Genomic DNA, 70672 nt, shown 5'->3' with positions numbered 1-70672 from the left:
GGATCTACGTTCATGTACAGGGGGAGGAACATCATGTGTTGGAGGCCATGGTTTGGGGGGCATGAAGTCATCCATTTCGTCATCCCAGTTAACACAAGTTTGTGCTGCAGGTGGTGCAACATGACTTGACGAACCTCTTGCCTTTCCCTTTGTCTCCTTTCTGATTCTAGGTTCATGTACAGGGGGAGGAACATCATGTGTTGGAGGCCATGGTTTGGGGGGCATGAAGTCATCCATGTCGTCATCCCAGTTAACACAAGTTGGTGGTTGAGGTGCTGAAGCATGACTCGACGAATCTCCGGGCATCTGTTCTTGCGCAGGCCAAGTACTATCACCCGAAGATCTTATCCGCCTCGTTCGTCTAGTTTGCGGCATAAGTCCACCGAAGATACATACCAATTTACGGAAATTTGGTATCGTTTTGTTAATCAACTCCGTGTCCTCGGGGTAATCCTAGCATATAATTAAAAAACAATGTTACTATTTTATAAATATGGATTCGAAATGACGGACGGGATTACAACTGAATGAGAGTTATCTTAATGTGCATCTCATACACCTCTGGCCGCATCCATATCTTACAAGAACTTTGTAAGAATCCAATGATATTAAGATGATTCACTAGTTCACATACTCTCATGTATATCTTCCGACGTTCTAGCAGGTGTCCCTTTACATCTTGCATCGTAATACCTCGAAATAATGTGAAATCTTTAAACTCTACTACTTTGGACAACACCATCTCTATCGTACCATCCGCTAACGGATCCAACTTCTTACTGATAATAAGATGGGTCATGATATTAAGTATTATACTAGATTTTTCTTCGGTCCATGAAAATCCTCCACAATTGGAGACAGCCATTGTCTTATGCTGCAATATCAATAAGGTACTTTCATAATTCTATTCTAATTCATAATTAATTAAAAAACAAGTCTGTAATAGTACTGAAATTGTAATACTAGACGAGTGTTCTAAAGCACCAAATCTAATTCAGCTAATCCGCTAGTTAAATTAATTTTTTATACAATATCAATGGATTCATACGGAAGTTACCGGTAGATCACAAGTACGTAATTCGGCAGAGTTTCGCCGCTTTTCTTCTCCCCACCCCTCTCTTTTTTCCTGAATTTTTAGGCTCAAATGACAAAGGGGATGGCGGCATATGGCAGCCAGGGCTTATATAGGGCAAAGGAGACCCTGTCGCCCGTTGGGTGGGCGACAGGCCCTTTTTTTTGCCAGGGACCTCGTTGCGAATTTGAAGAAAAAAAATTACACTTAGGGCCTGTCGCCCTATGGGGGGCGACCGGGGGATATTTTTGAAATATTTCAAAACGGACATATATTTTTGAAATTTTTATTTTTTAAAAATATAAAAAAGAAAAAAGCGCCCCCTCAAGGCCATCGCTGAGCCCAAGCTCCCGCACACATCTATGATATTGGGCCGTGATGCATGAATGCATGATGGAAAACTATCAAGTCCATCCGCGTGGCTGCGCATACGATATGCGTGATTTGGATGTGCCTGTGGCCACAATAAAGAACTTTTTTTAATAAGTGTCTCTAATTCATTAAATAAAACAATTGGTGTACAAAAGATGGACAAGTTGACACAAGATAACATAAAGAAAATAAAATTAGACCAAAAAGTTTCCTAATCGCCTTCTTCATTCGATTGTTTGTCGTCCATATACACTAAAAATGCAGCAAGACAAAGGGACACCAGCAAAAATCTTCGTCACACAAGGCTTTTGAAGACCACAAAATCACTCGCTACTTACAACAAGATCTTAGCAACCGCTAAAAGAAAATCGGCGAACACCCCAAGTAACGCAGGCTTGCAATCACTCACTACCAAAACAGAGGGTTGAAGAAATTGGATCTTGTTGCAAAACAAATTGAAAGAAGAGGTCGAAGTCACCGCAACAAAAGATAGCCAACTGCATCTTCTGGTTGACACACCAACTGTAAAGATCTGAAAAAACATTAAGATCTGGCAGAACTAACTCCCACTTAGCCTTCGTCGGCGCTGGAACGACCGTCGTCGAGGTAGGAAAAGGCAGGAGAGACCTTATTCTAAAACATCATCGTCGTCACCACATCGCCGATGTCGCTGTTATTTTTCTTTGTGTTTTGTCCTTAATTGTGTGTGTAGGTTTGATTTTAACTCAAATTTTTCTATCCTGTGTTATTGATGCAAGATAAAACTTACTACTATTTAGCAATTTTTAAATATCTGAACTGAGATAAACAATTTTCAACACCTAAAATTATGAAAAAACCCTAACATTCCTCTAAATGGCATGAAAGAATTTGTAAAATTATACCTGATTGTAGATTACTTAGAGAATCTTGAAGTTACTTCAAAATTTTATTTTTTTCAAGAATTTAAAGTTTTTTTAAAGAACATGGAAATTTAAATTTTTCAAGAATTTGATGTGGAACTCACGTGTAGTTCTAGCCACACTGCTTTGCAGAGAGTAGCTACCGGGCTGCCAGTTCGAGTCATCTACAACAAATTTCAGTCATTGATAAAATTTTATAATGTGAACGCGAGGTTCTATTTCTAAGGTTCGGCTCTTGACGTGGGGTCCACATGTAGTTCTAGCCATACTGTTTTGCAGAGAGTAACTACCGATCATACTGAATTATCTCCAACAAATTTCAATCAATTTTGATAAAATTTTATAATGTAAATGTGAGGTTCTATTTCCAGGGTCTGGCTCTTGACCTGAGCCCATGTGTAGGTCTAAGCACACTGCTTTACACAGAGTAATTGCCAGTCATACCGAGTCATCTCCAACAAATTTCAGTTAATTTTGATAGAATTTAAGTTTGAACACGAGAGTTTTAATTTCAGAGTCCGACTTTCAAAGCGGGACAACTCGCTTTCAACCCATTTCGTTTGCACAAAGTATCCATTTCAACCCATCCTAATTTGTTCCAACCCGCATTTACATATAACTCTCTCCGCTCCGTCCCATGCATGATGCTACGGTCAATGAAACTTTATTCATCTCTGCCTTCTGCCAGCAAGCTATTATTAATTGGTAGTTTGATTTTCCGTAGCTACGGTGAACTTAAACTATTTTATATAGATTTTTGATAAGGTGAAAGATGCCATTTGCATTAGGCAGGAACTCTTTGAAGTGAGCCTTCAATAGTGTTCTAATCACAAAGGAAGCTGTTGGTATGCTAAAATCACTTGCTTTTCTATAGAGATGCTACTATTTTATGTTCTGTATTATATTTTGTATCTGTGGAATGCTGTTTTCATTGAGTTTTGCAAATCCTATGACTCCTTACTCAAAGGCATATCAAGTCAATTTGAATAACCGGTTATTATTAAGCCATGTCTATGGTTATATAAACCGTGATGATACATTGATACCTTTCCTCATTATTGCAGACCTGCCTAAACCATTAAAAGCAACTCAAATACCACCATTAAAGCGTAATGGCTACACCATTTCTGACAACACAGATCATCCATGCCTTTACGGGCGCGGCGTTAGTGCGCCAACCATCCTAGTCCTTTTTTCCTCCAGAACCATTTACTGCATATCTAGGACTACTTAGCCTCTACTACACAAACCTGTATTCGTACTCCCTGAGTCCTGGGGTGCAAGATATTGGAGGGTTTAAGGTTTGTACCCATCCTAGGTCCTTTGGACAAAAGACATATTAATCTCCTTGGTTTTGGTGCGGGCATTGAAATTAAATAATTGATTAACTAAATAATTCACAAACAAGGAGTACATAAATCTTTTCTCTACCTCCATAATTTGTCTACAAAAACTCAGAGCTCCCTACATTTCAGAATCGAGGGAGTACTAGTCAAGTAGTTATGGGCAAGACACTCAGGCAGGAGCAGGACCAAGGTACCCGGTCCCCTCATTCTCATATGGCTCCTAATGCTAGATTCCATTGCTCCCCATTCCACCGGTTGTCTTTCAACACTTAAAGCAAGATTAATAATACAGTTGGTTGCTGATGGTAAGAATTTTTGCACCCTATCTCTCAGCTCACTTGTGTAGTAGTTAGTTTTTTGCTATTAATATATGGCTTACTTATTTCTCTCATAAAATTCCTTGGTTCAGTATCGAAGCCGGTTGTAAGTTTACAGCCCGTTTCTCGTCTCTCCCCTCTCCTTTTCTCCCCTCTACCTCAACATTCAGCCTGATTACATCCTTTTATAATACTTGCTCTTAGTTCGACCCGATCGGACACAAGTCAGCTGGACTCGGCTGACCAGACCCTAGGATATAGATGGGTTGCTGGCAGAATCAGAACTACTAATTTTAGGCAACCGGAGCAGTGTATAATTAATTCGCTAATCTCCTCTCTGGATCGACACTATATCGTTGTCGCACGAATCGTAGCCGCACATGTTGCACGTGTTTGGTAGAATAATACTAGGCCAAAATGTATCGCCTACAACCCCGATCCACGTACGTACAGTCCACAGTGTAGGGAAACGGGTAGGTTACGCTAGCATCACTACCGCATATACCCAAGATACTTGCGAGTAGAAGATCATAGATCGTTACCACTAGACGCGCAGCGCAGCGGAAGAAGTCGCGCGTCGATGTAGAGGAAGTAGTCGATCACGTCCCACGAACCGAGCTCCTCTTACTTGATCCCAGCAGCCGATCAGCGCAGCAGTCGCAGCAGCGCCTCCACGGAGTCCACACGTACGGGGATGAAACGCCGGGCGTCGGTGTGCTAGCACCGCACGCACGGCAAGGGCGGCGGCCGAGAGAGAGGGAGGGGCGGTGGCTAGGGAGGTGGCGCAGCTCAGGGTCTCGCCCCCTAGCCCCTCCCTCATATATATAGGGCATACTAATGGGCTTCTATCTCATAGGCCCATTAGTAACCCTAATCCCTCTTGGATCAATATACTTTTGGGCCTTTAAACCGTATTGTGATGATGGGCTCTTGGGCTTATCACCAACAATCTCCCACTTGCACTAGAGACAATCATACATGCAAGCTTTCCAATATTCCAAACCCCTTAAGTGTGTGACTCGTTAGGTTCATGTGTAGGTGGTCGTGATCGGAAATCATTTCCGAATCACAAGTCAATAGCGGCACCTAGCAGGGCATAGTGACTCACAAATACACATAAAGATCATATCGGCCGAACTTTAGATATACTCATACACCGATCCCTTTGCCACACGATACCAGTCAAGCTCAAAGCGAGATGCGTGCCACCTATGTGATAGCTCGACCATTCTCTCGATCTAATAGTGGATTCTATTCATAACTAACCTTTAGTCATCATGATTAACTCTTTAATCACTTTGGCATGGCCATGCACTTTCAAATCCAACTATCTCGAGGGGCCCAGAGATATCTCTCCCGTTATCTAGGAGGGGCAAATTCCATCTTGATCCGCTCACATCCCATTCCATGTTTCATGACACACCTGTAAGCTACTTTTGTAACTACCCAGTCACGGAGTAGCGTTTAGTAGCCCCAAGATGCACGACTACATACAGTGAGAAACAATGGCGATCTCAGGTCTAAGGATCCAGTAGGTATAACACTCAAGAACAACTGATGGCACGTACAAAATAACAATCCCAACATTGTCTTGGAGTGGGTCAATCCAACACCATGTTCACAAACATGTGTCCACATCATTAATCCGATATCTCCATATCCATGATCCGTGAAACATGGTCATCAATTAATGCATGTGCTAGTCTCAACATCGTTGTTGTCCCACACAACGACATAAACTAGGGATAATTTAGAATCATATCATTGTCAACAAAGAGTTTCACGAACAAGTCACATACTTGATAATCAATGTAAAAATAATCATTTATGGAACAAATAACAATTATTTATCATTACATAAACATACACATGACACAAAATCTCCCACGCACACTAGAATCACTGATGTAAGTATCTAATACCCATAGATCTCATGTGCGCCTCATGCTTTGGTTGTGAGAGAGGCTTCGTCAACGGATCAGCAATGTTTGAATCCGTGTGCACCTTGCAAACCTTCACATCACCTCTCTCAACAAAGTTACGGATGAGGTGATACTTCTGCAGTATATGTCTGGACTTCTTAGTTGTTCTAGGCTCCTTTGCTAGTGCAACGGCACCACTATTATCACAATAGAGGTCCACTGGACTGGACGCACTAGGAACAACACCCAAGTCAGAAACAAACTTTCTGATCCAAACAGCTTCTTTTGCAGCTTCGGAAGCTGCAATATACTCGGCCTCTGTCGTCGAATCAGCCACCGTATCTTGCTTGGAACTCTTCCAGCTCACTGCCCCACCATTGAGGCAGAAAACAAAACCGGATTACGATTTGGAGTCATCTTTGTCTGTTTGAAAACTAGCATCGGTGTAACCCTTTACAAGGAGCTCATCTTCGTCTCCAAATATTAGGAACATATCCTTAGTTCTTCTCAAGTACTTAAGGATACTCTTTACAATTGTCCAGTGAGCTTCACCGAAATTTGACTGATACCTGCTCGTAACACTTAGAGCAAAAGAAACATCTGGGCGCATGCAAAGCATAGCATACATGATCGACCCTATGGCTGAAGCATAAGGAATCGTACTCATCCTCTTTTGCTCATCAGGTGTCGTAGCACACTGACTCTTGCTTAGAGTAATGCCATGTGACATTGGCAAGAAACCTTTCTTGGAATCTTGCATATTGAACCGATACAATATCTTGTCAATGTACGTGTCTTAGCTTAATCCAATTAGCCTTTTTGATCTATCTCTATAGATCCTAATACCCAGAATATAAGCCGCCTCTCCTAAATCCTTCATCGAAAAACTCTTTTTCAATGAGGTTTTAACGGCTTCAAGCATTGGAATATCATTTCCGATCAGTAATATGTCATCCACATATAGGACCAGAAACACAAGTGCGCTCCCACTAGCCTTTTTGTAAACACAAGGCTCATCTTCATTCTTGATGAAGCCAAACCCTTTGACTACTTCATCAAAACGAATATTCCAACTCCGAGATGCTTGCTTCAATCCATAGATGGACCTCTGAAGCTTACATATTTTCCCAGCATTTTTAGGATCGACAAAACCTTCAGGCTGTGTCATATACACATCCTCACTTAGATGTCCATTAAGGAAAGCGGTTTTGACATCCATTTGCCATATCTCATAGTCATAATATGCGGCAATTGCTAGGAGAATCCGAACAGACTTTAGCATTGCGACGGGCGAAAAGGTTTCCTCATAGTCAACACCTTGAATTTGTCGGAAACCTTTCGCCACCAATCGTGCCTTATAGATGTGAACATTTCCATCCATGTCTAATTTTTTCTTAAAAATCCACTTACAGTCGACAGGTCTTACACTGTCAATCTGATCGACCAAGTTCCAAACTTCATTATCATGCATGGATTTTATCTCGGATTCCATGGCTTCAAGCCATTTGTCGGAGTCGGGTCCCATCATTGCTTCTCTGTAGGTCAAGGGCTCATCATTTTCCATCAATAATATGTGGAGCTCCTCCATAATAAGGAGGTTGAGCTTGTCAGTAGCGCGACGTGCCCTTATAGACCTTCGTGGGGCTGGTGCCTCAACTACGGGTTGTGCAACATCTTGCACATCCCGTGGATCTTCAGTGGGTGCTGAAACAGTTTCGGGTGTTTCCTGAATTTCTTCAAGTTGCACCTTGCTCCCACTAAATCCTTTCGAGAGAAACTCCTTTTCTAAGAAAACACCATTGCGAGCGACAAACACTTTGCCTTCCGCCTTATTGTAAAAATAATATCCTTTGGTTTCCCTAGGATACCCCACAAAGAAATATTTGTCTGACTTTGGAGTGAGCTTATCTGACATCAAACGTTTGACATAAGCCTCACATCCCCAAACTTTGAGAAAAGATAATCCGGGACGCTTCCCAGTCCATATCTCATATGGTGTCTTCTCAACAGACTTACTTGGAACCCTATTCAGTGTGAACGCAGCAGTTTCAAGAGCATAACCCCAAAATGACAATGGAAGATCAGCTTGGCTCATCATGGACATAACCATGTCCAACAAGGTTCGGTTCCTCCGTTCGGATACCCCATTCCATTGAGGCGTTCCGGGCGGAGTTAGCTGCGGAATAATTCCACATTGCTTCAAATGATCACCAAATTCAAGGCTCAAATATTCTCCTCCACGATCAGATCGCAGAAATTTAATTGTCTTGCCTAATTGATTTTGTACTTCATTCTGAAATTCTTTGAACTTTTCAAACGATTCAGACTTGTGCCTCATTAAGTAGATATAGCCATATCTACTAAAGTCATCAGTGAAAGTAATGAAGTACTGAAAACCACCTCTGGCTATTGAGCTCATTGGTCCACATACATCAGTATGTACAAGTCCCAATAAGTCACTCGCCCTCTCACTATGACCAGTGAAAGGCGCTTTGGTCATCTTTCCAAGCAAACAAGACTCACATGTGTCAAATGATTTAAAATCAAATGAGCTTAACAATCCATCTTTATGGAGTTGTTCAATGCGTTTCTCATTTATATGACCTAAGCGACAATGCCAAATAAAAGTGGGATTCAAATCATTTGGTCTAAGCCTCTTAGTATTAATGTTACAGACAGATTTATCCTCAAGATCAAGAACATATAATCCATTCACCAATGGACAATGAGCATAAAAAATACCATTGCAAAAGATAGAACAACGTTTGTTCTCTATTACAATCTTAAAATCACCAACTTCTTCCAAACATGAAGAAGAAATAATGTTCTTGCTCAAAGCAGGAATGCAATAACAATTATTTAATTCCAAAACTAATCCGGAGGGTAGAGACAAGTGGTAGGTGCCGACCGCCAACACCGCAACCTTTGCGCCATTGCCGACACAAACGTCCAACTCGCCTCTTGCAAATCTTCTAGTCTCACTTAGACCCTGCAACGATTTGCAAGTGTGAATCATCGATCCAGTATCAAATACCCATGATTCACTAGAAGATAATACAATATTTATTTCTATAACATTTATACCTGAAGTGGAAGTCTCACTTCCCTTCTTCTTCTTCTTTTCTTCCAAGTACTTCTTGCAGTTCCTAGACCAATGTCCCTTTTCATGACAGTGGAAGCATTCATCTTCAGAAGTAGGGCCAGATTTGGCCTTAGGTGCTGGCTTTAGCTTAGAGCCCGAGGACTCACCACTGGAACTCTTTTCCTTGCCTTTACCTTTGGAATTAGGAGGCGTCCAATGCTTCCTCTTTTTGTTCCCCTTCTGAATCATCATCACATGATTGGGATTCTTCTTAATGCTCTCCTCTGCTGTCTTTAGCATCCCATGCAACTCACTCAATGTTTTATCCAAGCCATTCATCTGAAAGTTCATGATAAAAGGCTCATAGCTCGCCGGGAGCGACTGGAGAATAACATCAGTAGCCAAGTCTTGGTGAAGTTCAGAACCAAGTCTGTCCAAAGTCTCAATGTAACCAATCATTTTGATCACATGAGTACTGACTGGGCTACCTTCTGCCAGCTTGCACGCAAATAAGGACTTTGAGATATTGAACCTCTCAGTCCTGGCTTGGTTCTGAAACATCCCACGCAGCCCCTCGATCATGGTATGAGCATCCGCATGCTCATACTGCTTCTGCAGATCAGGGGACATGGTGGCGAGCATCAGACAGCTGACATCAAGTGAGTCATTGCAGTGCTTCTCATAAGCTCTGCGATCAGCAGCAGTTGCATTGTCAGGGAGATCATCAGGATATGGCTGCTCAAGAACATACTCCTTTTTCTCTTGCCTGAGAACAATTCTCAGGTTGCGGTACCAATCAATAAAGTTTGTTCCATTCAACTTTTCTTTCTCAAGAACAGAACGCAAATTGAAAGCGGAATTGTTACTGGCAGACATGATCTACAACATTAAAGTAAAGCAAGATTTCAGTACTAAGTTTATGTAAAGACTTTCATTAACTGATTTAACAAAAGACAACCTACTATATCAATGTCATCTTCCCTCTAATGACATATAGTGGTTCAAGATCCATAATCACTAAAATTCTAGTGAGCTTTAGCATCACGGCTAGAAAAGTAGTGATATAGGTAAGTAACAAATTACTAATCACATCTCTATGCGACTCTTGTTTGTTGGGTGGCATCCAATGTCCCGGCCCCAACCCTATACCTTAAAGCCCAAAACTGTTTTGATAGCTTTGCTGAGTAAACCAATACTATGCTTGTGAATGTCCGACATCCACCCTATACAAAAGTGATAGCTGAGGGTACTCTACTTTGGTAAACCTACCACACAACGATCAAAATTTATAGGTGCAGCTATTGGTAAAAGGCATCAAAAACTCAACTTTTTCTGAGGGAAGCTATTCTATCATGATTAAAGCATCCACCATATGTAAAAGCATGAACGAATAGTATGACAGGAAAATAAACATCACAGGCATATAATCATATTATATTGTGAATAGTATGGCCTCTTGCATCACAATGGGCTCCATCGCCATGGCTCCAAGGTGACCTCCATTGCCATCCGACCTGTCTTGTGGTGATCATCATCGCCATCATGATTGAAGCCTCCATGAAAAGATACTAAGCTACTACATCTAATAGCTAGTGAAATAATTACATGAGGATTCAAACATCACAAGTCGACACGCAGGTCGTTATAAAATAATGGTGCAACCTCAACCCGGTTGTGTTAACTTGTGACACGCAGGCCGCACAAATCATCACATATATCATCACATGACATTGAGGCCATACCATTCACATCACACCCTGCAAAAACAAGTTATGCGTACGACGTGTTCTACCAAAGTAGCGCTTAGGAATCCCTATGAAAATCTCATCAGAGTGATCGCATCACCTCAAATCCGAGCCATTCATAATGCCTCAATTTTCACTAGGTCAATCACATTGACCATGCAAACTTTGCACTTGAGAAGACTGCATCTACACATGACCTCGATCTGTTGGTTCAATCTGCTGACTATGCACACAGTTAGTCCCGATGGTGATTCCAGCCGGTAGGGACATGTCGTATGCATAACAGAGAAAGAACACAAACTAATCTTTTGTCACATGCCGCGCAATCAACTCGCTCCAGTTTTAACCCCTTATGACCAATTGATCTAATCAAACCGTGCAAAAATAATAGATCCAATCTACTACAACAACATATCACCTATATGCAAAAGATCCAGACCAAAAACTACGCAAGATGGCTCTGGTACCACTGTAGGGAAACGGGTAGGCTACGCTAGCATCACTACCGCATATACCCAAGATACTTGCGAGTAGAAGATCATAGATCGTTACCACTAGACGCGCAGCGCAGCGGAAGAAGTCGCGCGTCGATGTAGAGGAAGTAGTCGATCACGTCCCACGAACCAAACTCCTCTTACTTGATCCCAGCAGCCGATCAGCGCAGCAGTCGCAGCAGCGCTTCCACGGAGTCCACACGTATGGGGATGAAACGCCGGGCGTCGGTGTGCTAGCACCGCACGCACGGCAAGGGCGGCGGCCGAGAGAGAGGGAGGGGCGGCGGCTAGGGAGGTGGCGCAGCTCAGGGTCTCGCCCCCCTAGCCCCTCCCTCATATATATAGGGCGTACTAATGGGCTTCTATCTCATAGGCCCATTAGTAACCCTAATCCCTCTTGGATCAATATCCTTTTGGGCCTTTAAACCGTATTGTGATGATGGGCTCTTGAGCATATCACCAACACACAGTCCACACACTGCCGATCTCAGTAGCGAGGGGCGTACAACGATCGACACCGACACCGACACCGGTGGCCGTAATCGAGCCATCACGGCTGGACGCATGCAAATCCAGATACTAGGCCAGCACCGATCCGAGTGTACAATGCCAGCTCCAATCATATCGAGCACCCATCGCTCTTCAATTTTGATGGTACACACCCGTGTCCTGCATCCCGCCCGCCCGATGATGATGGAGCTACCAGCACCGTCGCCGACGACATCCTTCCTCGCCGTCGTGCTCGCCGCCGCTCTCTTCCTCGTGTCCATCCTCCGCCTCCGCGGGCGCGCCGCGCGCAACTACAACCTCCCGCCGGGCCCCCGGCCGTGGCCGGTGATCGGCAACCTGGACCTGCTCGGCCCGCTCCCGCACCACTCCGCCCACAACCTCTCCGCGCGGCACGGCCTGCTCATGTCGCTCCGGCTCGGCTCCTTCCCCGCCGTCGTCGCCTCGTCACCCGACATGGCCAGGTTCTTCCTCAAGACCCGCGACCTGGCGTTCGTGGACCGCCTCCGGACGGCCGCCGGCAAGTACATCTCCTACAACTACTCCGGCCTCTTCTCCTCGCCCTACGGCGCGTCCTGGCGTCAGGGGCGGAAGCTCTGGCAGGCCGAGCTCTTCAACGCGAGGCGGCTCGCGTCGCTCGAGCACGTCCGCGGCGAGGAGGTGAGCTCCATGCTCAGCGACCTGCGCGCCGCTGCTGCGGCGGTGGCGGCCGGCGGCGGGCGCGCGGAGGCGGTGGCGCTCAGGGAGCACCTGTTCATGGTGAACCTCAACGTCATCTCGCGCATGGTGCTGGGCAGGAAGTTCATCGTCGACGGGGCTGGCTCGCCGTTCACGCCTGAGGAGTTCAGGTGGATGATCGATGAGATATTCTTTCTCCACGGCGTGCTCAACGTCGGGGACGTGATCCCGTGGCTCGGCTGGCTGGACCCGCAGGGGTACGTCAAGAGGATGAAGAGGTTGGCCAAGATGGTTGATCGGTTCCTGGAGCAAGTGCTGGACGAGCACAACGAGCGGCGGCGGCGCGAGGGCGAGGGGTTCCTTGCCAGGGACATGGTGGACGTGCTTCTCGAGCTCGCCGACGACCCTAACCTCGAGGTCCCCATCCACCGGGACTGTGTCAAGGGGTTCATTCTAGTAAGTATAGTCTATTTTCGCTCACCATGGTAACTAGTCCTAGCTGGTTATTAGAAATTGCCAATGGCGGCGTACGTACGTGCTCACGCACGGCACGCATGACCTCATCGACGGCGGCACGGATACCTCGGCGGTGACCGTCGAGTGGGCCTTGTCGGAGCTCTTGAGGAACCCCGACGTCCTTGCCAAGGCCACCGAGGAGCTGGACCGTGTCATCGGCCGCGGCCGCCTCGTGGTGGAGGAAGACATGCCGAATGTTGGGATCTCTACTTTGTAGATGCTCAGACAGGGAGCATGAACAGTAAGAAAGGTGGCAATGAAAGTAAGTGTCGAACTCCAACAATGATCAGAAAATTTAACCCTTTACACTGTGGAGAGAGGGGGCTATTTATACCCCTAGCCCTCGGCCATGTTTTCCTAAATTGCCCCCTCCCAACTCATTTACAACTCACTCTCAGCCGGTTCCGGGGTAAAATTACAAGGTGAGAGGTTTACAAATCCGACCTTCTCACATATTCGGTACGTGTACAACTCCGACCTTCTTACATATTCACGTTTTACTCACATGTCTTCAGTCGACGAAGGTTACAATGACCTTCGGGTACCTCCGGGAGTTTGAGCCATGAAGGTTCCATCATCGATTGACCAGCCGCCATCGTTCCCGGCTGTGGGCTCTTTTTCCAAAGGTCTTGATCTTCGAGTTTATGCTTCCGGGTGGCCGTTCGTCACCTTCGGCACGATGGAGGCGGTACCCTTCGGACCGAAGGCCTTGGTGTTTGCGCTTGCACTTCTGGGCAGCCAACCGTTACCTTCGGCCTTCAGAAGGTGATATCCTTCGGCCCGAAGGTTATGGTCCTCGAGCTTGCGCTTCTTAGTATTCATCCGATACCTTCGGGTATGCTTGGCTCCATTCCTTTGTGGCCCTGCAAAAAGGTTAGGGAGCATTTCCGAGGGTGAGGGCTTGACCCGAAGGTCCAGTCCCCAATAGTAGCCCCTCGAGGGCGAGGTCCGAAGCCGACGGTCCGAACCCTTGTTAATGAAGAAGATTGTGTGTAACCTTCGGGAAGCTCCCGAGGAAAAACGTCTCCCGAACTGTCGGCTGCAACGGTCGGTTTTTGTTGTGTATGTGTCGTTGTCTGATTGCGCCGCTTGGGCTGCCGTCTCCTCGGTTTTACCACTGGAACTGTTCCTTTTAACCACCTATATAAGCGGAGGAGAGGGGGGGTAAAACCTGTGCCCTCTCGAGCTTTGCTATCCTTTGTCGCTTTTTGCTATAAAGCGTCTTGTCCGAAGTTTCTTGTTTCGTGCGTGGTGAAGCTGCTTGTTTTCCTCGATGTAAGTAACTTTACGGCTCTTGGCTCGCACTAAACAGACAGCAAGGTTGATCGAAGATTCGTTTGTGTATTTGTTTATAATTTGACTTTGTTTTTTATTTATTTTTGTAGTTATGGCATTCATTAAGAGGGAAGTTCTCCATACAGACTCTGGTCCAGCTTCCGAAGGAGAGGCGGGTGGTTCGCAGCCTTCTTAGCAGCAGCAGTCCAGCGAGAGCCTTTCGGCTGTTTCTGCGGATGTGTCAGAACTGATGGCTCCAGAGAAACGTAAGACTCTACTTTTCGAGCCCTCTGTCGTATCTCAGAGCATGATAGACTTCTACGTTACGAAGGGCTATTTCGCCGAGGGGGTTTGTCGCCCTCCGGGGGCAGAATTGATTCCTGTACGGGAGACCGGCGAGGTTGTGGTCTTTAAGGATTTTTTTACAGCGGGACTGAGACTTCCGATGGATCCAATAGTGCCGAAGCTTTTGGAGCCATTCAACGTGAAGCTACACCATTTCACTCCGAACGGGATTGTTACATTGTCCAAATTTTTGTGGGTAGTGCGGAGCTTCGGAGGGGAGGTGTCTGTGGATGCGTTTTGCATGCTTTTACAGCTGCACTGCCAGCCTCGTAAGGTCTATGTAGATGATGATGCCGAGCTTAGCGAGGTTCAGAACGGCTGCTGCACCTTCGTTCCTCGTAAGCCGAACAAAAGGACTGGCCTGTTGAAGGTTATGCTCTCGACAGCTTACAAGAACAAGTGGGAGGGGAACTGGTTGGGATACTGGTTTTACGCGAAGATTGGGTTCCCCGATCCCGAAGGTTCTAGTGAGGAGAAGTATCTTCTTGCTTCGGACATTGAGGTGTTCGATCACGTTTATCAGCCTGCCTTTAGCAAACGAGGGCCAGGTTTCAAGTCATGTCTTGAAGCTTTCATGATGGCTTGCCAAGTTTGTGGTGGCCGGGATGCTGTCGAGGAATTTCTGGCTGCCAAGGTTTGGCCACTGGCTGCTGGCTGGTCTCCGTTGAGGTTCGATCGCAAGCGCTTTGCTGTCTTGAAGTACGATGTGACTTCTCCGGTTTTTGGGCTTCGGAGACCCGAAGGTGCCAGTGACGAAGTTATTGTTGATGAGCTAGAGCGTCGGGCTACGGAGATTTTGGGGCCATGGAACAAAAAGGAGTACCATTCTTTGGTGGAGGTGTGTGGAGCGAACCTTCGGTTGAACCGTTGCCTAGCTGAGATGGGCATCGCTTACGAGCCTCGGCCGGTCCAGGCTAACGCCGTTCCAAGGATGACGCCGCCGGGGAATGTAGGTTCGGAGGTTCCTGAGGCGAAGTCCAAAGGGAAGGCTAAGGCGGAGGTTGCGGGGAGCTCCAAGGCTACCGGTACACGGGGGCGTGGTCGCGGTCGGAAACCCTCGAGCATGAAGGTTTCAGTTGCGCGGGCTGAGAGCGCCAAGAGAAAGGCGCAAGATGAGGAGGTTTCTACGGGCGACAGCGGTACGCCCTCATTTATGGAAGTGCTCATGGGGACGGTGGGCGGGGAGATTGTAGTTCCCGAAGGGAGGCTTTTTAGATCCCGTTATGATCTTAGCGATGAGTACAGGACCATGCTTTTTGGTTCTGGCTGTCGGGTTGAGGTGGCGAAAGCGTTGATTAATCTTCATTGTTCATCCGAAGGTACGATGAAACGCCGGAGGATTCAGAGCCTCGTCAAGACTGGGGCCAGGCCTACGGACCTTCCGAAGCCGCCCGTGCCGAAGGGGGCTGCTTCGACAGCCGATGTTTTGAAGGACTCGGCTCCGGCGCCGAAGGACGCACCGCCTGTTCTTGCTGTGAACATCGAGGAGGGGGAGATCTTGGTCGGTGAGACGCTGATGGCGCTCAGGGGTGGAGAGGCTCGTGGAGGTTCCTCTGTTCCTCCTTCGGACAAAGAGGTGGAGGCTTTGGAGGGGATGACCTTCGACGAGTCTGGTAAGTTTCACCTACTTGGCTTTTCCTGATTTCCTAGCTCGTTCGCCGCTTCCGAGGGGGTTTTGTTTTTGTTATTTTCTGCAGCTGTATCGGCGTCGATGCAGCAGCTCTTGGCCGTGATGCATGGTCCTGGCGCTACTGGGATTCTCCCTCCCGAAAAAGGTGTGTGGTCTTTTTTATTTTTGTCTCTTGAATGATTTTTAGTGTTCCCGAAGGTGATTCTGTTTTTGATCCAGGATGTAATGCAGCCGTTGCAGAGGCGTCTACCTCCGACGCTGCTTTCATCGTAGCTGAGCTGAGCAAGAAGCTTGCCCACGCCAGCCGAGCTTTGATGCAGAAGGCCAAAGCGGATGCTGACCTTCGGGCGGCGAGTGCCGCCGAAAGACTGGGTTTGACTGACAAGCTCCGGCAGGCTGAGGCTGAAATTCTCGTTCTGAAGGACGAGAACCAGCAACTGAAAGCCAGGTGTTCGAGGCTAGAGTCTGTTGCTTCAGATAACGAGAAGGTTCTGGAGAGCCTTCGAAGGACCGTGGAGGGGGATGCAAACGAGAAAGCTGAACTTAAGAGTAGGATCTCCGAGCTGGAGTGGGTTCTTGCTAAATTGACTGAACTCGAGTGGGTTTTACCCGAGGTTGCCAGACGAGCTGAAGGGGTTTACCAGGAGTACAAGAAGGCTCTTTCTGCCCTTGGCGCGGAGCCTTTGCCCTTGCCTGAGCCAGTCGAAGGTCCTCAAGTTTTCTTCCTACTTTTGGATTGGCTGCTGTCCGAGTTTGAAGGCCTCGGTGAGGTGATGAGCATTGCTAATGACAACGCGGCCTCTGTCTCCTTCGAGGGACTTGTTTGAAATCTTCTTCGTGCCGGCGCAGTTGACCTTGCCCGACTCGATGATTTTCAGTATGTACCCTACGAAGGTTTGGCAGCGGAGGTGGGAAGAATTCAAGAGGTGAAGGCTGCGTTTTTTTGAGCGTTTTTGGGAATCTTCTGGCAAAGTTGTCGTTCGGACTCTGGCTGCCGCAGCTGCTGGGGTAGGGTTGGTTCCAGCAACCTTTTTTTGTTTTTCCTTTTGTTTTGCTATTAATTGATTTCGTCTCTTTGGTGTAGGAGGCGACTCCTGATCGGCCTTCGGGGATCGACGGGACACCCGAGGACAGCAGGACTCCTTCAAGACGCGATGGGAACGTATCGCCGAGGGCTCAGGTCTAAAGATTGGCTTGTGGGGAATTGTTTTGAGGACTTGGAAATTTTTGTAAATATTCCCATACTGCAGGATGCAAACAGTGCTAGGGTGTTGATGAGCTGGGAGGCTTTCAGCCTTGCTCATCCTGGATGCAGCGTTGCAGAGTACTTATGCTGGTCCGGTCGTGATTCGTTGTAACTTTTGTTTTGTTGTCTGAACGCTAGCTTCGCGAAGCTTTTCAAAGTGTATAATATTCATTCTGTGCGTATCCTTCGATTTGTCCTTCTGGAAGCAATCTTTGAGATGTTTTGTTCTTATCCTTCGAGGTGCTCTGAAATGTGCATCCTTCGAGATGCTTTGATCTGTGCATCCTTCGAGATGCTTTTATTTGTGCATCCTTCGAGATGCTTTGTTTGCATCCTTCGGGGTGTTCTGATATTTGCATCCTTCGAGATGCTTTGATGTGTGCATCCTTCGAGATGCTTTGATGTGTGCAACCTTCGAGATGTTTTGATGAGTGCATCCCTCGAGATGCTTTGTTCTCATTCTTCGGGATGTTCTGATATTTGCATCCTTCGAGATGCTTTGATGTGTGCATCCTTCGAGATGCTTTGATGTGTGCATCCTTCGAGATGTTTTGATGAGTGCATCCCTCGAGATGCTTTGTTCTCATTCTTCGGGATGTTCTGATATGTGCATCCTTCGAGGTGCTTTGTTACACTTCGTTATTGGTGTTACGTTTCCTATATTCTTCGGCTTCGTTAGTGGTGTTAGGACCCTAGGAGTTAAGTGCGAGAGGAATTTTTAAGAAAAACGTCTCCCCCCCTTTCTCGCACTTGGTTCGCTGGTGTCCCTATTTCGAAGGTTGGGGGTTGGTGCTTTTTTGTTAGTACTTGTTGCCATAAGAGGCAATGCGCGCAAATTTTTTTTTTAAAATGTCTCCCCCCTTACCTGCGCGTTGTTGTCTCATGGGATTGTCGAATGATGGATGCCGAGGGTTCGGAAAGAAAAAACGTCTCCCCCCTTTCTGGCATCCGTCTTTCGATTTTTTCGAGTTGCTTTTTTGCTGTAGGTTTTTTTGTTCGGACCACTTGTAAGGTCGAAGTCCCTACGTTTTCGCACTTATTATGCGTTTGCTTTTTTGCCGAAGGTTTTTGGTTCGGACCATTTGTAGGACCGAGAAATGCGACCAGAGGGGGGGTGAATGGGAGCGAATTCAAATTATCGCGATCAAAAACTTTGGCTCAAGTTCCAAGTGCGCACCCCAACCCTAGAGTCCTAGGCGAAGTGTGGAGTAGCTACGGAGGAGCTACACCAACACAATAAAGCCCTAGGAACCCACATAACCAAACACTGAAGCAAACGCGAAGAAACAGCACAAGATTCAGCACGGTATACTAACACCGGTTGAACCGACGTATACAGCTTGAATACGTCGGTCTAACCGGTGATACAGAGCCGGCAGCAGCAAACAGCAAGCACCGGTTGATCCGACGCCCTGGTTTGAATAGCATCGATTCAACCGGTAAGCGACGCCGGTTTAACCGACAAAATCAGAGACTAACGTCGGTGCAGTTATCCAGAGGGGCAACAAAACGCACCAAAACTGTGCTGTGAGCACCGGTTAAACCGACGTGCACCAACTGCCAAAGCCGAGTGCGGAGCACCTGTTCAACCGGTGGTAAGAAAAGTCGATACGCCGGTTAAACGATCCAAAACAGCACACATAGAAGCAACACCAGATAAACCGATGCTCTAGAGAGAGAAAGCACTGGTGCAATCCAACAACACGCAGAAAACCCCAACGAGCAAGAAAGCTACTCACCGGTTGAAACGACGACCTCGAACTCGAGCGTCGGTTTAACCGGTGTTAGGAGGAAATTCAGTCCAAGCCCAGAAACACGGTTTTCCTCTCGGCTCGATCGAAAACTCAAAGTTCAAGGGATCAAATCAAGTCCAAACCTTACCAAATTTTGTAGGCATGATCACAAAGGGCTTGTGAACATGTCCGCGCAAGGAATTGATGAATCACTCCATGGTTTGGGAGGAATCACAGGTTAGGTGAACAAAAGCGGGGTTTTCTCTAGAGACGCAAAGAGCTCAAGAGCATCGATCCTAATGAGCACGTGATTTTCAGAGGTCTTGCACTAGACAAGAAAGATTAGAATCACGTCAAAGAGCTCAAAGGACAACACCAATCTCGCCCTTCATGATCAAACAAACGAAATCACAAACGTCACAACCAAACCATGAAGCGTAAGAGATTGAAAACTTACTCAAAATCCCAGAGGGCACAAGGAGGGTAAGGCCTCCTTTCCCACGAAAATTCAGTGCAAGATGTTCACAAATCCATGGCTAGATCCTACCCCTAGAGAAGAAAAGGGAGGAAGAACCTGAGAGAGAGCATCGAGGGCGCCTGGCTTCTTTTCTTCTATTATATCCAGCTCTCCCTTCCCAGGAGAGGAGGGCGCTCATTTTTGTCCAGGCGCCACCCACTCCCTCTACCCCTTTGCTTCTCCTCCAAGCCTTTCTCCAAAGACTAAAATACCCCTAAGTATTAGAATTAAACTAGAAGGCCCTTAGGGGCAAAACCGGAAAAGATACATTGAAGACCATCCAACGGCTGCGACGACTTGGAGTAGTTTGCTTCGACTCGACGCAATTCCTCTGATGTCGCCACGCGTCCTTCTGGAATCTTCACGGGGGCAGTTTTGGGAAAATTACCGAAACCGAGTTCGGGGGCGGTTTTGGAGGAACCGCCAAACCTTCCCGCGCGATGTTTCCGGCACACCCGCCAAGCCTGACGACGCCACGTGTCCGACCTCCCGCCGGAACCTCTCCGACTTGGCCGACGTCGACGCATCCCAGCCATTGGTTTTTCCCGAGCTACCAACAAACTCCACGCCGTCCCGCCTTGGCGCTAGGAGTGGATCGCAACACGGCCCAGCAGTGGCCCAAGCATCTGGGCCGCCCTTCTCCACCGCACGGTCGTTCGGTCAGGCCTCCAACGCCACCGCAAGGTCTCCCGCCCCCGCATGGTCGTCGAGCTCCAAGACACCGCAACGCCGCCGCATGGTCCATCGGCACGCGCCTTGCTCTTGTCCAAACCATCGCGCTGCCACCGTGCCATCCGTGTACCTGCACACCACAGACCAAGAACTGGCGCAATCTCCACAGAGTCGCGACTATACACAGTTAGTCCACTCCAAGTGTTGGCAATCACTCATCACACCAAGGAGCACGCCTCCACTGCCTCTCAATCTCCCCCTTGATGAGTGCATTGTCAACACCACACCCCACACGGGCACTGGTGAAAGAAAAGGATAACCGAAAAAGAAATAGAAAACAAAGAGAGCTAACTCAAGTGATCAAAAGCGAATGAAAGCCAGAAAAGATCACGTGAAGATAGCAAGGCCAAAAGAGTCAGCCCCCAAGACCAGGGCAACGGCTCGACGCACTGACTCCAAAACATGCTTGACCCCTCAAGAAAGAGGCAAAGCTCAACACAGCCAAGCATGTGCAAAGCTGGTCCCTCCAGAAAGAGGCAAGGCTCAACACAACCAGCAAAGAGCATGAAAAAGCTCAAAAACTCCCCCTGAAATGCAGCTCCCCCTCACTATGCAACTCTCCCCCGATGTGTGCACACTCAAAGACAGGAATTCTCCACAATCCCACCGCCTAAGGTAGCAGAGACACAAAACTCTCCCCCTAGACCAAACACCAATCTCTCCGACAATCTCCAACCTCTCTCCCTTGTTGACAAGGCACACACCAAGGTACCTCCCCCTGTCTAGATGCTCCCCCTGGAAATATGCCATGAAGTGCTATGCATGCGTGCCTAAAAAGCTTCCAGGTACAGAACAAGAGCATTTGCAAGGGTAGAAACAGTACAGCATATGAGGGTGCATATACAAAGACAATGCATGGAGAAGCTCATAAGAATATATCTATACAGATCATGAGCAAGCATTTGTCATTTGTAAAAGAAAAAGCATCACCAGAAGGACCTAGCATACTAGAAGGTAAACAAGCATGCTAGAGCTAGCAAGAACATACAGGTGAGCTAACCAAAGCATATCACAACAACTGCCGCTCAACCAACTGAAAACTCTGAAATTCTCAACAAGAAGAGGTGCCAGGGGTTGAAAACTTGCAAGTGCTTAACTTAGCAAATGTGCCAAGCCTAGGTCAAGGACCATCAGAAGCTTAAGACAACACTCTCAATCATCCACAGCCTTGTCCAAGTTCTCCAGAGGAGCAATCTCGGTACAAGATCAGTGGTGCAAGCAATCCCACCTGGATCTTTTCACTCAGATCGAAACATGATATACCAAATGTTGGATTTTTGAAATTTATTATCAATTAAAAACACACCAACAGGAAACAAGAGAGGGCATCTTGTTGCATATGATAGCAAAGGACATAGCCACTAAGCATGAAACAAGATAGCATAAGCATACAAGCCTACACATGCTAGTAGCAGATCCTGAAGGTGACCATGTTTTATGATTTTCAAAGAATAAAATAGCTAAGCTCAGAGCCAATATACAACATATTCAAAGGAGCTAGCTACACATGGTCAAAGCATATATACAACTCATAGCATAGCACAAGGCACAAGCAAATGCAGATATCATACATGAGAATCTTAGTGCAAGTGTAATGCATATGAGCAAATGTTATGCAAAAAGGTATGTACACAAAAATGCAAGAAAAAGCAAAAAGAAAGGAAGAACCAATCCTAAACTACAGAAACAACTATCCAACTCAAAATGGGTAGCACACACCAAGCTCTCCCCGCAAGCGAGCATAGGCGGCTTGTTCTAGGGGCTTGGTCAGGATGTCGGCTACTTGATTATCAGTGGATACATGGGTCAGCTCTACATCACCATTCTCATAAATGATCTCTCAGGAAGTGGAACCTCACGTCTATATGCTTGGAGCGAGAGTGTAGGACGGGGTTCTTGGCTAAGCTTATGGCTGATGTGCTGTCAATGAAAATGGGAACTCTGCCATAGTTAGGCCATAATCACTGAGAGTGTGTCTCATCCAAAGGATCTGGGAACAGCAACTAGCGGCAGCAATGTATTCGGCTTCTGTGGTGGAAAGAGCTACACTAGTTTGCTTGCGGGCAGACCAAGACACAAGAGAAGTTCCAAGAAACTGATAGGTGCCTGAAGTCGACTTGCGATCAACTCGACACCCACCATGATCAGCATCAGAAAAGCCAACCAACGCAAGAGAAGAGGAAGAAGAGTACCAAAGGCCAAACTCAGGAGTGTAGCGGAGGTACCTGAAAATCCTCTTCACAGTGTTCCTGTGAGAAGTGCGTGGAGAAGCCTGGAACCTCGCGCAGAGACAGACCGCGAACTGGATGTCGGGTCTGGTGACCGTCAAGTATAGGAGTGAGCCGATCATGCTCCTGTACTCCTTCTGATCCACAACAACACCTTCAGTGTCCTCATCCAGCGCCATAGAAGTGCCCATAGGAGTCGGCATGGGACTGAGGTCCCCGAAGTCGAACTTCTTGAGCATGTCCTTGGTGTACTTGGCCTGGTGGACGAAGGTGCCATCCCGGGTTTGCTTGATGTGCAACCCGAGGAAGAACTGAAGCTCACCCATCATAGACATCTCAAACTCCATGCTCATATCATCAGAAAAACTAGAAACAAGAGAGTGAGATGAGCCACCAAAGATAATATCATCCACGTAAATCTGAACCAACAGGAAATCAGTGTAATGCCTGAGGAGAAACAAAGTCTTATCTACCGATCCCATGACAAACCCCTGCTTAAGCAAAAAGGCTCTCAACCTCGCATACCAGGCTCTAGGGGCTTGTTTCAGACCATACAAAGCCTTCTGAAGCTTGAAGACTCGGTCTGGAAACTTGGGACTCTCAAAGCCAGGAGGTTGCTTCACATAGACCTCCTCCTCTATGAACCCGTTCAAGAAGGCACTCTTCACATCCATCTGATACAGCTTGAACCCTTTCGAAGCTGCATAGGCTAAAAAGATCCGGATGGCCTCTAAACGAGCTACAGGAGCAAAGGTCTCCTCGTAATCTATCCCCTCCTACTGACTGTAACCTTGAGCTACTAACCTAGCCTTGTTCCTCACAACCATCCCATCCTCACCCTGTTTGTTCTTGAAGACCCACTTGGTACCTATCGGGTGGCAATCTGGTGGAGGCTCTACAAGGACCCAGACAAGGTTTCGCTCAAAGTTTTCTAGCTCCTCATGTATGGCATTGACCCAGTTAGAATCAGATAAAGCGTGTCCAACATCTTTGGGCTCAAAGGTGGCTACGAAAGCAGAGTGAGCACAGAAAGCGATAGAGGTAACCTTCGACCGCGTCTGAACTCCATGGTGAAGGTCCCCGAGTATCCGCTCTGGAGGATGATCCCATAGGGCTTGGTGGTGTACTCGTTGAGGTGAAGTCACCTCGCCACCGCCCTCAGCATGGGTCCTGGAAGAAGAGCCTTGAGCTGGACGTGGATCGGCCGTAGTCGAAGCTGTGGGGAGCGGGCCGCCATCGTCGTCAGAACTCGAATCTCCAGGAAGTGGGCCTGCAGCCGGCGCAGGGACACCACCATCACCCTCAAAGGCCTCAGGCTCATCCTCATCCTCGAAGATGTCCTGGCCAACCTCATCATCACCTGCACACTCCAAAGAAGCAGACAAGGAAGGAGTGGACTCGTCGAAGGTTACATTACAAGTTTCGACGATCCGGTTAGTCTCAAGAATAAGAACACCATAGCCTCTAGATTGAAGAGCATAGCCAAGAAAAATGCCATCAGAGCTCCTAGACTCGAACTTATCAAGATTTCCCTCCTTCAGAATAAAGCATCTGCAACCAAAAGCACGCAGGTGGGACACTCTAGGCTGTCGACCAAACTGCAACTCATACGAAGTCTTCTTCATGAATGAGCGAAGGAAGATGTGGTTGGCAACATAGCATGTGGTGTTGATTGCCTCGGCCCAAAAACGCCTAGGAGTCCTATGCTCATCGAGCATCGTCTTGGCCATCTCCACTAGGGTCCGATTTTTGCATTCAACCACGCCATTCTGTGGAGGAACATAAGGAGAGGAGTACTGGTGATCAAGACCAAAGCCACGACAGATGTCATCAAAATGAGCGTTCTTAAATTCAGAGCCATTATCACTACGGATAGCCCTCATGGCATGTGGAAGCTTGTTCTGTAGCCTCAAGGCAAGGTCTCGAAAGTACTGAAAAGCCTCATCCTTAGTCTCCAAGAAGAAAACCCAAGAGTACCGAGAAAAATCGTCAACGATCACAAGAATGTACCACTTCCCACCGACAGAGCACACATGAGTAGGACCAACAGTGTCCATGTGAAGAAGCTCGCCAGGGTGCGATGTCATCACCTGATTCACAGGTGGGTGCGGAAGGGAAACCATCTTCTCGTGACGACACGGGTGACAAACAAGGTCCTTGTCTAACTTGAGCTTGGGCAATCCTCGGATCAAATCAAGTGAGCTGAGCCTAACTAGTAGGTCAAAACTCAAGTGACCAAGCCTCCTATGCCACTTCTAGAGCTCAGAAGACTGACCAGTCACCAGACAGCAAGAGGTGCTAGAAGAAGATCCAGAAAAGTCAATGAGAAAAACACGACCAAAAGGAACAATGCCGCAAACAAATTCCCCTCTGGAATCAAGAACACGCGAGCATCCTCTCTTGAAACTCACCTCATACCCATCATCAAGAAGTTACAAAATAGAAAGCAGATTAAACCCAAGTTTATCAACAAGAGCAACCTCTCTCAGGGTGAAATCGTCAGAAACCCGAATAGCGCCAACTCCACGTACCTTTCCTCTGCTGTTATCCCCGAAGGTGATGTACTCTTTGTCCTTCATCGGGGTGAGGCTGGAGAACCATCTGTGACTTCCGGTCATGTGGCGCAAACAACCAGAGTCCATGAGCCATATGTCCTCCAGGCCTCGAGTGTCCTGCTCAGTAGGAAGAGAAAGAGCGGGCAAATGGCCCGACACTGGGGTTAGCATAGAAAGAAGCAAACCAGTGTCGTGCCATCTGCTCGAAAGCAGGGTAAGTATCCTCAAACGAAAACTGTGGCTGGCAACCACCACGCTGACGAAAACGTGGTGCGCCTCCACCACCAAAGCTTCGGCCACGCTGACCACCACCGAAAGCACGGTGTGGAACAGGACCGGCGAAACCACCAACAGAAGCGCGGTAACCACTGCCACCTCTCCCTCCTCCACCTACACGACGTGGCCTGGCATCCCGCCTCTGCCCACATCGAGCTGGAGCGTGTCCACCTGTAGACTGGTGGAACACCTCCGGAGCGCGCCTCTCAGACTGCTTGCGCTCAAGCCTCAACCTCCAAAAGCAAAACTCTGCCATGTGACCCTCCCTTTCGCACCACTCACACTGGTAAGGTTCTCTCTTGTGTGTAGGCTGTGGTATAGGTGCTGGGGCTCCCTGAGGTACTCTGGGGGGCTGAGTCCTCACCTTGGGCTTAGGAATTGGCTTACCACTAGGAGGGAGTGTATCCAGTCAGTTCTTGAGGTGGTTAGGCTTGAGAACCCACACTGGATTCTTAGGTGGAGCTTTAGGTGGCTCAGTGAGGATTCCATCCTTAACTGGTGCTGGCTTAGGAACTGGTGAAGCTGTGGAAGAAGAAAGTGCATTCACACTCGGCTCAAGCATCTCACCAATCTTTCCATAGGGTTGGACAAAATCAGCTGGAGTAAAAGCAAAACCAACCCCCACACCATCAGGACGCTTAAACTGCTGAACCATCATGCCCAACTGAGGCTCACGGGTGGACACCCAACTGAGAATCTCCCGAAGATGGGAGTTCTCCTCCTCCATCCGGGTCTTGTCCTTCCGTGCCTCCTCAATCTCAGAGATCAGACTTGGGCACACAGTACAATCAGTAGAGCAAGAGCTAGGGACTACGGATTTCTCCAACTTCCTCAAGGCAGCATTCTTCTCCTTAAGCTCTTCTCTAAGGGCTGGGCACTCCTTACAAGCACCCAAGAGGGTAGGCTGGGACTTGAGCTCGTCCAAGGCCTTCTTGCCCTCCTCGAGCTTGAGCAAGTTCTCATCATACTTGCTCCTGAGCTCGGAAAGGTCAGACATCAAGCCGATGCACTGACTGCACTTATCCTCCTCAACACAATCCTCCACAATAGGGGCAGACTGAGCAATCTCTAAAGCTAGTTTAACTTCCTTCAGCTCCTGTCTCAAAGCTCTAAACTGCCTCTTACCATCCATAATGATCAAGTCCTGATTATCTAGAGCAGTGTAAAGATCCTCCAACTCCTCAGGAGTGGGGTGCTCAGGACGTACCTCAGAGCTTGGCTCTGGCTGAGGTGCAGGTTTTGCAGTGGTGGAAGGAGTTCCGTCGGCGTCGGAGTCGATGGCCATGGTGCAGAAACCGGCCGCCTTCCCAGCATGGAGGCAAAGGCCAGTGAAGCCCTCCGTGGCCTTCTTCTTGGAGCTCCGCTTCTTCTCGCCGCGGTGGTGTGAGTCAGTGTCGCTGGAGCTGGATGAAGACGAAGACGTCGAGCTCTGACTGGTGGAGGAGTGATCCTCACTCTGGGCGACGAACGCCTGCTTGCTCTTGTACTTGCCGACGTTCTTCTTCTTCCGCTCGTGGTGCCGCTTGGAGCTTCCGCCCTTCTTCTTGTGGGAGTCCCCACTCTTGTGCTTGTGGCGGTGCTCGCGGTACTCCTCGTGCCTGGAGCGGTCATCATCATCCCTGGAACTCTTCTTCTTGGGGCACTCGGCGGCGAAGTGGCCGGTCTGGCCGCAGTTGAAGCAGGTCTTCGCTCATGCTTGTCTGTTGTTGAAGGCACGCTGGAACTTGTGGATGATCAATGCAAACTCCTCGTTCCCAAGCACCTCTAACTGCTCATCTGTCACAGACACAAGTGAAGACAAGCAAAAACCTCTAAGAGAGGGGTCAGAGTTAGCTCCAGAGTTGCCTACCAGGGCCATAGACTTGGAGGCGGAGGCATCACCATGATTGCCTTCCATCTTAGCTTGAGAGAGCTTCTCCACCTCCGAAGCCTTGAGCTTACTGAACAGCTCATCCACGGTGAGGGTCTCATAGCTAGCAGACTCTATGATAGTCTGGACCTTCACCTCCCAGACCTTGCGATCAAGAGCATAGAGAAGCTTCATAGCCTTCTCATGATCGGAGTAGGCCTGGGTGCCCTGTGGCTGGTTCGCACGCACCTTGTTCACAATCGACTGAAAACGACTGAACATGGTGTCGATGCTCTCACCCGGCAACTGAGAAAATTTCTCGTACTCCCGCCGGTGAGTCTCATATAGCCTCGACTTGACATGGTTGGTTCATTCATGGAAATTGGCCAACCGTGTCCAGATCTCCCGGGCTGTGAGAAGGTCGCTGACACGATCGAACTCAGGACGAGAGAGACAGGCTATGAGAGCGTTGTACGCCTTGCTATTGACCTCATGTCTCCTAACTTGAAGCTCGGTCGTGCGGACCGCAAGGTTCACATAATCAGGGTCCACGCAAATCTCCCAGACCTCGGAACCTAGACTCAAAAGATAGGCACGCATGCGCACCTTCCAATAGTCGTAATCAGATCCATCAAAGATTGGGGGTTTGCCCGGTGAACCCATGGTCGCACAACGGTTTCGAACCGGAGAAGGCTATAGAGAAACCGTCCCTGCTCTGATACCAATTGTAGGACCGAGAAATGCGACCAGAGGGGGGGTGAATGGGAGCGAATTCAAATTATCGCGATCAAAAACTTTGGCTCAAGTTCCAAGTGTGCACCCCAACCCTAGAGTCCAAGGCGAAGTGTGGAGTAGCTACGGAGGAGATACACCAACACAAGAAAGCCCTAGGAACCCACATAACCAAACACGGAAGCAAACGCGAAGAAACAGCACAATATTCAGCACGGTATACTAACACCGGTTGAACCGACGTATACAGCTTGAATACGTCGGTCTAACCGGTGATACAGAGCCGGCAACAGCAAACAGCAAGCACCGGTTTGATCCGACGCCCTGGTTTGAATAGCGTCGGTTCAACCGGTAAGCAACGCCGGTTTAACCGACAAAATCAGAGACTGACGTCGGTGTAGTTGTCCAGAGGGGCAAAAAAACACACCAAAACCGTGCTGTGAGCACCGGTTAAACCGACGTGCACCAACTGTCAAAGCGAAGTGTAGAGCACCTGTTCAACCGGTGGTAAGAAAAGTTGATACGCCGGTTAAATGATCCAAAACAGCACACATAGAAGCAACACCGGATAAACCGATGCTCTAGAGAGAGAAAGCACCGGTGCAATCCAACAACACGCAGAAAACCCCAAGGAGCGAGAAAGCTACTCACCGGTTGAACCGACGACCTCGAACTCGAGCGTCGGTTTAACCGGTGTTAGGAGGAAATTCAGTCCAAGCCCAGAAACTCTATTTTCCTCTCGGCTCGATCCAAAACTCAAAGTTCAAGGGATCAAATCAAGTCCAAACCTTACCAAATTTTGTAGGCATGATCACAAAGGGCTTGTGAACATGTCCGCGCAAGGAATTGATGAATCACTCCATGGTTTGGGAGGAATCGCAGGTTAGGTGAACAAAAGCGGGGTTTTCTCTAGAGACGCAAAGAGCTCAAGAGCATCGATCCTAACGAGCACGTGATTTTCAGAGGTCTTGCACTAGACAAGAAAGATTAGAATCATGTCAAAGAGCTCAAAGGACAACACCAATCTCGCCCTTCATTATCAAACAAACGAAATCACAAATGTCACAACCAAACCATGAAGCGTAAGAGATTGAAAACTTACTCAAAATCCCAAAGGGCACAAGGAGGGTAAGGCCTCCTTTCCCACGAAAATTCAGTGCAAGATGTCACAAATCCATGGCTAGATCCTACCCCTAGAGAAGAAAAGGGAGGAAGAACCTGAGAGAGAGAGCAACGAGGGCGCCTGGCTTCTTTTCTTCTATTATATCCAGCACTCCCTTCCCAGGAGAGGAGGGCGCTCCTTTTTGTCCAAGCGCCACCCACTCAATCTCCCCCTTTGCTTCTCCTCCAAGCCTTTCTCCAAAGACTAAAATACCCCTAAGTGCTAGAATTAAACTAGAAGGCCCTTAGGGGCAAAACCGGAAAAGATACATTGAAGACCATCCAACGGCTGCGACGACTTGGAGTAGTTTGCTTCGACTCGACGCAATTCCTCTGATGTCGCCACGCCTCCTTCTGGAATCTTCACGGGGGCAGTTTTGGGAAAACTGCCGAAACCGAGTTCGGGGCGGTTTTGGAGGAACCGCCAAACCTTCCCGCGCGATGTTTCCGGCACACCCGCCAAGCCTGACGTCGCCACGTGTCCGACCTCCCGCCGGAACCTCTCCGACTTGGCCGACGTCGACGCATCCCAGCCATTGGTTTTTCCCGAGCTACCAACAAACTCCACACCGTCCCGCCTTGGTGCCAGGAGTGGATCGCAACACGGCCCAGCAGTGGCCCAAGCATCTAGGCCGCCCTTCTCCACCGCACGGTCGTTCGGTCAGGCCTCCAATGCCACCGCAAGGTCTCCCGCCTCCGCATGGTCGTCGAGCTCCAAGACACCGCAACGCCGCCGCATGGTCCATCGGCACGCGCCTCGCTCTTGTCCAAACCATCTCGCTGCCACCGTGCCATCCGTGTACCTGCACACCACAGACCAAGAACTAGTGCAATCTCCACAGAGTCGCGACTATACACAGTTAGTCCACTCCAAGTATTGGCAATCACTCATCACACCAAGGAGTAGGCCTCCACTGCCTCTCACCATTTGTAAGGCCGAAGCCCCTTGGCGTTTCTGCACTTGTTGTGCGTTTGCTTTTTTGCCGAAGGTTTTTTGGTTTGGACCATTTGTAAGGTCGAAGCCCCTTGGCGTTTTTGCACTTATTGAGCATTTGCTTTTTTGCCGAAGGTTTTTTGTTTCGCACTATTTGTAAGGTCGAAGCCCCTTGGCGTTTCTGCACTTGTTGTGCGTTTGCTTTTTTGCCGAAGGTTTTTTGGTTCGGACCATTTGTAAGGTCGAAGCCCCTTGGCGTTTTTGCACTTGTTGTGCGTTTGCTTTTATGCCGAAGGTTTTTGGTTAGGACCATTTGTAAGGTCGAAGCCCCTTGGCGTTTCTGCACTTATTGTGCGCTTGGATAAGTATGCAAAGTTTGCGGCTTCTGCGTACTTTGCTAACTTACTATTTTTGTGCAATATGTACATGCTTGCCGAAGCTTGCCTTTTGGGCTGCTTTGGCGAAGGTGACACTTGGTTTGGGGAAAATTCGTTGTATTGAGATAGTTTACGCTGGGTTCGCCTCATCAAAAACCTCACCTCCTGTGCAGAGTTTCCCCTTGTGAGGAAAAGAGTATGACCCGTTTACATTGTATGAAATAACTGAAAATAAATGCGAAGGTCCGCGATCGCTTATAGCTTCGCGATGCGTCCTTTTTACAAACTTAAATGTAGTATTTTTTGAGGCTGTCGGCATTCCAAGGATGCTGCAGCTCATTGCCTTCGGCGTCGAACAAGTGATATGACCCTGGCCTGTTGCTTTTGATTACAAGGAATGGTCCTTCCCACTTGGGTTGTAGTTTGCCGGTGGTTTCGGCATTTGGCTTCCTTTTCAAGACCCAGTCTCCGACTGCGATGTCCTTTTTCACTATTTTCTTGTCTCTCCACTTCGTTGTTTCTTGTTGATACTTTTCTAGATTTTCCGAAGCTTGCAGGATGTCTAGCTCTATGAGGTCTTTCTCCTTAGAGGGTGTGCCCTCGACTTGATGGGTCACCCTTAGGCTTCGATTCTTAAGCTCTTCTGGTGTCATTGCTTCGGCACCATATAGTAGTCTGAATGGAGTGAACTTGGTGGTTCTTGATTCTGATGTGTTGTGGGACCAGATGACCTTCGGTAGTTCATCTACCCACTTGCCCTTTTTCTGATCGAACAAGCACTTCTTAATGCTGCCGAAGACGATGCAGTTGGCCCTTTCGATAGCCCCGTTGGATTGTGGGTGGTACACCGAAGCAAAGATTACCTTTGTGCCAATATTGTAACAGAATTCTCTGAAGAGCTGTGAGTCGAACTGTTTTCCGTTATCGACGGTGATCTCCCTTGGGACCCCGAACTTGCAGATGATGTTCTGCCAAAAGAATTTTCTGATTGTTTCCGATGTGATGTTGATGAGTGGCTTGGCTTCGATCCATTTTGTAAAGTACTCAACAGCAACTGTTCCGTACTTGTAATTGCCTTGAGCTGTGGGTAGAGGGCCCACTAGATCAATTTCCCATCTTTGAAGAGGCCAGGTGGGGGGTATCAGCTGAATTGGCTCCGAAGGATTTGTGGACTTCGGGCCCATCATTTGGCATGCTTGGCATGTTTTCACCATGTGTTGAGTAACCTTCAGGGCTATTGGCCAAAAGAATCCTTGCCTGAAGGCTTTGGAGACAAGTTGTCTGAAGCCAATGTGAGATCCGCAAGACTCGGAGTGTATTTTCTTGAGAAGCTCGATTCTTTCGGTCGTTGAGATGCACTTTAACCATGGGCTGGTTACACCTGACTTGAATAATTCTCCTTCGGAGATAACGTAGCCCCTCGCTCTTTGGAACATTTTCTTTTCCTCTTTCTCATCTGGCAGCTCAATTTTTCCCCGAAGGTACTCCATTATAGGTGTTCTCCAATCTTCGGCTGAGATGACTGAGATTTGTTTTTCTTTCTTTGGCTTGACCGAAGGTTCTGTGATTTCTTCGAAAAATACATCTGATGGTAACTGCTCTTTTCTTGATGCTGCCTTTGCTAGTTTGTCTGCTTCGTCGTTCATGTGCCTCGGGATATGAACGATGTCGAAGCCTTTGAAATATTTCTCCATGGATCTGACTGCATCAAGGTACTGGATAAGCTCGGGTTTTCTTGCCTCTGAGTCCTTTTCGATGTGATCTCTGACAGCCTTCGAGTCTGTTTTGACTATGAAGTTTTGGTGACCAAGGGCTTTCATTTTGCGTAATCCCAGGAGCAAGGCTTCGTACTTGGTTGTGTTGTTTGTTGATGATTCTAGTTTGCCGAAGGTAAGTCGTGCTGCGTATCTTGTTTTTGCTCCCGAAGGAGACTCTATGATTGCAGCAATGCCCGCTCCATCGTTACACCAAGCCCATCGCAATGCACGATCCAAGTTTCAGTCGAAGGTTCCTCCTTGAATGTTGGGGATGTCCAATCAGCAATGAAATCTACTAATACTTGTGATTTAATGGCTGTTCTTCTTTCGAAGTCTATATAGAACTCCGATAGCTCCGAAGCCCATTTTGCAATTCTTACTGAGGCCTCTCTGTTGCTGAACAAGTCATGCAAGGGTTGATCTATTACCACGATTATCTTGTGAGCTTCGAAATAGTGTCGAAGCTTCCTGGCAGACATGACTACTGCATATGCGATTTTTTCTAGCTCTGAGTACAGGAGCTTCGAGCCTGCGAGAGCTTCAGATATGAAATAAACAGGTAGTTGTTTCTTTTTTCCTTCGCTCTCTCTCTTGAGCACGAGCGCTGCGCTGACGGCAGAGTAGGATGCTGCGATGTATAGGAGCAACACATCCTTCGGGTCAGGTGATGTCATTTTGACCATGTTCTGTAGGTGGTTTTTGAGCGCCTTGAGGGCTTCGCTTTGCTCAGGGCCCCACTCAAATTTGTTTGCGTTGCGAAGGACCTTAAAGAATGGTAGGCTTCGGTCTGCAGAGCGTGGGATGAATCTGTTTAGGGCTGCAATCCGCCCTGTAAGTTTTTGTACGTCCCTGATGGACTTTGGCTCCTCCATGTTCCAAAGAGCTTTTCCTTTGTCAGGGTTTGCTTTGATGCCCATGGTGGACACAAGGTATCCTAGCACCTTTCCTTTGTGAACTCCAAAAATGCACTTTTTGGGGTTCAAGGACAGTCCTGCTTTTCTTAAGCTTGCGAAGGTTTCGGCCAGGTCTGCCACGTGGTTGCTTCTTATTGAACTGGTTACAACAATGTCATCAACGTAAGCCAGGACATTCCTTCTAAGTTGATGCTCTAAGACTACAGAAGACATTCTTGAAAAAGACTGTCCTGCATTCTTTAGTCCTTCGGGCATCCTCACGAAGCAGTAGGTGCCGAAGGGGGTTATGAAACTTGTTTTTTTTCGTCCTCTTTTCTCATCTAGATCTGATGGTATCCAGAGAAATAGTCCAGTAGAGACATCAGTTGACTGTTTGCCGCATCATCGACGACTCTGTCGATTCTTGGCAATGGGAAATCATCCTTCGGACAAGCTTTATTGAGGTCAGTGAAGTCGATGCACATGTGCCATTTGCCATTCTTCTTTTTGACCGGCACAGTATTTGCCAGCCATGTTGGGTATTTGACTTCTCTAATGACATTTGCATCTAACAGTCTCTGGACTTCGGCCTTTACTGCTGCGACTTTTTCATCTGCCATTTTTTGAAGCTTCTGCTTCTTCGGCTTGATGTTTGGGTTGGTGTCCAGGCGGTGCTCGATGATGTCTCTGCTGACTCCCCGAAGGTCGTTGGCGGACCATGCAAAAACATCTTGGTTCTTGCGGAGAAACTCGAGAAGTTCTTTCTCCTCTTTAGGCTCTAGGGTTGCATTAATAGTCACCATTTTGTCTGGGAGGTGTTCATCGAGTGGGACCTTCTTGACTTCACAGTCTTCTTCGAAGGTTGCTTTCTCGCTGTCCCCTTTGAGCTTTTCGACTGTAACTGGCTTGGATTCAGTCCGAAGATTGTGCACATTTTTCTGTCCTGGGGTGTATCCCCGTTCAATGTCCCGCGCAAGTTGCTGGTCCCCGCGAACGGTGATGACCCCTGCTGGAGCTGGCATTTTCATGCACAAGTATAGTTGATGGACAATAGCTTCGAACTTGTTAATTGTTCCTCTTCCTAAGATTGCGCGGTATGGGTACGGCATTTCTACCACATCGAAGGTGATGTGCTCTGTTCTTGCGTTGGCCGTATCTCCGAAGGACACGGGGAGTGACAGTTTGCCAATTGCATTCACTCTCTTTCCTCCGAATCCCATTAAAGGGATTTCCGAAGGTTGAAGCAAGCTTCGGTCGATACCCATCTTATCGAAGGTATCAGAGAAGATGGTGTCTGCAGAACTGCCGGTGTCAACTAGTATCTTGCTAATCCTCCAGCTCTGGATGTTTGCCTCGATGACGAGAGCATCTGTGTGTGGGTAGCTGATGAGGTTGACATCTTCTTCAGAGAAGGTGATCGGAGAGTGTGACCACTGGGTTCTCTTGGTTGGACATTCGGAGACGATGCAATGGACTTGCCTGAAATAGTCTCTGTGTTGCCTCTTGTTTTCGAAGTCCAGGGTAGAACCTCCGGAGATGGGCATGATCATGCCGAAGGATGGTAGTGCCGCGGGTTGGCTGTTTGTGGTTTGGTTTTCTTGTTTTGGTGGCAGAGCTGGGGGTGGCGGTAGCTGCTCCTGAGTGGGTTGAGCTTGGGCTGTGGGTTGGATGGTTTGCGTTGTAAGGTTTGGCTGCGGCTGCCAGCTGTGGTTGTAGTTAAACATGGGTGGGCGGTATGCTTGTGTAAATGGTTGAGGTGGAACGAACGAAGGCTGTGTGTACTGTATTTGTTGAGGTTGTTGGGTCTGTGGCCATGTAGTGTGCCCAACTAGCTTGGCCTTTTTCTCGGCCTCCATTCTGTCAAGGGTCTTCTTCTTCTCCGGGCACTAGTTTGTTATGTGGTCGGAGTTAGATCCATGGAAGTGACAGAAGAATTTTTTGGGGTCATGCGAAGGTCCACGACCTCGGCCCCTTCCTCTGCCGCGATCTCTGCCTCGTGCCCCGGACGAAGGCTGCTTGTCGTTTGAGCGTTGGGGCTCTGGCTCTGGTGGTGTCACGAAGGGCTCGAATGTTATCTGATCCTCATCTTCGTGCGAAGTTTCCAGAGGTAAGATGAGCTGGTGAGCTGGCTGCTTATCTTGCTGCCATGTTTGCTGGTTGTACTTTTCAGCCTGACGCATGATTCTTCTTTGCTTGACCCTTCTGCGGTGGTCGGCGTCTGACTTTGCGTACTTTTCTGCTTCTGAATAAAGCTCCTCTAGAGTCCTCGGAGGCTCTCTTATGAGGTGGGAGGCAAGCTGACCAGGTAGGAGTCCCTCGATGCATTTTTCTATCGCATCTTTCTCTGGGAAGTTTGGAATTTGAGCCTTCTTTTGGACGAACCTCCGGAAGTAGTCATAGAGAGGCTCGCGGTCATGCTGGGGGCACTTGAAATCTTTGACAGTGTTGGTAGTCAGCCTTCTGAAGCCCTGGAAGTCCTGGAGGAGCCTTCCTTTCAGCTGATACCAGTTGTTGATTGATTGCGGAGGCATGTATGAATACCAGTTAGCCACAGAACCTTCGCAAGCCATGACGAAGGACTTGGCCATGGTGGAGTCGTCACCTCCGGCCGAAGCGATGGTTGCTTCGTAGGCCATGAGGAACTGAGTTGGATTTGTTGTGGCATTGTACTTGGGGAGTTGAGTTGGCTTGTAGCCAAGCGGCCATGAAGTTCGCTGCAAAGCGACTGAGAGTGGCGAGGTCGGGCCAAATGGTAGGTTGATCGGCTGTGGCCTTTGGTTCTCATTATGAGCGAAGGCTGTCTGGAGGATGACGCGGTTTTCTTGCTGGGAGGAACCTTCGGGCATTTCTTGGTATGCCCTCTGCAAGCTCTCAACTTCTGCCTCCATCTCTGCTAGCCTGCGCCTGGCCTCTGCTAGCTTGTTGGCTTGGTCCATTGCCCTCTTTTTGGTGGCAAGCTGGGCTTCGATGTTCTTTTTCTTCATTTCGAGGGCTTTGAGCTTGAGTGCAGTTTCTGTGAGTTGATGAGCTTCGGTGTTTTCAGTGTTATCAAACAGGTCTCCATGAGGAGCAAATTCGTTGTTGATGTCTTCCATTTGTGGGTTGGCTCCTTCGTGCTGCGGTTGAGGGCCGTCGAGGGTGCGGCCAGGCTCAGTGGAGGTGCTTGTGGTGCCGGCGGTGGCTTTCTTCTTCACTGGGGCCATCGAGGGTTGTCTTACGTGCTGGAACGGTGGGCGCCGCTGTTGGGATCTCTGCTTTGTAGATGCCCAGATAGGGAGCATGAACAGTAAGAAAGGTGGCAATGAAAGTAAGTGTCGAACTCCAACAATGATCAGAAAATTCAACCCTTTACACTGTGGAGAGAGGGGGCTATTTATACCCCTAGCCCTCGGCCAAGTTTTCCTAAATTGCCCCCTCCCAACTTATTTACAGCTCACTCTCAGCCGGTTCCGAGGTAAAATTACAAGGTGAGAGGTTTACAAATACGACCTTCTCACGTATTCGGTAGGTGTACAACTCCGACCTTCTTACATATTCACGTTTTACTCACATGTCTTCAGTCGAAGAAGGTTACAATGACCTTCGGGTACCTTCGGGAGTTTGAGCCATGAAGGTTCCATCATCGATTGACCAGCCGCCATTGTTCCCGGCCGCGGGCTCTTTTCCCGAAGGTCTTGATCTTCGAGTTTATGCTTCCGGGTGGCCGTTCGTCACCTTCGGCGCGATGGAGGCGGTACCCTTCGGACCGAAGGCCTTGGTGTTTGCGCTTGCACTTCTGGGCAGCCAACCGTTACCTTCGGCCTTCAGAAGGTGATATCTTTCGGCCCGAAGGTCATGGTCTTCGAGCTTGCGCTTCTTAGTATTCATCCGATACCTTCGGGTACGCTTGGCTCCATTCCTTTGTGGCCCTGCAAACAGGTTAGGGAGCATTTCCGAGGATGAGTGCTTGACCCGAAGGTCCAATCCCCAACACCGAACCTCCCCTACGTGGAGGCCGTCGTGAAGGAGACCATGCGTCTGCAACCTGTGGCACCGCTCCTGACGCCGCGGCTGTCCCGGGAGGACGTGTCCGTGGGCGGCTACGACATCCCGGTAGGCACGCGCATCCTCATCAACATCTGGGCCATCGGCCGCGACCCGGCCGTGTGGGAGGCTCCCATGGAGTTCCGGCCGGAGTGGTTTGTCGGCGGTGGCGGCGGTGTGGACGTGAAAGGGCAGGACTTCGAGCTGCTGCCGTTCGGGTCCGGCCGCCGGATGTGCCCCGGCATCGGCCTCGGACTCAAGATGGTGCACATGATCCTGGCGAACCTGCTGCACGCCTTCGCGTGGAGGCTCCCCGACGGTGTGGCGGCGGAGGAGCTGAGCATGGAGGAGACGTTCGGGCTGACCGTGCCCCGGAGGGTTCCACTTGAGGCCGTCGCCGAGCCGAAGCTCCCAGCTCACCTCTATGCTGTGCCCTGAGGCATGCAGATTTGGCCTCCACATGCGTATAAGACATGCATTGCATATGCCCTTGTGCTGATAAAACTTCGTCAAGACTCAAGACACCTCTATTGGCTCTATAGTACTACTACTCTATTGTTGTTTTATGTGCTGTAGTGGATTACGTGTAGTTTCACTAAATTTATGCATCCTATGTATTTTTAAGCCAAGCTATTGATAAGGTTACAGAAAAAATCTGGTTTACATCCTCAAATTATCACAAAAGTTTAATTTTCAACTTTAAACTACCGGATAACAAAGACCATCCAACTATTAAAACCGGACAAAATAAATTTATCACCTTAGGTGGGTTCGAGGGTCGTTTTCCATTTTGTGAGAATTCAAAATATTCTAATTTAAACTAAAAAATTCATAAGTAATTCATTTTAAATTAAAAAATGAAATGGGTATAAATTTTTTTCTAAAAATGTAACCTATCTATTGGCATGATATTTGCCAGTTATTCAGATCTATTTTTTATGTTCATAATATTTGGTTGCTTGTAGTTATACCTACTATTTTTGAATAAGTAACGTTCAAATACATCATAGTTACATTTTCGAAAAATTTTGGTACTAATATCATATTTTGATTTAAAATGAATTAGTTTTATTTTTTTAGATATAATTATAATTTTTTATATTTTAAAAAATACAAAATCACCCCCAAAACCACACTAAGGACTAAATTTGTACAATTTTGTTAGTTGGATGACCTCTATTATCTGGTTTTATAGTTGAAAGTTGAAAATCAAACTTTCACGATAGTTCGAGTGTAAATCAGATTATTTCCTACAATAAAATCCGAGTTAATCTGTGTCTAGACCTCGAGAGATGGGAGATATTCGGAATCAAGAAACTTGCATCCACAACATAATATAAGTTATACTAGTTGGATCCACCGAGAGCTAAGTCTGAGGCTGCTGACTAGGGCAGAAGGTTTCTAGCCCTCATAAGAGCAAGGCTTATAACGTCGCCTGCCTGCAGGTGAAAACGAGCTCCAGCTCAGCTCGGTGCTGCGTTTTTTTATTCAGCAGCTGTGGCTTCATTCATTTCATGAAAACGACGGCAACTAATTGAGAGCGGAGGGAGCATCACTGGTGGGCTCAGTGCATTCGTCTGCTGAATGCCGGTGTCTCGTTGCTCGCCCGCTGCCTTCTCTCTCACATTTTCTCTCTCTTACACATCAACATTTCGCCGTTTCTCAACCCATCATTATACTTGCTCTAGAGAGGTTTGGTTGCTTGCCAACCGGGCTCACGCCATGCAGCCCGGGCTGATTGGTTGATTGAGTCTGTTAGCTATTGGGCCCGGCAGGCGGGGTGCAAAAGTTCATTAGGGGGTGTTTAGTTCCCAAAACAAGTTTTGCGCAGTACTCGTCACATCAAATTTTCGGTCACATGTATGGAGAATTAAATGCTGTTGAAAAAAATAACTAATTACATAGTCTAACTGATTCCTACGAGATGAATTTAATGACGCTAATTAATCCATAATTGGACATTAATTGTCAGTAGCCAAATCTAAACTTTTTCATCAACTAAACACCCCCTTAGTCTGGTTCTGGCGATACAAAAAAATTTTAGTTTCTGCCGAGCCAGGCTCGTGTGGCGCGCGTACCGGTGATACTAGGTGATACCCCACGCGTTGCTGCGGGATTTCTTAAATAAAATTTTAACGTGAAATTTGAAAGTAGAAAAATTAAGATGATTGCATGGCAACATTCATAAAAAAATTGATGGAAAACATAAATAGATGGCCCTGGTGGACGTTGATGTGACATTTGATATAATGGGTTTCTATATGATGCAGATAACTTGTATGTTAAGAGAAATAGAGTTAATGACTTTAGTGGGTGTCATCCATATAGGCTATATAGATGATATGAATTTTACTTGTATGTTATTTTTTTATCAAAATCTGGTAGAAATAGATAAACTAACAGAAGTAGACAACGTATGCTATGCAAACCACCTTCGTATGCAAACTATAAAAACTCCAATTTGGGTCATCGGATCAACATCCAAGGGGAGGGGCGCATGGGCGTAGGAGGGGGATTTGCAAAAGTGTGATTACCTAATCCAAAGGCGGGTCCAGATTGTAAAATTATCCCATCTCCCATGCTCTTTGGATATTGATCCGATAGTCCCGATTGGAGTTTCCATAGTTTGCATACGAAGGTGGTTTATATAACATAACATCAATAGAATATTTGATCACATTATAAAAGAATAGGTGCTCAATGAAATAGAGTATGTATATGAGTCTTTATGTTAATAGATTAAAGATTAAAAGTATTGTAAAAATAGAGTATGTATATGACTTTATGTTAGTAGATTAAAAGTATTGCACATAGTAGAGATCATATGGATATTTTCTTGTTTATTGAATCTCGTAAAAATCGATAAGCTAAAAAAATAAACACCAATAGAATATTTGATCACATTATAGAAGAATAGGTGATGAAAAAATAGTGTATGTATCTGATTTTACTTTAGTTAATTAAAGATTAAAAGTATTGCATATTGTAGAGATGACATGAATATTTTTTGTAATTAATAAGGTAGTTGAAAGTTAGTGAGACACTTAGTAGAGAATGATATGGACACCTTGCATGAAGAGAGAAATAATTAGTTGATGCTATCTACATAAGATATATAGATTTCGACGAGATGTGCATAGACTGAGGAAAAGCTGTTGGCACCGGCTACACAGGCTACTAATCAAATGGTCCAACTAGGCAGGCTCCATAAGTACAACAATTAAACAAAGGCACGTTACATCTGTTCAAACCCTGGCCAGCCCAAACGAGGCAGGCTCCGCCGGTCCTAAAACCAATCACGCCCTAAAACGTTTCATCAACTATGTGATATACTATCCGTGCCGAAAGTCGCAGCCTGCACACCACCCCTCTCCCACGCTCACTGTCAGGTGGGGCCATCACCTTGCAGTGGTACTACCCACGGTCTGTCTTTCACCGGCTAACATCTCTCTCCACATTTTCACACGGTCTGTCTTCCACCCCTCTCCCACGCTCACTGTCAGGTGGGGCCATCACCTTGCAGTGGTACTACCCACGGTCTGTCTTTCACCGGCTAACATCTCTCTCCACATTTTCACACGGTCTGTCTTTCACCCGGCTAACATCTCTCTCCACAATTTCACAATCGGGGTGGGGATAGGGTGGTAACAGATCATGGTTCTAATAGTCTCTTCATAATACAACTTAGTCTTTATATATTTTAGCTCAAAATTGGATAAAATTAGAGCCCAGCTCTTTTAGAGAACCCAGCTCTTAAATTATCTCAGTCAAATTTCAAAGCTCTTCACCACCCTTAGGTGGGGAGCATCATACCAATCCGCTCCCTAGGCCACAAAGTTGAAGATACTCGACCTTAATTCTAGTCTCTGAAGCGGTTTATCGGATGAGAACATATTATTTTGCCACGTTGAATTAGACGTTGATGCCTCTATTGTTTTCATTTCTAGGATTTAAATTGTCTGTTTCAGCTCAATTATATATAATTTGCTTAATAATAAGTCTCAGTTTGCATTAAGGCTGTTCGCACTGGGGTCCTGTAAAGAACCATGGAGGACGCCAATACCGGAAACTGGTCTGCAGCAGCGTCCGCTAAAGCGTACGCAAGGGTCGCGGACAAGCGCGGATCCACGATTCCTGGCGTCCTTCGAGGACGTCCGCTACGCCCGCGTCGGTCCCACCGAGCCTCCGCTCAAGGCGCGCCCCAAACCGCTCCGAGCCTCCGCTCCGCCCCTCCATGATCGCTGCGGCCCGGCCTCCGTGCCTGCGAGCCTCCGCTCGCTCCGCCCTGCCATGGCCGCCCGCGGACCGGCCTCCGCGCCGCCGCAAGGGAGGGAGGGAGAGGCCATGGCAGGATCAGTTGGTCCCTGCCATCGAGATCCGTCCCACCGCCACCGCGCCGCCGTTGGTCCCATGCGGGTGGCAGGCTGCGCTGGAGAGAGACGGCGAGGGAGGGAGGAGGGCTGGCACCGCCTCCATGGGAGGGCGAGGGAGGAGGAGGGGACCGCACGCACGCGCCACGATGGGGCCGGCATGGGAGGAGCGCTTGAGGCCGCTAGGGAGGAAGAGGGACCGCCGTATCCGGGCGCCGCCTTTGGAGCTAGGACCGCCGGATCCGGACGCCGCGGCGAGGGAGGGGGAAGGGGCGGAGGACCGGCCACCATGGCCGCCTCATGCCCAGCCGTCGTGCTCCTCCCGTGTGCCCGGCCGCCGCGCGCCGCCGCGCGCCGCCGTGCGTCTCCCGCGGCCTCCACCCCACCGCGCGTCGGCCGCCTCCGCCCGGTGCGCGCGCGACTCAGATCCACGCCGAGCCTCCGCCGATGCCACCACCATTGCCGTCGAGGAGGAGCTCGAGGCGGGTCCGCTGCTCGCCGCCGCCGCCGTCCGCCCACCATGCTGCGCACGACCGGAGGGGGGGCGCGGCCGGAGGACAGTTTGCGGGAGCCCCGACGACGGCGAGGAGGAGAGTCAGTGAAGGAGGCGCCGGAGATCTCCATGGCGAGAGGTGCGCAGGGGCCGCTGCAGATGGGCGCGGCGAGGCCCCACGCAGATCCGGCCAAAGCTCGAGCCGGAGCTCAACCTGCTGGTCGCGAGGAAGGAGGAGCGAGCTCCCTCGGAAGAGGAGCAAAGGCGGCGAGAGAGGGAGAGAGAATGGGAGGAGCAGCGTCGGTGAGGGAGGGGGAGGGAGTTCCACCGGGTGTTCGCAGGGAGAGAAAGGGGGTGGGGAAAGAAAGAAGAGAGAGAGGAGGTGGCGGTGGGAGAAAGTGGTTTTTGTTGGATAGAAAAAAATCTGATTTGTGGGTCCTATGGTGGATAGTTGGTATAGAGGATATGATATAGAGGATGATGGGTGCAGCGAAACTGAGTGTATAGTATAGAATTTTGATGATCAGGACAGGATATTCCTTTTAGAGGATGGAAATAGAGTATGACGAGTGCGGATAGCCTAAAATATAGGGTAGAGAAATTTGAGTTGAAAAATAAACCTACACACAATCAAGGACAAAACATCTTCTTTATTAAGGTAACACGCACATGTATGTCGCATACGCAGATGGAGACAGCAACAAGACAGACTTGCCAGTTTTCCTTTTCCACCATACATCACGGCACGGGCTCACGGCCCAACAGTGTAGAGGTGCGCCGGGAGCATGGAATACAAAACCGCTCGATAATCGCGATTATCGGTGAAATTTATCGTTACCGATGCTAGCTGAAAACGTAAACCGACTGGAATTTCGGTGGATTTCAATGGAAAATTCAAAAATTTAAAAAAATTCATAAAAAATAGAGAACTTATTTTTATAAAAAACTAGACCTTCTCTTGATTCCAGAGTGTTGTCACATGTTGAAAGCAACAATTGTTTGCTTAGGGAAAAAATATTTTTCGTGCGATTAAGGCCGATAATCGATATATATGCGGCGATTATCGATGATGCTGCAGCTGGGAGCGAGGGAGTTGTGATCGTGGCGTCGATAATCGAGGTAAATCGTTGATTATCGATTTGTATCGGATGATTTTCAGTTCAAGTCAACTTCTTTTGTATTTCTACTCACCGATTTGGCCAAATATACTACATTAGTATACAATATTCCTTGGATGGTTGGTTGTATCACAGATCTAAAATCTAGGCTACAGTTTTAGATATTAGTCCCGGAGAAAAGTTTATTATTGTACAATATGCTATGTTAAATAGGAAAACAAGGTGCATGCCTTTACTTTATATTGTATGCCTAAATGGTACAAATTAAGAGTGAGTATCATTTATTCGTAGCATAATTTTGACAGACATGGTTCGATTTCCCTCTTGCAGGTGAATGTCTGATAATCAGGACTTAGTTTGGGAACATGGAGAGAAGATTGGCATTGGCTTCAAGTGCAAAATTGTGCATATATGTGTAATTTATCTAATATAATACAATACATAACCTAAAAAATTAAATGCTATCAAACCTTTATATTTTTTCCACTGCCAAAACATATTTTCAGTAGGCAAAGCGATAAATCGTTCGGTTTGCATCGATTATCGACGATAAATTGTCGATTTTTGTTTTTTTGAATTTGGGTCTCTTTACCGATCGGTTTTGACGATTTTTCACCAATTTTCAACCGATTATCGTTACCAAAGCTCACTGATAAATGCTGTATCGCCGGTAATATAATCCTTGGCCGGGAGCCTAGGCTCAGCGACGGCCTCGAGAGGGACCTTGCGCGGCACGGCCATTCCAAACTTCTCCTCCATGCTCAGCTCCTCGGCCGCCACGCCGTCGGGGAGCCTCCACGCGAAGGCGTGCAGCAGGTTCGCCAGGGTCACCTGCACCATCCCGAGCCTGAGGGTGTAGACCCGGCCACATCCGGCGGCCCGACCCGAACGGCCGCAGCTCCAGGTCCTGCCCCTTCACGTCCTCCCGACGAAGCGCTCTGGCCGGAACTCCGCCACCGTGGGCCCCCATAAGGTGGGGTCGCGGCCGATGGCCCAGGCGTTGACGAACACGAGCGTGCCCGCGGGGACGTCGTAGGTGCCTGTGGACGTGTCCTCGCGGGCCAGCCGTGGCGCCAGCAGGGGCGAAACCGGGTGCAGACGGAAGGTCTCCTTCACGACGGCCTCCAGGTAGGGGAGCTTCGGGATGTCCTGCTCCGTGACGAGACGGCCGTGGCCGACGATGGCGTCCAGCTCGCCGGTGGCCTTGGCCAGGACACCGGGGTTCCTCAGGAGCTCCGACATCGCCCACTCAACGGTCACCGCTGAGGTGTCCGTGCCGCCGGCGATGAGGTCCTGTATTCGTGTGTCCATTGTTATTATTATCGTCCGTGCCAATTGGAGAAAGCAACATTGGTACCAGCACATTATTGCCGGTCAACAAGGAGCCGGCACTAACGTGCATGAACAGGACCCGGCGGGCACGTTAGTGCCGGCTAGAAATATCAGCCAGCACTAACGTGCCACCCCCCAACGGTCCTCCCAGCGGACACAACGTTCAAAAGCCAATTTAGTGCCGGCCGGATATTCTAGCCCGCACTAACTTGGCATGGGGCACGTTAGTGCCGGCCAATATATCTATCCGGCACTAAACGGCGTCACTTTGTGCCGGTTAGACCTATTAGCCGGCACTAAGTTGCCCTTTATAAGCACGTCTTCTTCCCCCAGCCCGACCCAACCATTTTGGCCGAGCTCCTCCTCTCTCCATGGTGTTTTAGAGGGGAGTTGGTGCCTATTTTCTCTAAAATTTGTGTGGATTTCACCCATCCAAGTGCACCAAAGGTTAGTAGCTTCTTCCCCTCTTCTTGCACGGTGTTTATTTTTTCGTTTTATGCATTCTAGATAAAGAAAATAGTGATTTTAAGGTTGAGGAAAAATGAGCATAATTTTTCGATTTGTTCATTAATTTGAGCAAAGTAGAATTGATTTGTTGGTTTACTAGATAGTTTGACTATAACACATTTAGAATAATTTTTTTTGAATTATTTCACGGGGACACATTTATAGTAGAATTGTCTCTCTATTATAATTAGGTATTAATTACTAGATTACCCTTACTAACAAAGGGTTAGATCTTCTCTATACAATATACGACTAAGTGGTGGTATTGTACACCGTAAAAGACCTCAATTATAAAAGTGAATCAACAAAATATACTTGTTTCTAAAAATAAAAGTCCAAACACTCCAAGACGTCAAATTATAACAAAATATATTGGTTAAGACTATTGTTTAAATTCTTAATTGGGATTCTTTCTGAAACGACGAATGACAATTGGTTCTCATCTGCTTGTCTGACAAAAACTTATACGAACTATTTTTGTTGAACAGTAGAATGCATTTCTTTGTCAACTTGACTCTCCTAATTTCCGTACAAACTTCTGCTACAGTGTATACTGACGGCACCTAAGATATTGAAATATACAGTGTTTAGAGCTATATGAATAAGTCTAGGTTAAGTATATCCACGACATTGAGATCATGAGTTTAACTTCGCCTGTGCCTTACGAAAATCAGGAAGACTATGAATTTTCTAGTATTAGAAAGCAAGCCAGTGAAAATTACAATTTCACTCGGTTGCAATAAGCTGAATTAAAATGAAATAGACTATACATGTCAATCATATCTATGTTCCTGCAGCAATTAACTTCCTAGGGGTGGACTTCTAATTTATTTTTTCATCTACATTTATTTGTGTTCATTCTTTTAGCGACAATTATCCCAATTTGAGATATGTAGAATTAATTTTTGTTTTTATACGGTAATTAATTACAGATGGATCGGCAATGGATGCACGGAAGCCGGAGCACCTCGGTGTGGATTCAGGGTTTAGATTTTTTTCTCAATGCGGCAATGGCAAATAGGTCGCCAAAGGGTTTAATGTGTTGTCCATGCAGTGTTTGCGAAAATAAAAAGGAATTCCGGAAAAGAGATACTCTATGGAATCACCTGGCGTTGAATGGTTTCATGAGTAACTATAGCCTTTGGACTAAGCACGGCGAAGTTGGAGTTATGATGGAAGATAATGAAGAAGATGACGATGGTGATAACAATCTTCCAGATTGGGCATGGGTTCATGAAGCAAGTGGCTTTCAAGATGAACCAATGGACGAGGATGAAGCAAATGTTGCACAAGAGGAGCCACCTGACGAGCTAGGTCAGGCGTTGCTTGATGCACAGAAAGACAGTGAGACTGTGAAGGAGGAATTAAAGTTCAAGAAGATGTTGGAGGATCACAAAAGGCCGTTGTTCCCTAGTTGCAAACCGGAGCAGAAGAAGTTGGGTACCATGCTGGAGATGCTGAAATTGAAGGCAACTAATGGTGTCACCGATAAGGGATTTGGTGAGCTATTAAAGATTGTAAAGAACATGCTTCATGAGGGTAATGAACTGCCGTCAACAACACACGAAGCTAAAAAGATGGTTTGCCCTATTGTATTGGACGTGCAGAAGATTCACGCATGTCCTAACGACTGCATTCTGTATCGCGCTGAATACGAGAACTTGGAAGCTTGTCCTGTTTGCAGTACATTGCGGTATAAGATCAGGCGAGATGATCCAGGTGATGTTGATGGGCAGCCGGTAAAGAAGAGAGTTCCCGCAAAGTTGGTGTGGTACTTCCCTATAATACCACGTCTGAAGCGATTTTTCAAAAACAAGAATAATGCTAAGTTGATGCGGTGGCACAAAGAAGACCGTAAGGAGGATCACATGATCAGACACCCAGCAGATGGGTCCCAGTGGAGAAACCTGAACCGAGAGTATCCTCAATTTGACAACGACCCAAGGAATATAAGATTTGCTCTAAGTGCGGATGGAATGAATCTGTATGGTGAGTTTGGCAGCGCTCATAGTACATGGCCTGTGACCCTATGTATGTTCAACCTTCCTCCTTGATTGTGCCTGAAGCGTAAGTTCATCATGATGCCGGTGCTTATAGAAGGGCCAAAAGAACCTGGCAACGATATTGATGTGTTCCTGCAACCCTTGATGGATGATCTCTTACTGCTCTGGAAAGAAGAAGGTGTACGTGTGTGGGATGAGAATAAACAGGAGTCCTTCAACCTCCGAGCTTTACTTTTTGTATGCATCAATGATTAGCATGCGCTTGCAAAACATTCAGGACAGTCGAATATGGGATACATGGCCTGCACCCACTGTTATGATGAAACCGATAGCATTTATTTGAAACACTATAAGAAGTACGTGTACATGGGCCATCACCGATTCCTTCTTGCCGATCACCCCTTAAGAACCGAAGGGAAGCATTTCAAAGGAGAGCCGGAAACTCATCCTAAGTCTTTGTTCCGTAACGGAAAGCATGTGTTTTCGATGATCAAGGATGTGAAGGTGGTATTTGGAAAGGGTCCCGGTAGCCAACCTGTTCCCAAGGATGACCAGGGACACGTTCCAATGTGGAAGAAGAAGTCTATATTATGGAACCTACCTTATTGACAAGTCTTACAGGTTCGCAACGTAATTGATGTGATGCATCTGTCGAAGAATCTTTGCGTGAACCTACTAGGCTTCTTGGGAGTGTATGGTAAGTCAAAAGACACATTGGAAGCAAGGCGCGACATGCAGCAGCTAGCTGGACGACAAGGCTTGCAACCCGAGAAGAGAGACAAAGGACGCCACTATTTAAAACCTGCCAGCTATAATCTGAGCAAAGAGTAGAAGGAAAGTATGTTCGATTGCTTGAACAGTATCAAGGTCCCGTCTGGGTACTCCTCAAATATACAGGGCATAATAAATGTGAAAGAGAAGAAAATCCAAAACTTGAAGTCCCATGACTGCCACGTCCTGATGACACAATTACTTCCGGTTATACTGAGGGGTGTTCTACCGGAAAATGTGAGATTGGCAGTTGTAAAACTTTGTGCATTCATGAATGAAATTTCGCAGAAAGCAATTAATCCAAATAATCTACTAAAGCTGCAGAAAGATATTGTCGAATGTCTTGTCAGCTTCGAGATGGTCTTCCCACCTTCCTTCTTCAACATTATGACACACCTTCTAGTTCATATTGTGACAGAAATAACTATCCTGGGTCCTATTTTTCTACACAATATATTCCCTTTCGAGAGGTTCATGGCAGTATTGAAGAAGTACGTGCGTAAACGTTCTCGCCCAGAAGGATGCATTGCTAAGGGCTATGGAACAGAGGAGGTCATTGAGTTTTGCGTTGACTATCTTCCTGATCTCAATCTGATTGGGCTCCCCGTGTCACACCATGAGGGGCGATTAAAGGGAAAAGGCACACTAGGAAAGAAATGTAATGTGAACATCCCTTGTAGTGAATTCAGCCAAGCGAACTTCACGGTTCTTCAGAATTCATCCAAGGTGGCTCCATATATTGACGAGCACATGAATATTATATGGTCCGAAAATCCACAGAAGAATCTTGCTTGGATTACATGCCAACATATAAAAAATTTTGATGGCTGGTTCAGACGAAAATTATTGGGCAACAACACAGTTGATCAGGAACTTCAATGGCTGGCTAGGGGACCATCAATCACCGTCCAGCAATACCAAGGGTACGAAATCAATGGGTATACATTTTACACGAGAGCTCAAGACAAAAAAAGCACCAACCAAAACAGTGGTGTCCGTATGTGTATAGTAAAGAGTAATGGAGAAAAGAACAACTACTATGGTGTCATAGAGGAGATATGGGAACTTGAATATGGACCCATAGTTGTCCCTCTGTTTCGTTGCGAATGGGTGGCTGGAGGAGGCGTAACGAAGGACCGGTATGGGATGACCATAGTCGATTTTAAAAAGATTGGATATAAAGATGAACCATTCGTTCTAGCCAAGAATGTGACACAAGTGTTCTATGTGAAGGACATGTCGAGCAAACCAAAGAAGAAGTCGGATAAGACACCTGAAGCAAACAAGGCTGGAAATGAGCCGAAACGGCACATAGTTCTTCCAGGAAAAAGAAAAGTTGTTGGAGTTGAGGATATTTCGGACAATTCGGAAGATTATGACCAAATTGATGACCTTCCTCTATTCTCAGTTGACATTGACCCTAGCATCCTCTTATCCAAAGAGGACACACCTTACTTACGCCGTGATCACGCTCAAAGCACTTTCGTCAAAAGGAAGATTATCAATGTTCCAGTAGATAATGATAATGAGTAGTAGTTTTATATAAGTTATATATTAATTGAATTCTCTGAATCAGTGATGTATGTAATGTAACGCAGCGCATCGTATTTATCTCAATTCTCGATACTATTTGTCCAATTATGACACAATATCATGTTCAGATAATATTATATTTTTGCATGGTATAAATATTTTTTACGCTCCCTGATTTTGCATTACTAGAAAAATTGAAACATTAAATTACAAACAAATAATCAAGTAATATGCGAATTGATTACATCATTGTATAGGCTACTATTGAAAAGTTTTTTGAATATTTTTGCATGGATCAAAATGAAACGTTTTCGATTTATTACGAATTAAAGAAACATATACACATATAAACCCTATAAGCTACACATAATTGATAATGGTTGCATATTCGTTAAATTACTTCGATTACTATTATTAGTGTGTAGATATAATTAACAATATGCTAAAAAAATTTAAGATATCAATTTTTGTTATAATATTATAATTATTAAGCCTATTATGAATAAATTTTTGTTATATTATTGTAAATATTAAAAAATTAGGGTAAAATGGAATCGGCGCGGACAATTTTGGTTTCGCGCCAGATGGGAACATGTTAGTGCCGGCTGGTAAATCTAGCCGGCACTAACTGTAGAACGTTAGTGCCGGCTGATTTTCCCAGCCGGCACTAACCTGCACCATCTGACGTCACGGGGTCAGGTTAGTGCCGGCTGGAAAGGTCAGCCGGCACTAACGTGCTGCTCTGCCCCCAAAATAGAGCCCCGGCACCAACACTTGGTTATTTCTTCAGATCGACGTGCCTAGCTAGCGCCGCCGGCACCCTCGGCTCGTCCTCGCCGCCGCCCCGGCCGCCACCCCGACCTCGCCTGCCGTTGTCCTCGTCCTCGCGCGCCCACGCCGCCCCGGTCGTCCGCCATTCCGGCGCCTCGTCCCCGGCGGCCTCCCCGACATGACGCCTGCCCCCGCCGCCCCGGCTCCTCGAGCTAGGTCGTCCTCGCGTCCCCCTCCGCGCCGGCGCCCCAACCTCGTCGCCACCAGTGCCCGTCCGGCCTGCTGCCCCCGCACCGCCTCGACCTCCCGCGACACCGCGCACCTTGTCGTCGTCCAGGCCCTGCGGCCGCGCGCCTCCTCGCCTCGTCCAGTCCGCGCTGCCACCCCTCCTCGTCCCCATCGACGCCCCGGCCAAGGTTCATCTGAATTTTCATATAATTGCTAGGGATCATAATCAAGTTTGTTCACAAATACAAACTATTTTCCGTTACATATTTGCTACTTTATGGCAGAACAAATCATCAATTCTGATCGTGCTTGGCTGTTTATAGCTCTGACCTTCCACCAACTGACAAGCAACAAGTCAAGTGATGTATGTTTCTTCCTGACAGTTATGCAAGCAGTAGGCAGCCTTGATTTTGCTTTTGGTTAAAAGGGTGATTGTTCTGAAATTCTGATCGTGCAATGCGGAAAAGGAGCATCCTGAAACTTTAGTACCTTTTTGAAATGGTTGCTCATGAAACAACTTTAAACAAGGTTATTTGATGTGTTATGTTCCCTGGTTTTGCAGGTTTCTATTTCAATTTATCAACTGTCCAGAAGCTGAAATTTAAGTATTTTGGAAAAACCTCAATATGGAGTTTTTAAATAGAACTAAGTAAATACTTTTACAGCTTACCATAGTATTTCGTTGAAGTATAAGATAACTGAATAAGGCTACCAAAAGTCCAGGAATACACAAATAATTTATTCTTGTGACTTGATATTTTATGGGAAAACTATATTTGAGGCAATCATGTGCATAGTGCCATGTAGCAACTCAAGAATGACCAAGCCTTAGTTTACCAGGTTTAGCATTTGCTGGACCTATTCTCTTATCATCTACTACAGCTTCATGACGAAACAGGGGTATTTCAAATTTTCAGTCTATGTCAGAACAAAAGGACTAAACCCTCAAGATATTCCATTTCTTTCCATGCAGCTGTTCCTGGTTTACCAATTGTTGGCAATCTTCTTCAGTTGAAAGAAAAGAAACCCCACCAAACCTTTACAAAATGGGCTGAAATTTATGGGCCAATTTACACTATAAAGACAGGTGCTTCTTCTGTAGTTGTGCTCAATTCAACTGAAGTAGCCAAGGAGGTTAGTTGGAAGTTGTGTGTTTTCATCTTTTTAGTTCTGTTACACACATCTTTGTGAGTTATTGCGATACATTATTTTCCTGAGATTCAGGGATTCGTGGCAAATGGACCTTTTGTGGTGTTACCATGATCGTTGCATCAGAAACTCTACGTTTTCAATTCTTGCCCTTCTAGTGTTTTTCTTTTCAATTTGACTTTCTAATGGTGATCTTAAAGCAAATATTTATAAGAGTTCTGTTTGCATCCTAAGATTATAGTTTAAAATCTGAACTGATGTTATTCTTGCTACAATGTTTCTCATGATCCTGATTGCATCAATTACCCTACAACATGAACCAAGACATACATAATAATAGTCTGATCCCAATCAAGTGTTCAATGGCTCGATGTGTCACCTCCCTTTAAATTGAAAAGTGACATCTATAGCTTTCTGCAAACCAAATTCTGATTCTTTCCCAAAGCATAAGCATAGCTATGCACCGTTGCTACAAGCCAAATTTAAGGAAGTTTGGTCATAAAGAATCCAAGGTCACCGTAATTTTAATTTTTTTAAATAGCTAAATTTAGAAACTTTATAGTTTTTGCCCTGGTACTGAACAATTAACGCTAACACAAGTTAAGGCTATCATTGGAGTCTTTAGCAGAAGAAGGGAAAATACATTTTCTGCATATTATCAAATCATTCAAAAAAATCGCTTCCATACGCCTAGAGTCAAAATAGAATCAGGGGATGCATCAAATATTTATTTTATTGTTTCAGGTAGTGGAAATGGATCGTACGGACTTCCAGGACGACTTAATGCACGAGCTCATTTGTGGTAATACCGAGTACATTGCTCCAGAGTTTGATGGGGCCGAGAATGATGGCACCCAATTTTAAACTTGCATTATCATGGCGACGAGGGTGAAGATACTAATGGGGAGGAAGAAGAAAATCTCGACGAAGCCGAGGTATAAAAGTTTTGTCAATATATATGTGATTAGAATTTAAATATATACACGTGGACAACTTGTATTAATTTTTAGGTATTCTTTCAGGCATCAGGATCGACGAAGTCTAAACGGAAACATGGCTCCAAGAGGAAGATGGTAGGATGTACGACCATCACGGAGATCGACGAAGCAACCGGCGAGCCACTAGCCCCTGGTCAAATTAAGACGACATTTGTAAATCAATTGGGATATCTTGTTAGGGAAAGCGTCCCCATAAAGTACAAGCTTTGGAAGAGAAATAAAGTCTCTGATCGACTTGAAGATATCATGCCAGATTCAGAGAAAGATTTGTTATGGAAAGAGGTGTCGTTGCACTTCAACTTTCCCCCAGGCAAAGCTGACAAAGTAAAGGGATGGGCATTTAAGAAGATGGCAATTCAGTTCAGCTCGTTCAAGAAAAAATTGGTGGCAAACTTTTTTCAACAAGGGCCTCACACCAGATTTTGATAAAGTCTGGAAGAAGCAACGAGAGTGGTGGAATGAATTCGTGAATTACAAGCACAGTGCTGACAGCATGGCAGCCTCGATTCAAGGCAAAATGAATGCTAGCAAAAAGACAAACTTCCATAGACTTGGGCCTGGAGGTTATAAGGTTGCTGTTCCGAAATGGGAAAAGATGGAAAATAATTTAATTGTAAAAGGAATCGTACCGCAGACATTGAGTTGGCCCAAACGAGCAAGGTATTACTTCTATGCTCATGGAGGCACACTAGACCCCGACACTGGAATGTTTGTGACTAGCGACGTACTAAGAGAGGCTGCCCAAAGACTCGACGACGCAATGAGGCGTACGGAAGAAGGAACCTTCCAGCCCAACAGAGAGAATGACGAGCTGACTTACGCTCTTGGGAATGCGGAACACACTGGACGGACCCGAGGCGTGGGCGTAGTTCCATGGAAATATGGCTTTTCCGGAGATCTCGAAACCTACCAAAGCCGATGCAGAAGCAAGGCAGTAGTGACAGAGAAGATTCGTAGCCTAGAAAACCGGATAATGTCACTTGAGGCAACGGTTGGGCAATGCTCGGACCAACCAGCTACCAATGTGGAGATCAGCCCCCCTTCTCAGCGTCGTAGCAGTGTTGCTTCCACAGAGCACCCTAATTTGGGTGCCGACAGGCTGAGGGGCCCCATTAACGACATCACCATTAGGACCCAATGTGAGCTTCTAGTTCTTTATGGGAAAAAGCTCAAAGTTTGTGCTGAGGGTTATGTGGAAGTCCAAGAAGAAGGCGGGACAATACATTGCCAGCCGATTCCTGAAGGATTCGCCAGAGTCTTTGTTGACCGAATTACTGAAGAACGCTGGGAAGACATGGACCTCCCGATCCCTATAGGTCCTGAAGAAACAGAACTACAACATGCCGTACACACATGGATCGAGTGGCCAAAGTGCGACATAAGATTGGTGCAAGCAGCCACAGATTCCGCTCGGTGCTCAAGGCCAAGATCACCAATGCCAGCTGACAGGAATCCTAGTGTTGGCCCACCTTCTCCACCGCCTGCACGGGACCCTAGCATGTATCCGCCATCACCAGCTGCACAGGATCCGCCATCACCAGCCGCACAAAGCGAGACAATTCCGGCATCATCACCAGCCGCACAACAGAATCAGAGTCAGCGACAGAAGGCATACACAGTACCTTCGGTCCAGCCATCTCATAAGCAGCAAAGAAAGAAAAAAGCGAAGGCTCCAGAAGAGGAAGATGCAGAAGAATCGTTTCAAATCTTCTTACTGAAGCGCAAGCTATTGAGGGAGGCTGCGAACAAGAAGCCAGAAATAGATCCGGTTGCAAAGGCACACTTCATTAAACACTTCATTAAAGAGCCCACCAAGGAGAAAGAAAAGGAGTCGGATTATGATCGGTAGATCAGAAAGTGCTACAGCAACCCCAAGAATCGGCGGATTAATGCAAAGACCGTTCCCCAGCTCGGAGAGCAGTCCAAACAATCGATCCCTCCGTTGATAGTGCCACGTGAAGAATGTCCCGATGAATCAAGAGATCCATTGACCATGGCTGGGATGATATTGCAAACTGATCTAACAAGGGCTCAATTGCTTGGAGAGGCCCTACAGAATGCACACGGCAAGAAAAAGTTTGTGCTTGGTGAACCTTTGATATGGCCAGAGTTGCTACCATTCCTACCAATGAGAATGGCCGAGTTACACAAATGGTATGCCGTGCAATCTAAAGCTAATGAATTAGAGATGTTCCCAACTTGGATTAAAGATGAGCATTTCTTGCGGGGGGCAGATGATGTATATATCGAGTTTGCAGCACTTTACGATTTATACCATCAAGATGCCCTTCACAAGTCCCTCATGAGTGTATGGTGCATGTAAGTATTGTCTCTCATTTCATTATTTTAGCCTTGTGTGTTGACTGATCCCCGTTTTTCTTGTGTCCCGTAGGTCAAAAATTCAAATTTGCCGAAAGAAGAACTTCCATAACGTCGGTTTCTTCGACCCCGATATTATACACGAGAAATCGGTAGCGCAAAAGTCTGAAGAAATAGTCATAGTTATATACAGGGGGTTGCGTAAGAATAGTATGTGTCCCTTCATTCTCTTGCCATACAACCATCAGTGAGTCGTTCTTTGTTAGCCTCTTTTTTTCAATCCCTTCGTATTAATAATATTATTTAATAACTATTATAATCAATATTAATTGGTTATGCATATGTATATGCACAGCTTTCATTGGATATTGCTTTGTATTCGGATTGAGGAGCACAAGGTCTTGGTGTACGACTCGTTAAGGCAAGATAAATCAAAGAACCACGATCTCATCGAGGTGATAAATACTGCATGGAGTCGCTACCTCCGCAAACACATAGGCTTGCCCATAAGTGAAATCGAGCCTCTTAGTTGGGTGACTGGTTTTCCGGTATGAATATACTCTCGCTATTAATGTCATTCGCAATAAACATCAGAAAAATTCTATATCGTAACCCACATTTGTCCATAGTGTTGGAGACAAGAACAAGGAAACAACTTATGTGGATACTACGTATGCGAGTGGATCAACTCTTTTGCAAGTGAAAAGGGCAAATGACAGTGGAGGCATTCAATGTACGTGAGCACAATCACATCTGCTCATTATTTTAATTTATTATTTTTTATTGTCATGTTTTTATCGAAAAATGTGACAGCGTTGGTGGATGAAAGAAGAACTCATTGAAATGGCTCGGATCAGGGCAATTCAAGAAGCTATATGCGGATTCCTGCTCGATGAAGTCATAAATCCTAAGGGCGAATTTCATGGCGATCTCCGTACAAGCGTCGCCCAAGAAGATCCGACGACGGGGAAGCTGATAAATTACTATAGTTGATGTGCTTAATAATTTATAATATCTCAAGAACTTTTGAACTCCTAAGTGTTCCATACATGACAAATATATATATATATATATATAAATATTAGTGTAATATGATGTCCTAATATTACTGTGCAATGCAAAGAGTACGACTATGTAGTCACATACGGTAGAAATACGCATAGCCATACGTATAAAAACAAAAAAGAAAAGAAACATAAAGAAGAAAAAACATATAGTGCCAGCTAGTTATACCAGCCGGCACTAACCTTGCTGCGGGGGGGGGGGGGGGGGGCGGGGGCGGGGTCGGGCACGTTAGTGCCGGCTGATAATTCGGACCGGCACTAACATGCACACGTTAGTACCGGTCAGAGTAGCCGGCACTAACGACTGTCACGTTAGTGCCGGCCACAGGGACCGGCACTAAGCCGTCCTGTGACCGGCACTGATGTGCCTTTTTCCAGCAGCAAGAGCACCAGGAGAACAGCAAAAAGCAAAATTAGTCGTGATTATCCTCTTTGTTGGAATTTGGAAATGTCGCAATCGCACTCCACGACACACCTCAGCAATGTCCCTGTCGCGAGGGGAAACGAGGACAGCACTCGATTTATTGTCTCGTTTACCATGTGCATTGCTGTTTAGCTTTCAGATCTATGTTGTCAGTGTTGTCACTCGTAGTAGTGGAGCATCTTTGTTTAGCTTTCAGAGTAGACAAGTCAGAACTAATTTGGAGTGGAAGTAGCTGTCAGGCTGGTCATCAACTCATCATTGGCTACCACAGTGGTCGTGCAGGAACTTGAATTTGCGTCTTTCAGGAAGATGGAGCTTCTCTTTCAAGAAATGGTTGCACTCAATTATTTTTTGTCCAATTTATAGTTTGCCACTATAAAACATATAAGTCACCGGTTGGTTATGTCTCCATTGTTCTTCCAAACCATGCACAAGTATTAAAGAGCCTAAACTCAGGCCAGCTAAAATGATGACAAAATTAAACTGAAAGTTCTGGTTGTTCTGAACACTAAAATAATATTCTAACCGACACATTCTACCTGCATCTCGGCAAATATGTTTTTTGTTTCACTGGACAAAGCAGTCCTTGCATTACCTAGAGAACAAAAAAAAGTTTCTAAATTGTGTATCATAGGAGACTGCCTTGTTATGTCCAAAACCACAAGTATGTCTGGATTAACAGATTAGATTGATTAGGATCATATCACTGTAACAATGTAATGCATCTTGTTAATAAGTGTAGTGTCTTGTCTTACCAGAACGAATCCCTTGACGCCATCCCTTGACCGCTGCAGATGGGCGCGGCGAGGCCCCGCGTAGATCCGGCCAAAGCTCGAGCCGGAGCTCAGCCTGCTGGTCGCGAGGAAGGAGGAGCGAGCTCCCTGGGAAGAGGAGCAAAGGCGGCGAGAGAGGGAGAGAGAATGGGAGGAGCGGCGTCGGTGAGGGAGGGGGAGGGAGTTCCACGGGGTGTTCGCCGGGAGAGAAAGGGGGCGGGGAAAGAAATAAGAGAGAGGAGGTGGCGGTGGGAGAAAGTGGTTTTTGTTGGATAAAAAAATCTGATTTGTGGGTCCTATGGGTGGGTAGTTGGTATAGAGGATATGATATAGAGGATGATGGGTGCAGCGAAACTAAGTGTAGAGTATAGAATTTTGATGATCAGGACAGGATATTCCTTTTAGAGGATGGAAATAGAGTATGACGAGTGCGGATAGCCTAAATATAGGGTAGAGATATTTGAGTTGAAAAGTAAACCTACACTCAATCAAGGATAAAACATCTTCTTTATTAATAAAGTAACACGCACATGTATGTCGCATACGCATAGGCACATGTATACCCTACATTTCAGAATCGAGGGAGTACTAGTCAAGTAGTTATGGGCAAGACACTCAGGCAGGAGCAGGACCAAGGTACCCGCCCTAGGTCCCTCTAAGTGAAGTCCAGAGTACATTTGTTAACAGTAGAGGTAGCAGAAAAAAGAGAAGAAAGATGGATCTGAAAAACATAGGAAGAACATAAGAGAACAGGAAATTGGCTTTCGCAGAATAGATTACTTGAGAAAGGAGTAAGAGTTCAAACAAGTTGTTCGATATCATTCCTCCTCGCACGCACTCAGTATTTAACTAGCGACTCTCTTCCGTTTACATGGGCTTGGCCTGATACGTGCACGCAGGCACATCTAGCGAACCCATTCGCGCCAAGACAGACACTAGGCTTCCTGGTGCGGCGGCCCATAGTAGGAGATGCTTTCTCTGGTTCGTGGGTGCTGACAATATCCCCGTTCTCAACTCCGGCAGGGGCTCATGGCGGTGCGGCGGCGCCCCCCGAATGCGAGGTCGAGTGGGCTGCGGCCTCTTAAGTGGTTCAACCTAGCACCCTAGCCCAGCACTGCATCTTGCCACCAGATGCCGCTGCCAATTTCGGCAGTTCACCATCTACCCCCTGCAGTCCCGCTCAGGCGCTCACGCTGGCGTGTCGATGCCGTTGCGTGACGTCACTCCACGCCCGTCCGTTCAGCAGACCCATCTCGGCGCCCGTCGGTGGCGACAGCAGATCCCGTGCGCCGCAGGCGCCAGCAAGTCTTGGCGTCTCGCTCTGGTCGTGCAAAAATTTTATCGTAAAAGTCCGCCCTATGTCATTTTCTGGGCTGGGCTGGCTTCGCCACTGACGATGGACACCGACACCGACACCTGTGGCCGTAATCGAACCATCACGGCCGGACGCATGCAAATCCAGATACCAGGCCAGCACCGATCCGAGTGTACAATGCCAGCTCCAATCATATCGAGCACCCATCGCTCTTCAATTTTGATGGTACACGCCCGTGTCCTGCATCCCGCCCGACCGATGATGATGGAGCTACCAGCACCGTCGCCGACGACATCCTTCCTCGCCGTCGTGCTCGCCGCCGCTCTCTTCCTCGCGTCCATCCTCCGCCTCCGCGGGCGCGCCGCGCGCAAGTACAATCTCCCGCCGGGCCCCCGGCCGTGGCCGGTGATCGGCAACCTGGACCTGCTCGGCCCGCTCCCGCACCACTCCGCCCGCGACCTCTCCGCGCGGCACGGCCCGCTCATGTCGCTCCGGCTCGGCTCCTTCCCCGCCGTCGTCGCCTCGTCGCCCGACATGGCCAGGTTCTTCCTCAAGACCCGCGACCTGGCGTTCGTGGACCGCCCCCGGACGGCCGCCGGCAAGTACATCTCCTACAACTACTCCGGCCTCTTCTCCTCGCCCTACGGCGCGTACTGGCGTCAGGGGCGGAAGCTCTGGCAGGCCGAGCTCTTCAAAGCGAGGCGGCTCGCGTCGCTCGAGCACGTCCGCGGCGAGGAGGTGAGCTCCATGCTCAGCGACCTGCGCGCCGCTGCTGCGGCGGCGGCGGCCGGCGGCGGGCGCGCGGAGGCGGTGGCGCTCAGGGAGCACCTGTTCATGGTGAACCTCAACGTCATCTCGCGCATGGTGCTGGGCAGGAAGTACATCGTCGATGGGGTTGGCTCGCCGTTCACGCCTGAGGAGTTCAGGTGGATGATCGACGAGATATTCTTTCTCCACGGCGTGCTCAACGTCGGGGACGTGATCCCGTGGCTCGGCTGGCTGGACCCGCAGGGGTACGTCAAGAGGATGAAGAGGTTGGCCAAGATGGTTGATCGGTTCCTGGAGCACGTGCTGGACGAGCACAACGAGCGGCGGCGGCGCGAGGGCGAGGGGTTCCTTGCCAGGGACATGGTGGACGTGCTTCTCGAGCTCGCCGACGACCCCAACCTCGAGGTCCCCATCCACCGGGACTGTGTCAAGGGGTTCATTCTAGTAAGTATAGTCTATTTTCGCTCACCATGGTAACTAGTCCTAGCTGGTTATTAGCAATTGCCAATGGCGGCGTACGTACGTGCTCACGCACGGCACGCAGGACCTCATCGGCGGCGGCACGGATACCTCGGCAGTGACCGTCGAGTGGGCCATGTCGGAGCTCCTGAGGAACCCCGACGTCCTTGCCAAGGCCACCGAGGAGCTGGACCGTGTCATCGGCCGCGGCCGCCTCGTGGTGGAGGAAGACATGCCGAACCTCCCCTACGTGGAGGCCGTCGTGAAGGAGACCATGCGCCTGCACCCTGTGGCACCGCTCCTGACGCCGCGGCTGTCCCGGGAGGACGTGTCCGTGGGCGGCTACGACATCCCGGCAGGCACGCGCATCCTCATCAACATCTGGGCCATCGGCCGCGACCCGGCCGTGTGGGAGGCTCCCATGGAGTTCCGGCCGGAGCGGTTTGTCGGCGGCGGCGGCGGCGTGGACGTGAAAGGGCAGGACTTCGAGCTGCTGCCGTTCGGGTCCGGCCGCCGGATGTGCCCCGGCATCGGCCTCGGGCTCAAGATGGTGCACATGATCCTGGCGAACCTGCTGCACGCCTTCGCGTGGAGGCTCCCCGACGGTGTGGCGGCGGAGGAGCTGAGCATGGAGGAGACGTTCGGGCTGACCGTGCCCCGGAGGGTTCCACTTGAGGCCGTCGCCGAGCCGAAGCTCCCAGCTCACCTCTATGCTGTGCCCTGAGGCATGCAGATTTGGCCTCCACATGCGTATAAGACATGCATTGCATATGCCCTTGTGCTGATAAAACTTCGTCAAGACTCAAGACACCTCTATTGGCTCTATAGTACTACTACTCTATTGTTGTTTTATGTGCTGTAGTGGATTACGTGTAGTTTCACTAAATTTATGCATCCTAAGTATTTTTAAGCCAAGCTATTGATAAGGTTACAGAAAAAATCTGGTTTACATCCTCAAATTATCACAAAAGTTTAATTTTCAACTTTAAACTACCGGATAACAAAGACCATCCAACTATTAAAACCGGACAAAATAAATTTATCACCTTAGGTGGGTTCGAGGGTCGTTTTCCATTTTGTGAGAACTCAAAATATTCTAATTTAAACTAAAAAATTCATAAGTAATTCATTTTAAATTAAAAAATGAAATGGGTATAAAATTTTTTCTAAAAATATAACCTATCTATTGGCATGATATTTTCCAGTTATTCAGATCTATTTTTTATGTTCATAATATTTGGTTGCTTGTAGTTATACCTACTATTTTTGAATAAGTAACGTTCAAATACATCATAGTTACATTTTCGAAAAATTTTGGTACTAATTTCATATTTTGATTTAAAATGAATTAGTTTTATTTTTTAGATATAATTATAATTTTTTATATTTAAAAAAAATACAAAATCACCCCCAAAACCACACTAAGGACTAAATTTGTACAATTTTGTTAGTTGGATGACCTCTATTATCTGGTTTTATAGTTGAAAGTTGAAAATCAAACTTTCACGATAGTTCGAGAGTAAATCAGACTATTTCCTGCAATAAAATCCGAGTTAATCTGTGTCTAGACCTCGAGAGATGGGAGATATTCGGAATCAAGAAACTTGCATCCACAACATAATATAAGGTATACTAGTTGGATCCACCGAGAGCTAAGTCTGAGGCTGCTGACTAGGGCAGAAGGTTTCTAGCCCTCATAAGAGCAAGGCTTATAACGTCGCCTGCTTGCAGGTGAAAACGAGCTCCAGCTCAGCTCGGTGCTGCGTTTTTTATTCAGCAGCTGTGGCTTCATTCATTTCATGAAAACGACGCCAACTAATTGAGAGCGGAGGGATCATCACTAGTGGGCTCAGTGCATTCGTCTGCTGAATGCCGGTGTCTCGTTGCTCGCCCGCTGCCTTCTCTCTCATACTTTCTCTCTCTTTTACATCAACATTTCGCTGTTTCTCAACCCATCATTATACTTGCTCTAGAGAGGTTTGGTTGCTTGCCAAAAGGGCTCACGCCATGCAGCCCGGGCTGATTGGTTGATTGAGTCTATTAGCTATTGGGCCCGGCAGGCGGGGTGCAAAAGTTCATTAGGGGGTGTTTAGTTCCCAAAACAAGTTTTGCGCAGTACTCGTCACATCAAATTTTCGGTCACATGTATGGAGAATTAAATGCTGTTGAAAAAAATAACTAATTACATAGTCTAACTGATTCCTACGAGATGAATTTAATGACGCTAATTAATCCATAATTGGACATTAATTGTCAGTAGCCAAATCTAAACTTTTTCATCAACTAAACACCCCCTTAGTCTGGTTCTGGCGATACAGAAAAATTTTAGTTTCTGCTGAGCCAGGCTCGTGCGGCGCGCGTACCGGTGATACTAGGTGATACCCCGCGCGTTGCTGCAGGATTTCTTAAATAAAATTTTAACGTGAAATTTGAAAGTAGAAAAATTAAGATGATTGCATGGCAACATTCATAAAAAAATTGATGGAAAACATAAATAGATGGCCCTGGTGGTCGTTGATGTGACATTTGATATAATGGGTTTCTATATGATGCAGATAACTTGCATGTTAAGAGAAATAGAGTTAACGACTTTAGTGGGTGTCATCCATATAGGTAAGGATGGATTCGGATGTCTATTCGAATGTCAGATTTTTTGTCATTTTTCTTCGATTATGAACAAATAAGATATAGAATTTACTATATAAATTAATAGCTTTGTATTTAACATTGATCTTGTAAAGATTCAAAAAAACTAAACCTCAAATTTATCATATATATTCTCAAATAATAGATATAAAAATTCGGATACGGATACGAATCTTTTTTCACCTTTTTAATTGTAGGGAGCAAATAATACATAAAAAAATTTATACAAAATTTTATTCTTATGTGTAATAATATGCTTGATATTATAAAAAAAAGATTAGCATAAAATTTTAAGCATATCTATTTTAAAATATCAAATTTGTTCTAAGAATTCGGATGTTTAGATCCATCCCTACATATAGGCTATATAGATGATATGAATTTTACTTGCATATTATTTTTTTTATCAAAATCTGGTAGAAATAGATAAACTAACAGAAGTAGGCAACGTATGCTATGCAAACCACCTTCGTATGCAAACTATAGAAACTCCAATTTGGGTCATCGGATCAACATCCAAGGGGAGGGGCGCATGGGCGTATGAGGGGGGGGGTTTGCAAAAGTGTGATTACCTAATCCAAAGGCGGGTCCAGATTGTAAAATTATCTCATCTCCCATGCTCTTTGGATATTGATCCGATAGTCCCGATTGGAGTTTCCATAGTTTGCATACGAAGGTGATTTACATAACATAACATCAATAGAATATTTGATCACATTATAAAAGAATAGGTGCTCAATGAAATAGAGTATGTATATGAGTCTTTATGTTAATAGATTAAAGATTAAAAGTATTGCAAAAAATAGAGTATGTATATGACTTTACGTTAGTAGATTAAAGATTAAAAGTATTGCACATAGTAGAAATCATATGGACATTTTCTTGTTTATTGAATCTCTTAAAAATCGATAAGCTAAAAGAATAAACACCAATAGAATATTTGATCACATTATAGAAGAATAGGTGATGAAAAAATAGTGTATGTATCTGATTTTACTTTAGTTAATTAAAGATTAAAAGTATTGCATATTGTAGAGATGACATGAATATTTTTTGTAATTAATAAGGTAGTTGAAAGTTAGTGAGACACTTAGTGGAGAATGATGTGGACACCTTGCATGAAGAGAGAAATAGTTAGTGGATGGTATCTACATAGTATATATAGATTTCGACGAGATGTGCATAGACTGAGGAAAAGCTGTTGGCACCGGCTACAGAGGCTACTAATCAAATGCACCAACTAGGCAGGCTCCATAAGTACAACAATTAAACAAAGGCACGTTACATCTGCCCAAACGAGGCAGGCTCCGCCGGTCCTAAAACCAATCACGCCCTAAAACGTTTCATCAACTATGTGATATACTATCCGTGCCGAAAGTCGCAGCCTGCACACCACCCCTCTCCCACGCTCACTGTCAGGTGGGGCCATCACCTTGCAGTGGTACTACCCACGGTCTGTCTTTCACCGGCTAACATCTCTCTCCACATTTTCACACGGTCTGTCTTTCACCCGGCTAACATCTCTCTCCACATTTTCACAATCGGGGTGGGGATAGGTGGTAACAGATCATGGTTCTAATAGTCTCTTCATAATACAACTTAGTCTTTATATATTTTAGCTCAAAATTAGATAAAATTAGAGCCCAGCTCTTTTAGAGAACCCAGCTCTTAAATTATCTCAGTCAAATTTCAAAGCTCTCCACCACCCTTAGGTGGGGAGCATCATACCAATCCGCTCCCTAGGCCACAAAGTTGAAGATACTCGACCTTAATTCTAGTCTCTGAAGCGGTTTATCGGATGAGAACATATTATTTTGCCACGTTGAATTAGACGTTGATGCTTCTGTTGTTTTCATTTCTAGGATTTAAATTGTCTGTTTCAGCTCAATTATATATAATTTGCTTAATAATAAGTCTCAGTTTGCATTAAGGCTGTTCGCACTGGGGTCCTGTAAAGGACCATGGAGGACGCCAATACCGGAAACTGGTCTGCAGCAGCGTCCGCTAAAGCGTACGCAAGGGTCGCGGACAAGCGCGGATCCACGATTCCTGGCGTCCTTCGAGGACGTCCACTCCGCCCGCGTCGGTCCCACCGAGCCTGCGCTCAAGGCGCGCCCCAAACCGCTCCGCGCCTCCGCTTGCTCCGCTCCGCCCCTCCATGATCGCTGCGGCCCGGCCTCCGCGCCTGCGAGCCTCCGCTCGCTCCGCCCTGCCATGGCCGCCCGCGGACCGGTCTCCGCGCCGCCGCAAGGGAGGTAGGGAGAGGGCATGGCGGGATCCGTTGGTCCCTGCCATCGAGATCCGTCCCACCGCCACCGCGCCGCCGTTGGTCCCATGCGGGCGGCAGGTGGCAGGCTGCGCTGGAGAGAGACGGCGAGGTAGGGAGGAGGGCGGGCACCGCCTCCATGGGAGGGCGAGGGAGGAGGAGGGGACCGCACGCGCGCGCCACGATGGGGCCGGCATGGGAGGAGCGCTTGAGGCCGCCAGGGAGGAAGAGGGACCGCTATATCCGGGCGCCGCCTTCGGGCGACTATCTACACGCCGAGCCTCCGCCGATGCCACCACCAGTGCATCGAGAGGAGCTAGAGGCGGGGGGTAACCGCTGCTCGACCGCCACCGCCGTCGCCCACCATGCCGCGAACGCCGGAGGGGGGGCGGGCAAAAGGACGTTTCGGGGAGCCCCGAGACGGCGAGGAGAGAAGTCAGCGAAGGAGGCGCCGGAGCTCTCCATGGCGAGTAGAGGTGCGCAGGGGCTGCTGAAGATGGGCGCGGGCGGGCACCCCACCGCGCAGACGGCAAAGCTCGAGCCGGGACTAAACCCTGCTGGTCGTGAGAAGGAGGAGCGCGCTCCCTGGGAGAGGGCGCAAAGCGGCGACGAGAGGGAGATGAGAATGGGAGGAGCGGCGTAGGTGAGGAGGGAGGAGGGAAGTTCCACGGGGTGTTCGCGGGAGAAGAAGGGGGCGGGGAAAGAAGAAGAGAGAGAGGAGTGGCGGTGGAGAAAGTGGTTATGTTGGATAGAAAAAAATCTGAAATTTGTGGGTCTATGGGTGGATAGTTGGTATAGAGGATATGGTATAGAGGATGATGGGGCATCGAAATGAGTGTATAGTATGAATTTGATATTCAGCGACAGGATATTCTTTTAGAAAGGATGGAAATAGAGTTGACGAGTCGGATAGCCTAAACTATAGGGTAGAGAAATTTGATGGAAAAGTAAACCTACACACAATCAAGGACAAAACATCTTCTTTATTAAGGTAACACGCACATGTATGTCGCATACGCAGATGGAGACAGCAACAAGACAGATTTGCCAATTTTCCTTTTCCACCATACATCACGGCACGGACTCACGGCCCAACAGTGTAGAGGTGCGCCGGGAGCCTAGGCTCAGCGACGGCCTCGAGAGGGACCTTGCGCGGCAACGGCCAGCCCAAACTTCTCCTCCATGCTCAGCTCCTCGGCCGCCACGCCGTCGGGGAGCCTCCACGCGAAGGCGTGCAGCAGGTTCGCCAGGGTCACCTGCACCATCCTGAGCCTGAGGGTGTAGACCCGGCCACATCCGACGGCCCAACCCAAAACGGCCGCAGCTCCAGGTCCTGCCCCTTCACGTCCTCCCGACGAAGCGCTCTGGCCGGAACTCCGCCGCCGTGGGCCCCCATAAGGTGGGGTCGCGGCCGATGGCCCAGGCGTTGACGAACACGAGCGTGCCCGCGGGGACGTCGTAGGTGCCTGTGGACGCGTCCTCGCGGGCCAGCCGCGGCGCCATCAGGGGCGAAACCGGGTGCAGGCGGAAGGTCTCCTTCACGACGGCCTCCCGGTAGGGGAGCTTCGGGACGTCCTGCTCCGTGACGAGACGGCCGTGGCCGACGACGGCGTCCAGCTCGCCGGTGGCCTTGGCCAGGACACCGGGGTTCCTCAGGAGCTCCGACATCGCCCACTCAACGGTCACCGCCGAGGTGTCCGTGCCACCGGCGATGAGGTCCTGTATTCGTGTGTCCATTGTTATTATTATCGTCCGTGCCAATTGGAGAAAGCAACATTGGTACCAGCACGTTAGTGCCGGTCAACAAGGAGCCGACACTAACGTGCATGAACAGGACCCCGCGGGCACGTTAGTGCCGGCTAGAAATATCAGCCGGCACTAACGTGCCACCCCCCAACGGTCCTCCCAGCGGACACAACGTTCAGAAGTCAATTTAGTGCCGGCCAGATATTCTAGCCCGCACTAACTTGGCACGGGACACATTAGTGCCGGCCAATATATCTAGCCGGCACTAAACGGCGCCACTTTGTGCCGGTTAGACCTATTAGCCGGCACTAAGTTGCCCTTTATAAGCACGTCTTCTTCCCCCAGCCCGACCCAACCATTTTGGCCGAGCTCCTCCTCTCTCCATGGCGTTTTAGAGGGGAGTTGGTGCCCATTTTCTCTAAAATTTGTGTGGATTTCACCCATCCAAGTGCACCAAAGGTTAGTAGCTTCTTCCCCTCTTCTTGCACGGTGTTTATTTTTTCGTTTTATGCATTCTAGATAAAGAAAATAGTGATTTTAAAGTTGAGGAAAAATGAGCATAATTTTTCGATTTGTTCATTAATTTGAGCAAAGTAGAATTGATTTGTTACTTTTTAGAGAAGGTTTACTAGATAGTTTGACTATAACACATATAGAATATTTTTTTTGAATTATTTCACGGGGACACATTTATAGTAGAATTGTCTCTCTATTATAATTAGGTATTAATTACTAGATTACCCTTACTAACAAAGGGTTAGATCTTCTCTATACAATATACGACTAAGTGGTGGTATTGTACACCGTAAAAGACCTCAATTATAAAAGTGAATCAACAAAATATACTTGTTTCTAAAAATAAAAGTCCAAACACTCCAAGACGTCAAATTATAACAAAATATATTGGTTAAGACTGTTGTTTAAATTCTTAATTGGGATTCTTTCTGAAACGACGAATGACAATTGGTTCTCATCTGCTTGTCTGACAAAAACTTATACGAACTATTTTTGTTGAACAGTAGAATGCATTTCTTTGTCAACTTGACTCTCCTAATTTCCGTACAAACTTCTGCTACAGTGTATACTGACGGCACCTAAGATATTGAAATATACAGTGTTTAGAGCTATATGAATAAGTCTAGGTTAAGTATATCCACGACATTGAGATCATGAGTTTAACTTCGCCTGTGCCTTATGAAAATCAGGAAGACTATGAATTTTCTAGTATTAGAAAGCAAGCGAGTGAAAATTACAATTTCACTCGGTTGCAATAAGCTGAATTAAAATGAAATAGACTATACATGTCAATCATATCTCTGTTCCTGCAGCAATTAACTTCCTAGGGGTGGACTTCTAATTTATTTTTTCATCTACATTTATTTGTGTTCATTCTTTTAGCGACAATTATCCCAATTTGAGATATGTAGAATTAATTTTTGTTTTTATACGGTAATTAATTACAGATGGATCGGCAATGGATGCACGGAAGCCGGAGCACCTCGGTGTGGATTCAGGGTTTAGATTCTTTTCTCAATGCGGCAATGGCAAATAGGTCGCCAAAGGGTTTAATGTGTTGTCCATGCAGTGTTTGCGAAAATAAAAAGGAATTCCGGAAAAGAGATACTCTATGGAATCACCTGGCGTTGAATGGTTTCATGAGTAACTATAGCCTTTGGACTAAGCACGGCGAAGTTGGAGTTATGATGGAAGATAGTGAAGAAGATGACGATGGTGATAACAATCTTCCAGATTGGGCATGAGTTCATGAAGCAAGTGGCTTTCAAGATGAACCAATGGACGAGGATGAAGCAAATGTTGCACAAGAGGAGCCACCTGACGAGCTAGGTCAGGCGTTGCTTGATGCACAGAAAGACAGTGAGACTATGAAGGAGGAATTAAAGTTCGAGAAGATGTTGGAGGATCATAAAAGGCCATTGTTCCCTAGTTGCAAACCGGAGCAGAAGAAGTTGGGTACCATGCTGGAGATGCTGAAATGGAAGGTAACTAATGGTGTCACCGATAAGGGATTTGGTGAGCTATTAAAGATTGTAAAGAACATGCTTCATGAGGGTAATGAACTGCCGTCAACAACATACGAAGCTAAAAAGATGGTTTGCCCTCTTGTATTGGACGTGCAGAAGATTCACGCATGTCCTAACGACTGCATTCTGTATTGCGGTGAATACGAGAACTTGGAAGCTTGTCCTGTTTGCAGCGCATTGCGGTATAAGATCAGGCGAGATGATCCAGGTGATGTTGATGGGCAGCCGGTAAAGAAGAGAGTTCCCGCAAAGTTGGTGTGGTACTTCCATATAATACCACGTCTGAAGCGAGTTTTCAAAAACAAGAATAATGCTAAGTTGATGTGGTGGCACAAAGAAGACCGTAAGGAGGATCACATGATCAGACACCCAGCAGATGGGTCCCAGTGGAGAAACCTAAACCGAGAGTATCCTCAATTTGACAACGACCCAAGGAATATAAGATTTGCTCTAAGTGCGGATGGAATGAATCCGTACGGTGAGTTTGGCAGCGCTCATAGTACATGGCCTGTGACTCTATGTATGTTCAACCTTCCTCCTTGATTGTGCCTGAAGCGTAAGTTCATCATGATGCCGGTGCTTATAGAAGGGCCAAAAGAACCTGGCAACGATATTGATGTGTTCCTGCAACCCTTGATGGATGATCTCTTACTGCTCTGGAAAGAAGAAGGTGTACGTGTGTGGGATGAGTATAAACAGGAGTCCTTCAACCTCCGAGCTTTACTTTTTGTATGCATCAATGATTGGCATGCGCTTGCAAAACTTTCGGGACAGTCGAATATGGGATACATGGCCTGCACCCACTGTTATGATGAAACCGATAGCATTTATTTGAAACACTATAAGAAGTGTGTGTACATGGGCCATCGTCGATTCCTTCCTGCCGATCACCCCTTAAGAACCGAAGGGAAGCATTTCAAAGGAGAGCCAGAAACTCGTCCTAAGCCTTTGTTCCGTAACGGAAAGCATGTGTTCTCGATGATCAAGGATGTGAAGGTAGTATTTGGAAAGGGTCCCGGTAGCCAACCTGTTCCCAAGGATGACCAGGGACATGTTCCAATGTGGAAGAAGAAGTCTATATTATGGAACCTACCTTATTGGCAAGTCTTACAGGTTCGCAACGCAATTGATGTGATGCATCTGTCGAAGAATCTTTGCGTGAACCTACTAGGCTTCTTGGGAGTGTATGGTAAGTCAAAAGACACATTGGAAGCAAGGCGCGACATGCAGCAGCTAGCTGGACGACAAGGCTTGCAACCCGAGAAGAGAGACAAAGGACGCCACTATTTAAAACCTGCCAGCTATAATCTGAGCAAAGAGGAGAAGGAAAGTATGTTCGATTGCTTGAACAGTATCAAGGTCCCGTCTGGGTACTCCTCAAATATACAGGGCATAATAAATGTGAAAGAGAAGAAAATCCAAAACTTGAAGTCCCATGACTGCCACGTCCTGATGACACAATTACTTCCGGTTATACTGAGGGGTGTTCTACCGGAAAATGTGAGATTGGCAGTTGTAAAACTTTGTGCGTTCATGAATGAAATTTCGCAGAAAGCAATTAATCCAAATAATCTACTAAAGCTGCAGAAAGATATTGTCGAATGTATTGTCAGCTTCGAGATGGTCTTCCCACCTTCCTTCTTCAACATTATGACACACCTTCTAGTTCATATTGTGACAGAAATAACTATCTTGGGTCCTATTTTTCTACACAATATGTTCCCTTTCGAGAGGTTCATGGCAGTATTGAAGAAGTATGTGCGTAAACGTTCTCGCCCAGAAGGATGCATTGCTAAGGGCTATGGAACAGATGAGGTCATTGAGTTTTGCGTTGACTAGCTTTCTGATCTCAATCCGATTGGGCTCCCCGTGTCACACCATGAGGGGCGACTAAAGGGAAAAGGCACACTAGGAAAGAAATGTAATGTGAACATCCCTTGTAGTGAATTCAGCCAAGCGAACTTCACGGTTCTTCAGAATTCATCCAAGGTGGCTCCATATATTGACGAGCACATGAATATTATATGGTCCGAAAATCCACAGAAGAATCTTGCTTGGATTACACGCCAACATATAAAAAATTTTGATGGCTGGTTCAGACGAAAATTATTGGGCAACAACACAGTTGATCAGGAACTTCAATGGCTGGCTAGGGGACCATCAATCACCGTCCAGCAATACCAAGGGTACGAAATCAATGGGTATACATTTTACACGAGAGCTCAAGACAAAAAAAAACACCAACCAAAACAGTGGTGTCCGTATGTATATAGTAAACAGTAATGGAGAAAAGAACAACTAATATGGTGTCATAGAGGAGATATGGGAACTTGAATATGGACCCATAGTTGTCCCTCTGTT

At 47.1% G+C, this 70672-nt stretch overlaps 5 protein-coding genes and 1 long non-coding RNA gene across 8 annotated transcripts; 4 read left to right on the top strand and 2 right to left on the bottom strand.

Annotated features, from left to right (window-relative positions):
• Nucleotides 1–11945: 11945 nt before the first annotated feature.
• LOC120692877 (trimethyltridecatetraene synthase-like) lies at nucleotides 11946–37870 on the top strand. Its single transcript, XM_039976273.1, has 3 exons — nucleotides 11946–12886; nucleotides 12987–13149; nucleotides 37151–37870. The coding sequence occupies exons 1-3, from the start codon at nucleotides 11946–11948 to the stop codon at nucleotides 37652–37654; spliced, it is 1608 nt and encodes a 535-aa protein (XP_039832207.1). The 3' UTR covers nucleotides 37655–37870.
• Nucleotides 15834–17680, top strand: LOC120692878. 3 transcript variants are annotated; one of them, XM_039976275.1, is made up of 5 exons: nucleotides 15834–16186; nucleotides 16271–16348; nucleotides 16423–17216; nucleotides 17288–17383; nucleotides 17454–17680. In XM_039976275.1, exons 1-3 carry the CDS (start codon nucleotides 15898–15900, stop codon nucleotides 17028–17030), a joined length of 975 nt encoding a protein of 324 aa, XP_039832209.1. In that variant the 5' UTR covers nucleotides 15834–15897; the 3' UTR covers nucleotides 17031–17216; nucleotides 17288–17383; nucleotides 17454–17680. The 3 variants fall into 3 exon arrangements, with proteins under 3 accessions (XP_039832209.1, XP_039832210.1, XP_039832208.1); XM_039976276.1 differs by having other exon boundaries at nucleotides 16423–17211; nucleotides 17288–17680; XM_039976274.1 differs by having other exon boundaries at nucleotides 17288–17680.
• Nucleotides 37871–44112: 6242 nt separating the features above from the next.
• Nucleotides 44113–44508, bottom strand: LOC120689240 (trimethyltridecatetraene synthase-like). The gene has a single exon (XM_039971554.1). The coding sequence runs from the start codon at nucleotides 44506–44508 to the stop codon at nucleotides 44113–44115; it is 396 nt and encodes a 131-aa protein (XP_039827488.1).
• A 5905-nt stretch (nucleotides 44509–50413) lies between these two features.
• LOC120692315 lies at nucleotides 50414–51476 on the top strand. Its single transcript, XR_005682567.1, has 3 exons — nucleotides 50414–50530; nucleotides 50627–50706; nucleotides 51316–51476. It is a non-coding gene; the product is annotated as an uncharacterized LOC120692315 (long non-coding RNA).
• A 7024-nt stretch (nucleotides 51477–58500) lies between these two features.
• On the top strand, nucleotides 58501–60551 carry LOC120692314 (dimethylnonatriene synthase-like). The gene is made up of 2 exons (XM_039975583.1): nucleotides 58501–59596; nucleotides 59697–60551. Exons 1-2 carry the CDS (start codon nucleotides 58520–58522, stop codon nucleotides 60333–60335), a joined length of 1716 nt encoding a protein of 571 aa, XP_039831517.1. The 5' UTR covers nucleotides 58501–58519; the 3' UTR covers nucleotides 60336–60551.
• A 5313-nt stretch (nucleotides 60552–65864) lies between these two features.
• Nucleotides 65865–66260, bottom strand: LOC120689239 (trimethyltridecatetraene synthase-like). The gene has a single exon (XM_039971553.1). The coding sequence runs from the start codon at nucleotides 66258–66260 to the stop codon at nucleotides 65865–65867; it is 396 nt and encodes a 131-aa protein (XP_039827487.1).
• Nucleotides 66261–70672: the final 4412 nt, after the last annotated feature.

Source organism: Panicum virgatum, chromosome 9N, assembly GCF_016808335.1.
Source record: "Panicum virgatum strain AP13 chromosome 9N, P.virgatum_v5, whole genome shotgun sequence".
NCBI classification, from domain to species: Eukaryota; Viridiplantae; Streptophyta; class Magnoliopsida; order Poales; family Poaceae; genus Panicum; species Panicum virgatum.
This window is presented reverse-complemented; position numbering and strand designations above follow the sequence as displayed.

Excerpts from the sequence above, each read along its gene's own strand:
- LOC120692877 (XM_039976273.1), top strand. The coding sequence starts at position 11,946 with ATGGAGCTACCAGCACCGTCGCCGACGACATCCTTCCTCGCCGTCGTG. Across the intron at positions 12,887-12,986 it reads CGGGACTGTGTCAAGGGGTT|CACGCATGACCTCATCGACG; the intron begins CATTCTAGTAAG and ends GCTCACGCACGG. Across the intron at positions 13,150-37,150 it reads TGGAGGAAGACATGCCGAAT|GTCCAATCCCCAACACCGAA; the intron begins GTTGGGATCTCT and ends CTTGACCCGAAG.
- LOC120692878 (XM_039976276.1), top strand. The coding sequence starts at position 15,898 with ATGAAACGCCGGAGGATTCAGAGCCTCGTCAAGACTGGGGCCAGGCCT. Across the intron at positions 16,187-16,270 it reads GATGACCTTCGACGAGTCTG|CTGTATCGGCGTCGATGCAG; the intron begins GTAAGTTTCACC and ends TATTTTCTGCAG. Across the intron at positions 16,349-16,422 it reads GATTCTCCCTCCCGAAAAAG|GATGTAATGCAGCCGTTGCA; the intron begins GTGTGTGGTCTT and ends TTTTTGATCCAG.
- LOC120689240 (XM_039971554.1), bottom strand. The coding sequence starts at position 44,508 with ATGGACACACGAATACAGGACCTCATCGCCGGCGGCACGGACACCTCA.
- LOC120692314 (XM_039975583.1), top strand. The coding sequence starts at position 58,520 with ATGCAAATCCAGATACCAGGCCAGCACCGATCCGAGTGTACAATGCCA. Across the intron at positions 59,597-59,696 it reads GTGTCAAGGGGTTCATTCTA|GACCTCATCGGCGGCGGCAC; the intron begins GTAAGTATAGTC and ends CACGGCACGCAG.
- LOC120689239 (XM_039971553.1), bottom strand. The coding sequence starts at position 66,260 with ATGGACACACGAATACAGGACCTCATCGCCGGTGGCACGGACACCTCG.